Source organism: Silene latifolia, chromosome 2, assembly GCF_048544455.1.
Source record: "Silene latifolia isolate original U9 population chromosome 2, ASM4854445v1, whole genome shotgun sequence".
Lineage (NCBI taxonomy): Eukaryota > Viridiplantae > Streptophyta > Magnoliopsida > Caryophyllales > Caryophyllaceae > Silene > Silene latifolia.
In genome coordinates, this window is record NC_133527.1 from 125,446,663 (window position 1) to 125,518,751 (window position 72,089).

At 39.6% G+C, this 72,089-nt stretch overlaps 1 non-coding gene across 1 annotated transcript; it reads right to left on the bottom strand.

The window, feature by feature from the left end:
* Nucleotides 1-40,582: 40,582 nt before the first annotated feature.
* LOC141645497 (small nucleolar RNA R71) lies at nucleotides 40,583-40,689 on the bottom strand. The gene has a single exon (XR_012544978.1). It is a non-coding gene; the product is annotated as a small nucleolar RNA R71 (small nucleolar RNA).
* Between the last annotated feature and the right edge of the window lie 31,400 nt (nucleotides 40,690-72,089).

Sequence of the window (72,089 nt, forward strand, 5' to 3'; positions counted from 1 at the left end):
AGTTGTGTGCTAGTCTTTCTCCACCTACTTAGGAAGTCGGTGAAGCCTTCTTTCTCGTTTTGGGTAAGAACCTCTAGAGTGCTCATGTTGACTTGGATCTCAGCAATATCCGCATATTGTTTAGTGAACTCGATTGCGGCATCGTCCCAAGTGGCAATCTTCTTGTGTTCCAAAGAGTAGAACCATTTCTTAGGATACTGTCAAGTGATGAAGGAAAGATCCTTAGGAACATCTCGGGTTTGATGCCTTTGATAGACATATAATCTTTGAAGGCATGGATGTGGTTCAAAGGGTTTTCATGTCCCTTGAACTTTGGGATGTCAGTCATGTTGAAGTTGGTTGGCAATTGAGTATTTACCGCCTCATACTTACGATTATTCTCCCTGTAGATTTCATCTCCCTTAAGGTACATTAGTTGCTCCTCCAAGTATTGGAGTCGCTTTTCAGCTTTAGTAGGACCTAATGGGGAGTTGACTTCTAGTTGTCCAACAAAGGGTGGAAGGTTATCATGCACGCTCATGTCGGGAACATCATTCTCTGCAGGAGTCTAGTTTGGAGACGGACGAGCGCAGCTAGGATTAGATCATTACCATTTTGGGGTTGTCCATTAACACTTGCCTGACTAGTTCCAGGCATCTTGGAAACTGGGATAAGAGATCGATGATGAATCAAAACACGATCGACCATTTTAGCACACTTATTCAAAAAAGACTCGACTCGTGGAGTGGGAGTGTGCCACTATGTTAAGTAAGGTTTGAAGATGACAAATTTTGAAATGTTTGTCCTAGGCAACTGTAGTGTAGTTGAGTGCTGACTTGAGGTGAGTTTTTAAAATGGGTTTCGAGGCCCGAGTTCTGGCTGGACATTTGGACAGAGTTTCGACTCATTTTGCACTATTTTAGGCCGCTTTCTAAAATATTTACATTTTAAAAGGGGTTTTGATCTTACAGAAATTTCGTCATGGTTTTGTTTACAAAAGAGCTTGTATCATATTTGATATGTTGTCGATTATATGCATGCAATGCAACATCCAACGTTTTAGTCCTAGCATGTAAATTAAACTATGTCGGTGAACACGTAATTAGCACTCAATTATGTCGAATTGGAATTTAATAATTAATTACATATGAGGAACAAGTAAATAAACCACATAATAAACGATAAATAAATAGAGATAAATAAATAGCAATAATTAAAATTACAATGAATTACAATGATTTAACTGATTTACGTCAAAAATACACATAAGACTGAATTTTGAAGATAAAAAATTAAAGTTAGAAATTAAAGTGACGAAAATAAGGCAGATTAAAGGTGTGTAGACACCCAGTATCTGCTGAGACTCCAACAAACACCCGATGATTATCGGACTACAACATGCTTTGGAATCGCGGCATTTGATCGACAGTTTGTGTACAACTTTACGTCGGAAAACTTAAAACGATTTCGAAAATAAAACATTTCAAAAATACTTGGAGTGTTTAATGCACGACGACGGGGTCGCAATGACACTAACTAGAGTCAAAACCGATACCGGACCAAAAACCGACTCAAAATATCAAATCCCGACTCCAACAACGAGTCAAACCGAGTCAACCACCAAAAACAAAACATTTCAAACCTTCTACCTTAAGTTTTCCCGGTCATGTTGGTCAAGTACCAGACATGTGACTACAAAACCTAGGATAGAACAAATCATGATTGCATTTGTTTTGAAAGTGACAACACAACTCGAAGAACCGCGACGTGGCTCGCGCCTCTTTGAGCAGCCCAGGTGGCCACGTCGCTCAAAACTCACACAACCACTCATTTCCCTATAAATACCCCTCAAATGCCACCCATTTGAGACTTACGCGAGTGTCCGCCCCCTCTTTTCTCCCTTAAAATTCTCGACTCGACTTCTTAAGTCACAACTCGATGCGTATTTACGACCTACCGATCATAAACACAAGCCTTACACATTGTTTGGTACCGTCATCGGACATTAAATCACTTGACCGACCACTTCGACCACTACACCATCACTAACACTAAAAACACTCTTTTTACTTACCAAAACCGTTTTAAACCGAGTTTTTTCCGATCAAACGAGTTGTTACACTTATGTCGGTCACTCGCCATAACCAAACATGTAAGTATGAGGGTGTAAAAATCCTCTTTTATTATGTTTTCATTTGTTTCATGACTATAACATTCTAAAACGTGCATAACATGAACCAAAACATGGAATAAACGAGCCAAAACTGATTTTCGGTCTGAGGTAGAAGCCCCTTAGGTCGCCAACTTACCCGCGCCTAAATGGGGTGTTTAGACCAGAGATCAACCGTGTTTGTTCTCGTCATTTCCCTTTAATTCATTTTCATATTTGTAATCGGTTTTTACCATTCCAAATACTTTCGAACCCATTTTACTTTATTTCATTTGTTTTAACCATAAAACATTTTTCACCCTTGGCTCCTCATACCATGACGGTTAAATCCGTGTTTCGGTGATAATATTTGGTTAATGACATTTAAAAGGTATTTTAAAACCTTTTATTTCATTTCTTTATATTTTTCAAACAAACATATTAGTCCCCAACACAAAGTCATCCTTGGTTCTACATACCATGCCAGATTTTAACCCAGGTACGATGATGAGTATCGACTAATAACATTCAAATGGACTTAAGACAATTAGTCCATAATTACTTTCAAAAATATTCATGTCAAGTTCGTCAAATCGAACCCGGCACCGAATATTATCCAAATAATGATCATTATTCGAGTCTAGTTCTTCAAATCAACAAATGCGGTCTAAACGACCCCTTCAAATCAAACCGGGTTCAAACACTCATTTTCAACGCGTTTTATAACGTTTTCTAAAAGGTCAGAACATGGCACATAAACCGTGGGCTAACCCGCGCCTAAACAGGCACTCTATTTATCATTTCCAAAACCAGAGGGAGGCCCTTTGTATCGCCGGCTGGCTCGCGCCTCATATAGCCACCAGATACAGGGTCTGTTCCCTTCCAGCATTAGTCTAGGATGATCCCGACTCCGGTTAGCCCGGATATAGGACGGATCAGATGACTATTCAAAATCATATTTGCAAAATGTCTTACTAAGACAAATGGATTATGTTATGCACCCTAAACCTAATACGGTAAATGGATGTTTAATTTCCGTTTTGCATGGAAATCAATCATTAATCCAACTCGACATCTTATACTTGATACTTGGATTAAATCAACCGACTTAGAAAGCTCTCACGTGTTAGGTTTAAATTATTGGATGCACATTCATGCATTTAAACCGTTTTATCAACTTTTGCATTCAACCAACCAAGATCGATCAGTAGAGGCCGCTAACACGGGCGGGATTGGGTGTCTGATTAAAGGGCTTCCCAATACGTACCTTCACCTCTTACTCAGAAACTCTGGATAGTGGACGACCTTATCCAGGGCGTACGAGAGTCATTCTAGAGATAGGATGCTAAAGAGGGACGATTTCCTTAATCTTTAGTACCTATGTCAAACGCTGCTTTGTGCTTCGATTTGACCGAGGTATAAAGTAGATTTCGAACGGGTTCCAGGCATCCCACAAATTCTTGGTGGCGACTCCGAACATCTCTAATCGTTTCGAGACCCTTACCGAGACGAAACCGACCGATCTAAAACGATCCGGTCGAAAGCATTTTTACGCCGTTGAGCGTGGCCTTCAAAAGACCGTTGTACGTCCACGGATCGAAGTGGGCTCGCATGTGGGCCATGTCCACAGATTGGCGACTCCGCTGTGGATAACTAGGACACTTACGTCTTTGTAATCCCTAGATGGTGAGACTCGAACGAGGTCTTGGTTGGAATGCATTAATTGATATTACGGTCATGATCGGGTTCCTTGTCTATGCCCACAATCTAACCCTTTTCGACCAATTGGCTCGTCTCGTCGGCGTGAGTTTTCTCATCCCCGCGTTTCGAATCCCGTTTGAGTCAAGCATACCATTGACGTTACACATTTCTGTTTCGTCTTCAGAGCTTTCATCACTTTCGAGCACGAGGCTAGGGCACCCTCCTTACACATTTTGTTTCGATTGGTATCCCTCTCGAAAATCGGGGTTTGATCGCTTGGTGTGTAACCCACCCTTTTAAGCCAAAACCCGAGTCAGCATGATGCATAATATAATGAAACTGTGAATGCTTATGTGCTACATGATCATAAGTCCTTCCGTGTAATTTTCAAACTTTCAAAATCACCTTTTTTGCACCGTTATAATGGTCGTTTCAAACCTCGGTCTTTCGCCGACCGATGCACGCCTTTCTAGGCCGTCGTAATAACGATTTTCAAACTCGGTTTTCAAAACATACAATTTTGAATTTCAAAACCGTCTTGGGAAACGATACACTGTTTTTCGAGCCGACTCAAACTCAAACCGTCTTTTTCAAATAAACTTAAGACGACCCCTTTCAACTGATCGACTTGCGGGGATTTCTATCTTCGGAAGCCACCTATTAAAGCGACAAATGAATCTTTTTGAAAATTTCTATTTTCGAAAACTTCAGTCCACCATTCCAATTCCGCCTCGGGTCTATCGAGTCGAAGCAAACGTACTTAAGGGTCTTTACTTATGAGTCGTCTCATCACGAGACCCGTCCAATGGCGTCACGCCGTTATGTTAGGCTCGAGTCAAAAGTTCGGTCAACACCGTCACGTCATTAATCGAGTCAGCACCGAGGGACCACGCACGGTCACCCCGTCTCGTTGGGTCTAATCTTTGTCTCGTCCTTTGTGTTGTCTGCGTTCAGTCTTGGAACCCTGTCGGATTGAGTTGTAATGTGAGCCGTTTTTATGCCTTAGAGTCATGGCCCGGTCTTTAGCTTCGTCCAACAACAATGATAACAACAGAGATGTCACAACTGATCAGCTAGCCAGCCTGCTCACCGCTCTTAAAGTCACCCTGGATCGTGTCGAGACCCGTATCGACGCCCTGGAGAACAAGGAAACTGGGGAACATAATACCCCACCTCTGACTGAAACTGAGAAGAGGCTAAAGCTCTTGGAAGATTAGCTCCTAGCCCGGGGCAACAATATCCATCTTGAGAACAACCGAAGGTTCGAACCTGTTGGGGATCAATTACCTGACAAATTCACCCTAACTGATGTGCCTAAGTTCAAAGGAGTGGAGGACCCACTCAACCATATTCGTGCTTTCAAGGACTACATGGCCAGTAAAGGGGTCAAACAGGAACTTTTTACCCGGATCTTCCCATCCTTCTTGGAACCGATCCCTCGCCAGTGGTACTACTCCCTTGATCTGAAAAACCTTACTACTTGGGATGAGATCGCAGTTGAATTTGCCAAACAGTATGCCAACAATGTCGAGATCCAGGCCAATACCCGTACTCTCGAGGTCCTAACCCAGAACGATAAAGAAAGGTTCACCGAGTTCTTGACCCGTTGGAGGAGGGTGAGTACTCAACTAGTCAGTAAGCCCAGCAAATCAACTTTGATGGAGAAGTTCGTCAACAACCTCCGAGCAGTTTATGCCAACCTACTGAGGTATAAGAATATTAAGACCTTACAAGATCTGCAGATTCTGGGGACACGTATTGGAGATGACCTCCGACAGGGTGTCTTGGCCAAAACCACTGGCAGAGGCTACCAAGGATCCACCTCAACCGGATCTCGCCCTTACGGCCAGACAAAAAAGATTGATGAGGTTAACCTCGTCGAACCCTCTGCTAAGAGAACTGAGCGCCCCCAGAGAGTGTTCACCAACATAGGGTCAACTTATGCAAGTGCCTTGAAGAGGCTCATGGACCAGGGGAAGTTACGACCGATCGGACCCACCCCAGATCCGACCGATGCCAAGAACTCCCGGTTCTGGAACCCCAGTGCCTACTATCAGTACCATCAGAAAAAAGGGCATGATACCGAAACCTGCTTCAAACTCAAGCACATCATCCAAGATATGATTGAGAAAGGAGATTTACTTTTACCCCCACCAAATAAACCGAACAACAAGACTAACCCTCTGGGAATCCACGCCATCTCTGACGATGAGCCGACTTTAGACTCCTCTCACCTCATCCTGCCAATTGATGACGAGGTGGATGCTTTGGAAAAAGACCCTTCAGACGGAGTGTTTGTATTTAGTGCTGCCACTATGCTCACTATGTTTCAACAAGTTGAGGAGGCCATAGCCAGCCTCTCTGTAAGGATCACCCGACTCGACGACGCCTACCGTCGACTCATTTTCAATCCTCCACCACCGCGCCCGAGGGAGAATTCCCCAAACATTCAAAACTACCCACCCCAGGATGGATTGCTCCCGCGACCATTCTGGCATAGACCTCACAAAAATCACCCTCAAAATAACTACCCTCACAATAACTACCCCCATAAAAATCTCCCTCACAAAAACCATCCTCATAAAAATATCCCTCACAAGAACTGCCCACCGAGGAATACCCCTCCAACGTACCCTCGAGACTCCGAAATTAACGGCATCTGGAGAGATGATGTTGAGGATGTCTATATCATCCCAGGGAAGGAGAAACGGGCGAAAGAAATCGGACATCTCACCCGGTCCGGACGTCCCTATCAGAACCCGAGCAACCCAACGGTCGTTCCAACAACGAATGACCAAGTCATCCCAGAGGTGCACACTCAACCAAGGGCTTCTGAGATCCAATCCTTAAACAGCTTCAGAAGGCGAAAGCTGAAATCTCAATTTAGCAACTAATCGCAACGTCTTTTGAGCATCGGCAGGCTCTACTGCAGGCTTTGGGAAAGTTAACAGTGCCCCCCACCTCTTACCCAGAAGAAATAATGGCGCACATGACGAGGGACGCCCCTAATCTGAACAACCCAATCGTCTTCTCTGACGAGGATATCCCTCCGTTCAGAGCCAATCATAACCTGGCCCTGTATATCACCGTACAATGCCTCTAGAAAAATGTACCCATGGTCCTCGTGGATGACGGATCCGCGGTGAATGTCATTCCCCTAAAGACTGCTCACAAGCTGGGTATTAGGGAAGCTGATTTGGTCCCAACAAATCAAGGAATACGCGCCTATGACGGCACTCGTCGCAAGGTCGCGAGGCTTATCACTCTGGTTGTCGCGACCGGACCACAGGAAAGACAAACCAGTTTTCAGGTGGTTGACATCGACGCCTCCTTCAATATGCTCCTGGGACGTCCCTGGATTCACGCCGTCAAGGCATTCACCTCGACTCTCCACTAGAAGATCAGGGTCCCCTTCAACGGGAAATCAATCACAATTCTTGCTTCCCCGATCAAGGCAGTCATGAGAAAGGGGATAGCCTCCCAGGCCATTGAGGAGGACGATAACGAAATGTGGGGTTTCCAAGCCGTAAACGCCATAACTAATGAATCAACACCCCCTGATTGTGACCCGTTCACCGACCTCACGGTCAACCGTATCATGATGCGTCAAGGTTATTTCCCGGGTTTGCCGCTCAATCCACTGAAGGACCCATTGCGTCCCTTGAAACAGGCTAAGGTCCCCAACATTCCCATTGGGCTGGGATACGAACCTACCGACGAAGATATCCAGGAGATGAACCTCCTAGTCCGAAAACGCAAGAAGCACGGAGTTATCCTCCGTCCCTATCATCTGTCTCTCAATAGATACTTTGTCCCCGAGGGAGAGTCCGAGCTCTACCATGGCTTTTCGGAGCCAATCTATGACTCCGTGGCCACGACTAGGTACCCGGGAGTGGAAGTCTTCCAGGACTGCTACTTTATCCCCGATAACGCCGAAACTGCATTAACTGAGTCTAAGCCGTCACCATGCCTCGACGGACAAGTTGTCACTCTACTCTTTGGGGAGGATAACATCAAGCACCTCGACTATGAGGACATTATCAACATCGCCCTTAAGGACAACCAATTTGATCCCACCGCCTTGATCTTCGACACTGACCCGGATAAAGTTACCCAAGGTTGGAGGAAGATCGTCAAGTGGACCGATCGCCAAGGCCGCATTCTCAAGATCACAACCGGAGAAGGCCCTATGTTCAAGGAGGGAAGTGAGGAAGAGTCCGAGTCTGAGTCGGAGTCAGAGTCTGTCATATATCGCAACACTCCTGATGTCAAAGTCAAGGTTCCCTTCCTACTGTTTTATCACAAAGTCGTGGTTGATTCAGAGGCTGAGTCTACTAGGGTCACCCCCACTCCCATGAAAGGTGACAACCAGGAGCCTGTTCCAGGGGCTACCTCATCTGTTATGTCGCCTCTGACTGACCGCGAAATGTCTGCCCTCTCCGAGCTTTTCGCTCGTGTCAACTTAATGAACGCTAAGTTTACTTATGACTCGTCTCTCTTTAACTGCAATACAATTCTGAATGACTATGAGGAATTTGACTTGAGTGACTACCCACCTCACCTAGCCAAAGAACTTGACAAACGGGAAACCAGAACCCCCATCATTGAGGAGACCGAGCCTATTAACGTAGGAACCGATAACACACCTCAAGAACTTAGGATAGGGACAACCCTGGACCCCTCGGAAAGACAACAGTTCATTGACCTCCTCCACGAATACAAGGACGTGTTCGCCTAGTCTTACAGAGACATACCTGGGATTGACAGAGAAATTGCAGAGCACCGGATACCCATTAAAGCCAGGGCTAAACCTGTGAAGCAGAAGCTACGCCGGATGCGCCCTTAATGGGCCCTGAAAATCAAAGAAGAATTGGATAAACAGTTCAAGGCTGGATTCATCAAAGTGTCTGAATACTCTAACTGGGTGGCCAACATTGTGCCCGTACCAAAGAAAGACGGAAGAATTCGGGTTTGCGTCGACTTCAAGGATCTGAACAAGGCGAGTCCTAAGGACGACTTCCCTTTGTCACATGTTGACATTCTGGTGGACAATACTGCCGAGCATGCTCTCCTATCATTCATGGATGGGTATGCTGGGTATAACTAGATTAAGATGGCTGAGGAAGACATGCACAAGACTGCGTTCACTATGCAGTGGGGTACATATTGCTACACGGTCATGCCCTTCGGCCTCATCAACGCCGGGGCTACCTATCAAAGAACCGCTACCACTCTCCTACATGATAAGATGCACAAGGAGGTAGAGGTATATGTAGATGACATGATTGTCAAATCAAAAAAGCGGGATGGCCACATCAGTGCCCTCCGGAAATTCTTCGCTCGTCTGCGGAAATACAACATGAGACTAAATCCTCAGAAGTGTGCATTCGGGGTTACCTCCGGAAAACTCTTGGGACATGTCGTTAGCAAAAGAGGCATTGAGATTGATCCAACCAAAATCAAAGCCCTTCAACAAATGCCTCGGGCTAAGAATGAGAAGGATATTCGGGGATTTCTCGGTCAGGTGCAATACATCAGCCGCTTTATCGCCAAGCTCACTATGATTTGTGAACCAATATTCAAAAAGCTTCGTGCCTCCGATCACACCGATTGGGACGACGGCTGTCAGAAGGCCTTCGACAGGATAACGGAAATCCTATCCAAACCTCCTGTCCTCATGCCACCTCAACCAGGGATTCCTCTATCCATATACCTGACTTTTACCAACACAGCCATGAGAGCAATGTTAGCACAAACAGTTGGCTACGAAGAACGAGCCATCTACTACATCAGCAAAAAAGTTCATTGAGTACGAGACGAGGTATACCCAACTGGAAAAGACATGCCTTGCCCTAGTATGGTCAACAAAGAAGCTGCGGCATTACATGCTGAGTTACACGGTCCACATATACTCCAAGATGGACCCGGTCAAATATATCTTCGAAAAACCCGTACTAAATGGAAGGCTGTCCAGGTGGACACTCATGCTGTCCGAGTTTGATCTCAAGTTTGTACCCCTCAAGGTTATCTAGGGAAGACAAGTCGCCGATTTCCTAGCAAAAAATCCTGTCAATGAGGATCCAACGACCGACACATGGTCACTTCCTGACGAAGACATCCTTTGTGCCGACTCCGACGCATGGGACCTATACTTCGATGGCGCGTCTAATCTGAGAGGCTTCGGGGTAGGGATCCTTCTAATATCACCAGATGGAGAACATGTTCCGATCTTGGTCAAGCTGGACTTTGTCGTCACCAACAATGCCGCTGAATATGAAGCATGCCTCATCGGCCTACAAGCAGCCATCACACTTGGCATCAAGAGATTGAGGGTCCACGGCGATTCCTCACTCATCATCAATCAGGTGTCCGGATCATGGAAGATCCGATCTGACAGCTTAGCTCCTTACCGAGCGAAGATCAATCAAGAGGCCGAATTTTCGACCAAATCGACTATTTCCACTTGCCACGAGAGGAAAATCAATTTGCTGATGCCTTAGCAAAACTTGTCGCGCTCGTCAACATACCTGACGATATGACATCAATGCCCCTATGTGTCGAGTGAAGGAGCGAGCCAGCTCACATCTGTGCCGTTATCAACGGCGAGGAAAGCCAGGATGAACCTTGGTACCAAGCCATCCTCAATTACAAAACCAAAAACGAATTTCCTCCCAACTCTGATCAAAGAGGACAAAGAGCCATCCGTTTGCTTGCATCACAATTCGTAATAAACCAAAACTAACTATACAAAATAACACCCCAAGGAATTCTCCTCCTTTGCATTGACCATCACAAAGCAAAAAAAGTCATGGGAGAGGTTCACGATGGAGAATGTGGCCCTCACATGAGCGCAATGATGATTACACGGAAAATCACGCGGCTAGGTTACTATTGGACCACCATGGAAACCGATTGCCGTAACTACGTCAAACATTGCCACAATTGCCAAATCTTCGCCAATATACAACACATACCACCATCGCATTTATACACCATGACATCGCCCTGGCCTTTCTTAACCTGGGGCATCGACATCATCGAGAAAGTCAACCCGATAGGCACCAAGGGGCATTGCTTCGTCCTCGTCGCCATCGACTACTTCACCAAATGGGTGGAAGCACAGTCATATGCAGTCTTGACCGCCAAACAAGTGGCCAAGTTCATTCAAAATAACATCATCTGCCGGTAAGGGGTACCCCATGAAATCATCAGCGATCAAGGCTCTCATTTCCGAGCGGAAACTCAAGCTTTGCTGGACAAATACAAGATCAAACGACATCGATCATCCCCCTACCGTCCCCAAAAACGGAGCGGTGGAGGCAGCTAACAAAACTCTTGTCACCATTATCCAGAAAATGCAAGACAACTACCGCGATTGGCCGAGCGAACTCCTATTCGCACTCTGGGGATACCGAACCTCCATTCGAACACCGACAGGAGCCACACCCTTCTAACTAGCATATGGTATGGAGGCGGTTCAACCGGTAGAGTTAGAGGTCCCTTCTCTACTCATTCTACTTGAGAGTCAAGTCCCCGAAGCGGAATGAACCCGTCGAAGGTACGAACAACTCACCCTTCTAGACGAACGGCGACTCAACGCCTTGCACAACGTCCAGCTATACCAACGACGTATACAACGGGCATTCAACAAGAAGGTCAAACCCAGAAACATCCAGGAGGGAGACTTGGTCCTCAAATCAGTTCGAGCACCATTACCCGTCGATCCGAGGGGAAAATTCAAACCCAAATGGGCCGGGCTATACCTGGTCAAGAAAATACTTTCGGGGGGCGCAGTGAGACTGAGTGACTTAGATGGGGAGGATTTTACAAACCCAAACAACCTAGACCAACTCAAGAAATACTACCCTTGAACCATAGTAACCAACGACCTAGCCTAGTTTTACAACTAGCAACGACCTCAACCCTTTTCAAGTTAAGTTCCTCAATGTGTTCTGAGTTGAAAACGCATGTTTATCGAGTCTAAGCTGCGGTACCTTGCCCGTTTCGAATGTCCTTTGATCTGTCAAAGGCAACATCCATTTTCACTAAAATAAAAACCCCCTGAACTACGAGCATTGGTTTGATTTCACCTCTTCAGTTGGATACGTAGGCAGTCCCTCTTATGCGTGAGGGATACAACCACAAAACCCAATCAAAATCTATAAAACATTTCGAAATACGATCATGGTTTGATTTCACCCCTCCAAGTGAATACGTAGGCAGTCCTTCTTACACAAGAAAGATACAACCATCCCCGCAATAAAAAAAACAACCATCCCCATACAAAAAATCCCCCCGTACAAAAAAAAAAACATCCCCATCAAAAAAGAAGAAGGGGAAAACCATTCCCTTTCCCGCAAAAATACGAAAATGAGCCTTTCTCCCTTCCCACAAAACTCCACTTTCCCAAGTGCAAATGTTTAGGATGATTCAAATTGAATTGCCTTCACCAAATGGATGGAAGAAACAAGCATTCACAATTATCGACACGAGCAATCCTCTTATTTAATTAATAATGGGAGGGATTACAATTTCAACAAATAGAGCTCGACGAGTCTACAACTTATCAAAGCTAAGGTGTCAACTAAAACACCTCACATAATAAAACTAGCACAAAACACACAACAAATAGCTAGTACAACATAATAAAAACTCACAACAATAATACAACATAATAATAAAACGGGTAATGGAGGTCTTCACTCTTCCATTCTACCCTTACCTTTTCCTTCGGGGTACATCTTGTTGGCCCGCCTAGCATGGATTTCCTCCTCAGAACGGATCCTCAATGGATCTAAGACGGCGACGGCTTCCGGTCTAGCACAAGACCCCATATTCGACCCAAGACGAGCCAATGTACGGCCCACCATATTCTTGGGGCCGGAACTCCTCCTCTTCGGTGGTCTCATCACATCGGGGGTAACTCCATCAACATACTCCTCAAAGAAGGCACGGTTGGCATTGCCAACCTCTCGATACTTCAAGTCGACAACCTCGTCCTTACGGAATTTGGATCTTTCTTCCAAGGATGGAGCTCTTGACCACTTGACATAAGCGGGAGTCACCCATGTCGTGGCAACGGGGTTTGGCACCTCCCAAAGCGGCCGAGAGGCCCACCACATTTCGAAGACCTCCACAAGCTCGGAGTTCCGAAAAAAATTCTCTTGGACCAGAGTATCTTGGGGAGGCACCTTTTGTTGACGCCCCATTTGCCTCATGAGCCTTTCGGGATAAATGAAGGAAACAACCTTCAAACCCACCACCATCAAAGAACGAGGACTAGCACCCGAACCGGGCAACCCCGTGAAGGACCTCAAGTGCCACCACGACACCACCCAATGGATATGAGGACCACCCTCCTCCGCCAATCTGGCAACCCAATAGGCCTCGGTGGAAGCGAAACTATCTGGGTACAACTTCTTCCTCACGGTAAGGTGACGGAAGGAATAAGAAGAAGGATTAACCGGAGGCTCTACATACCTTAGCCTCTCCAATAGCCACACTTGGAGGATCCTTGGGGATCCGAAAGAGGGAGCTTCTCCACAAGAGCCTTCCTTGTCCAAAGCTTGGATGATCTCTCCAAGCACCAACCATGATGGATCTCTACCATGCTCCATTTTCTCAATCACATGAATAAGGGTCATGCTACCATGGCATCTTGGCCCCTCCTTCTTCAAGACATCAACAAAGAGCTACACATGGACAAGGCAAAATGCAAGAGCCCTTCTCCTTGCCACCTCCGAGACATTAGCATCCAATCGGTTTGAAAAGATGTTGATAAGAGCCAACATATCCACACCATGTGGAGCAAGAATAAAGTTGATTTGGCTTGTCGATAAGCCCAACATAGAACGGAATTTCTCCTTGTAGCACAACTGAGTCGGAGGAAGCACCGGAACACAACCCGACCACCCACCAATGGCTCCAACTTCTTCCGTAAGATGACAAAGCTCACCTTTCGGGAAAACGAAAACATGATGTTTCGAATCCCAAAACTGAGAACATGCTTCAAGAAATGAAGGTTGCACCTTGACTTGACGAAGCACCAACAATTGACCAACTCCCATGCAAACGAGTTGATACTTTTCGGGAGGCGGCAAATCCCGGCACCATTGTCGCAATGCGTTCTCCAAAGCATCCATGAAATATTTTTGTGGAAGAAGAAGAGGTTTTGTAGAGATGTTTTTGTGTTTCGGATGATGAAACAATGAAGCGCAAACGTCCCTATTTATACATAATGATCAGCGCATTTTTCAGAAAAAGGGGAGAGCCGGCTTCCATTGCCAGGCTGCTCGCGCCTCTTTAGGCCTTCCCCAGGATTCCCGCTGTTGACTTGTCTCTTTCAACTTGTGCTTTGTCCTGAACCCTCAAACCTCCCGCCAGGAAGCTCGCGCCTCTTCGGGAGATCAAAGGACATTTTGTGTTTCCTCACACTCACATTTCCTTGTTTTCGCGTTTTACGAAATCCTACACGGTTTCCATGACGCAGCTTTAAACATACGGATTTTTCTTTCTTTTTTTAAGGGGGGAAGGTCTAGTCGCCTCGATCCGCGACGGATCGTTTCCATGTCAGCCGAAATTCCGAAAGTTTTTCGCTTTTTTCGCAATTTTCCATCAAAAATCAAAATCGAAAATTGATAACACGACATCAATTTTCATCAAAATTCAAGCACTCACAAATTCGAGTCTTGACCTCAAAAATCAAAAATCAAATATACTCGCAAAAATCCTTTTGTAAAAATTCTTTCCTGACGGTTTGAGTTTGAATTTTTCGATTTAATTTCAATAATTTCGACGCAATTTAATTCACGACACGAATTAATTGCTCAAATTTTCAAATCAATTCCTTTTAAATTCCGAACGTGACGATTTGTCACGGAATTTTCAAAATTCAATTTTAACTTCAAGTCATCTTGGTTAATTTTGTTTTCAATCAAATGCTTTTACATGTTTGCGTTTATGCATATGTGCTATCTGTCGCCTGTTTTCTACGCTAACGATGCAGGAACTAGTGCGAAGCAAAAGGAGAATCGACAGCCGACAACGCTCCTCCGAAACACAACACAAAAAAGCCAAAAATCACAAAATGAGCTACAATCCAAAAACACATATATACAAACCGCCTCACGCAAAATGTAAATATGTACAAACAGGATCCAATACAGACATCTATCATACAGACACTGACCTAAAACAACCGTCTATCATACAGACACTGGCCTAAGACAACGAGCTGGGGGCTATCTGCCACCAACCGAACTAAGCACTCCCTACCCTTCCAATCAGAAAAGAAAGGGAGTAACATAGGGAAAATAGGAGCAACAACGGAAGCAGAGGTGGTTACCACGACGGTAACACCTCTTTCCTGCTCCACGACAAAAAGAAAAATGGTGGCTGGAAGATTTTGGACGACGCGATAACCGAGGCTCGTAGCTCAGCCCACGACCCCGACGTTGGCCTCCAATCGTCAGAATTCGAGGGTGAAGAGGGATCAGGACAACGGATGCAACCCTGATGTTGAACCCCACTCAGCTGAATTTAACAACGATCAAAAGCGGCAACGTGGGATAACACACTCGTACTGAACCCCACTCATCGGACGTCCGGACCTTCGCAGGCAACGACCAACGATCGGTACCCGATCATTGGCCGGGCAAAGGCCGCTAGGCAGAAACACAACCAAGCCTGTAACAAAAAACAGCCGTCTCACCCCCTCCAGGATCGTATTCCTCCTCCAAAACCTCAACAACGGACCCCATAGGTCCCAAACGATACCCTGTGATCAAAAGAACAAACAAAAAACGTCAGCCGAAATTTCGGCATTACGACGGCATGAAACGGATAAATCCAAAAAACACAACCTGCAATACAAAACAAGGGCAATCCCGCCCAAAATCCAACCAAACAAAACAATTCAAAAAAAAAAACAAAAAACCGAACGACTCGCCCATCTTTTCAAGCAAAAGACGAGTCAAAACCACAAAAACGGCATTTCGAGACCCCTACAAGGTCCGCCAACAACCCAAAATACATTCCCGACACAATTGGGTATTTTTCTACGGCTCAAAAAGGCAATTCATACGCTAATTTGAGCCCAAACCGGTCAAAAATTCAAGAACGATAGCAAAAGGCAGATGTGATTTTGTCACGCCTCAAGGTGATCTAAATTACCGATAAGGTCCATTTCAAGGCAAACTGACTCAATTCAAGCCCAAACAGTCGCTTATTTTGTCAGACATAAGACCGTCACAAAAGGCAAAAATCCAATTTTGCCCACAATACCCAACCAAGGTCCATAATGGCGAATACGGGTTCTCCCAACTACAATGCAACCTAATGGGACCCACTACCCAAGCAAATAAACTTGGCATTGCGAAATGAGACGGTGTCTCACCTCACTCACGTTTTTCGAGCATAGGGAGCGGGAACGGGGACCAAAATGCAAACTGAAAGCACCCCTATACTCCTAAACAGGTTTCTAACCTAATGCAAGCATCAATTTCACTCGAAATAGGCTCAATCAAAAACGCCCAATTCGATTTTTCTAGGGTAAAATTCCGCCCTAATTCAATCATGCTAAAGATCAACAAATTTAAATGGATTCAAGAGGAAATACATACCTTGAGATGACATTGTTTATGATAGCACGAATTCAAGCGAGCTAGAAGGTCCAACAATGGCAATTTTGGCTTGTTTCGTCGAAAAATGAAGAAGACGAAATGGTGAATGAGATGCATTCCAACCTTGCCTCCTTTTACAGAAAAAAGGGAAACCCCTTTGGTTTGGCAGGTGGCTCGCGCCTCAATCAGGCGTCCCTTACTCTTTCAGCGAATTTTGGGCTTTGGCCCAATTTCCACGTAACAAAATTCGGATTTTCATTGACGATATTAAAGGTCGTCATTTTCTCAAAAACAAAAACAAATAGTGAAAATTTAAATTCGCTATTTTCAAAAATTTCAAGCAAACGGCGATCAAAACCGCCAATTACAAAAATAATAGTGAAAATTCAAAATTCGCTACTTCATCAAATTTACAAGCAACGGCAATTGAAACCGTCATTTTCAAAATAATACTTGGAAATTGAATTCTACTATTTTCACCATACATATCAACGGCGGCACATAAACCGTCACTTCGATTAATAGTGAAGATTCCAAATTCACTATTTCTTTCAAATGTCAACGACGGCACATAAACCGTCATTTCAATTAATAGTGAAGATTCCAAATTCACTATTTCCATCAAATGTCAACGGCGGCACATAAACCGTCACTTCAAACGAAATAGCAGACTTAAAATTTGCTATTTCCCTTCAAAATTCAAACGAACGGCGATCGAAACCGCCACTCCAAATTCAAAAAAGAACGACGAATGGTGAAGATTCCCAATTCACTATTCCTTCAAATACCAACAGGGGGCTTCCTCGTGGAACCCGCTCATTTCAAAAACAGTGATAGTGAAACTTAAAATTCGCTATTTCTACAGCGGCATCATGAGTTCGCTACTTTCAAAACTAGCCCTTTTGACGCGGCTATTCTCACGGTCCATTAATGGACCGCCTCATAGCTGGCGAGCCTTTGTCCACAAACATCCAAGGACAGGTCCCGAAGATGCCTCGGGTACATTTCCTTACAATGGCTGGCGAGCCTTTGTCTGCAAACATCCAAGGACAGATCCCGAAGATGCCTTGGGTACATTTCCTTACAATGGCTGGCGAGCCTTTATCCGCAAACATCTAAGGACAGATCCCGAAGATGCCTCGGGTACATTTCCTTACAATGGCTGGCGAGCCTTTATCCGCAAACATCCAAGGACAGATCCCGAAGATGCCTCGGGTACATTTCCTTACCATGGCTGGCGAGCCTTTGTCCGCAACCTTTCAAGGACAGATCCCGAAGATGCCTCGGGTACATTTCCTTACAATGGTTGGCGAGCCTTTATCCGCAAACATCCAAGGACAGATCCCGAAGATGCCTCGGGTACATTTCTTTACCATGGCTGACGAGCCTTTTCCCGCAACCTTTCAAGGACACATCCCGAAGATGCCTCGGGTACATTTCCTCACATGGCCGGCGAGCCTTTGTCCGCAACCTTTCAAGGACACATCCCGAAGATGCTTCGGGTACATTTCCTTACCATAGCTGGCGAGCCTTTGTCCGCAACCTTTCAAGGACACATCCCGAAGATGCCTCGGGTACATTTCCTTATAATGGTTGGCGAGCCTTTATCCGCAAACATCCAAGGACAGATCCCGAAGATGCATCGGGTACATTTCCTTACCATGGCTGACGAGCCTTTTCCCGCAACCTTTCAAGGACACATCCCGAAGATGCCTCGGGTACATTTCCTTACATGGCCGGCGAGCCTTTGTCCGCAACCTTTCAAGGACACATCCCGAAGATGCCTCGGGTACATTTCCTTACATGGTCGGCGAGCCTTTGTCCGCAACATTTCAAGGACACATCCCGAAGATGCTTCGGGTACATTTCCTTACCATAGCTGGCGAGCCTTTGTCCGCAACCTTTAAAGGACACATCCCGAAGATGCCTCGGGTACATTTCCTTACCATGGCTGGCGAGCCTTTATCTGCAAACGTGCAAAGATATATCCGAAGATGCCTCTGGTATGACTCCTTCCTATGGCTGGCGAGCCTTTGTACGTAGTCTAAATGGACTTTAAACGACCAGCACAGACAGTCGAGAGACTCTAAAATGTTCCCGACGACAGGTCCTTGGCTCGTACCCTCGAGTCACCTTGACGTCGCCCTTCCCGACGGCAGGTCCTTGGCCTGAGTCCTTTCGAGCCGCCTTGACGTCGCTTGGGTCTCCAGGTTGTAATCTTCGATTGACCTGGGGCTCTACTTTGACTTTCGCCCTGTCCAAGCCTCAGTCAAAGTGGGGCTCAGAGATACCCGATGATCTGCTGAGACTCCAACAAACACCCGATGATTATCGGACTACAACATGCTTTGGAATCGCGGCGTTTGATTGATAGTTTGTGTACAACTTTTCGTCGGAAAACTTAAAACGATTTTGAAAATAAAACATTTCAAAACATTTCAAAAATACTTGGAGTGTTTAATCCACGACGACGGGGTCGCAATGACCCTAACTAGAATCAAAACCGACACCGGACCAAAAACCGACTCAAAAATTCAAATCCCGACTCCTACAACGACTCAAACCGAGTCAACCACCAAAAACAAAACATTTCAAACCTTCTACCTTAAGTTTTCCCAGATTCATGTTGATCAAGTACCAAACATGTGACTACAAAACCTAGGATAGAACAAATCATGATTGCGTTTATTGTGAAAGTAACAACACAACTCGAAGAACTGCGACGTGGCTCGCGCCTCTTTGAGCAGCCCAGGTGGCCACGTTGCTCAAAACTCACACAACCACCCATTTCCCTATAAATACCCCTCAAATGCCACCCATTTGAGACTTACGCGAGTGTCCGCCCCCTCTTTTCTCCCTTAAAATTCTCGACTCGACTTCTTAAGTCACAACCCGACGCGTATTTACGACCTACCGATCGTAAACACGAGCCTTACACATTGTTTGGTACCGTCATCGTGCATTAAATCACTTGACCGACCACTTCGACCACTACGCCATCAATAACACTAAAAACACTCTTTTTACTTACCAAAACGGTTTTAAACCGAGTTTTTTTCCGATCAAACGAGTTGTTACACTTACGTCGGTCACTCGCCATAACCAAACATTTAAGTATGAGGGTGTAAAAATCCTATTTTATTATGTTTTCATTTGTTTCATGACTATAACATGCTAAAACGTGCATAACATGAACCAAAACATGGAATAAACGAGCCAAAACTGATTTTTGGTCTGAGGCAGAAACCCCTTAGGTCACCAACTTACCCGCGCCTAAATGGGGTGTTCAGACCAGAGATCAACCGTGTTTGTTCTCGTTATTTCTCTTTAATTCATTTTCATATTTGTAATCGGTTTTTACGATTCCAAATACTTTCGAACCCATTTTACTTTATTTCATTTGTTTTAACCATAAAGCATTTTTCACCCTTGGCTCCTCATACCATGACGGTTAAAAACGTGTTTCGGTGATAATATTTGGTTAATGACATTTAAAAGGTATTTTAAAACCTTTTATTTCATTTCTTTACATTTTTCAAACAAACATATTAGTCCCCAACACAAAGTCATCCTTGGTTCTACATACCATAGCGGATTTTAACCCGGGTACGATGATGAGTATCGACTAATAACATTCAAATGGACTTAAGACAATTAGTCCATAATTACTTTCAAAACTATTCATGTCAAGTTCGTCAAATCGAACCCGGCACCGAATATTATCCAAATAATGTTGATTATTCGAGTCTAGTTCTTCAAATCAACAAATCCGGTCTAAACGACCCCTTCAAATCAAACCGGGTACAAACACCCTTTTTCAATGCGTTTTATAACGTTTCTAAAAGGTCAGAACACGGCACATAAACTGTGGGCTAACCCGCGCCTAAACAGGCCCTCCATTTCTCATTTCCAAAACCAGAGGAAGGCCCTTTGTATCGCTGGCTGGCTCGCGCCTCATATAGCCACCTGATATAGGGTTTGTTCCCTTCCAGCATTAGTCTAGGACGATCCCGACTCCGGTTAGCCCGGGTATAGGACGGATCAGATGACTATTCAAAATAATATTTGCAAAATGTCGTACTAAGACGAATGGATCATGTTATGCACCCTAAACCTAATACGGTAAATGGATGTTTAATTTCCGTCTTGCATGCAAATCAAACATTAATCCAACTCGACATCTTATACTTGATACTTGGATTAAATCAACCGACTTAGAAAGATCTCATATGTTAGGTTTAAATTATTGGATGCGCATTCATGCATTTAAACCGTTTTATCAACTTTTGCATTCAACCAACCAAGATCGATCAGTAGAGGCCGCTAACGCGGGCGGGATTGGGTGTCAGATTAAAGGGCTGTTCAATACGTAGCTTCACCTCTTACTCAGAAACTTTGGATAGTGGACGACCTTATCCAGGGCGTACGAGAGTCATTCTAGAGATAGGATGCTAAAGAGGGACGATTTCCTTATTTTTAGTACCTATGTCAAACGTTGCTTTGTGCTTCGATTTGACCGAGGTATAAAGTGGATTTCGAATGGGTTCCAGGCATCCCATAAATTCTTGGTGGCAACTCCGAACATCTCTAATCGTTTCGAGACCCTTACCGAGACGTAACCGACCGATCTAAAACGATCCGGTCGAAAGCATTTTTACGCCACCGAGGGTGACTTTCAAAAGACCGTTGTACGTCCACGGATCGAAGTGGACTCGCAGGTGGGCCATGTCCACAGGGTGATACTATGATTATTAGTTAATTAATACCTAATTAAAGCTACGTCAAAGCGAGAACGGAAAGTTCAGGGACAGAGATCATCTTAGAACAGGCGCAACATCTGCTGCGTCCCTTAGAAAAGGCGCAGCTATTCCTGCGTCTGTTCTTGAGTTCCGCTCTGGCTTTGAAGTCAGAACCGCGGGTCTTTAATGTTCTTTGGTATATTTTACGATTGATTATCGATATTAAACTCAAGTGAAAGTGATTTGGCAGGTTAATTACATATAAAACCGTCATAAAAACGATAAACACGAATTAAAACAATTTAAAACGAGTTAAAAATGACTTAGACTTATTTACGATGAAGGAAAGAACTTTGAAATAAATTGATAAACTGGAATCAAATAATGGAAAAATGTACAAAAGAAAAATTCCAGAAACTTGATATGGACAAATCGAGTCTCAAAAATCCGAGTTTGATTTAATGACGTCAAAACCCGTAAATATCGATTTATAAGGAATTTAAGTCGAAAATAAACGTTATAATTAAAAGAAGTGATCAAAACATGGTTTATATACAAAGGAATGAAAGGAAATAAGAAAAATAAGACAAAAAGAACAAAACCCCAGAAACCCGAGGAAGAAGAAGAAGAGCAGGAGCAGCGGCAGCCTCTGGAAGAGGCGCAGCATGTGCTGCGACCCTTCGAAGAGGCACAGCTACTGATGTCTGGTAACTGCTGTTTCGTAAAAACAGTTTGTAATAAAGATTTTTTAAAGTCGGTTTTAGATGTATTTTTGACGTAAATCATACATTAATCGATACAAAATTAAAAAATACAATAAAGAAGATGGGTTTTAACACCCTCAGACTTACATGTTTGACGAAACGAGATAAACTAAGTTAACGTTAGTGATTGCTCGACTCGAATGTATGTAAAAAGTGCCCTCGTTGGAGGATTTTAGATTAATTGATTAATGTGTAGTGGTCAAATTGGTTGGTCATGCAACGTGGCTGGTACTCAGAGTGATCTGAGCTTACGTGGTCGATTGATCAAACACGTAGGCATTGAAAGCTTAGAGCAAGGTCTAGAATGCAAAGGGAGAAGAAAAGGGCGGACACTCGCGTGAAAAATATGGAGACCGGAGGTCTCTATTTATACTAAGCAATGTGAAGAGTTTTGGAATGACCCAAACTTTAGAAAGAAATCAGGGAAATATTCTGTAAACAGCAAAAATAGGCTGGAAAAGAGGCGCAGCAGCTGCTGCGATCCATTCAAGAGGCGCAGCACCCGCTGCGTAATTTCCCCAGAGGTTTCCTCCTGCGGAAAAAAGATCTCCGCGTTTCCTTTAGGGAATTGCGGTATATCTCTACTTCCTTATTCCTTAAAATATGATATATGGGATATATTTTACCAAAAGATATAAAATTAAATTATTGAATAAATATCTGGAATATTCTAGAACATTCCGACTCGGCATTTTAAACGGTTTCTTAAGAAATGAAGTGGTTTTTTACCCGGACTCCAAATGAACTATAATTACTGTCAAAACGACCGTATCAGCGCGTAGATGACGACCAAGGGGTAGACACAAGTGTTTGAGCTATCACTTGATGATAAACTTACGAACTATCATAAATCATTTCGCCTACCAAACATGCGGCCTAATCATCACTGGGTGGTTGGCGGAAGGTGTAGAAATGAGGTATCTACACTTATGGATGTACAATACTAATAACAAGTAGGTACAACACCGTTGAGAGAATGTTTGTAGTGATAGAAATGTTCTAAAACTCAACCTCCTAACTGCAGACAAAAGCTGGCATCTATTGCAAAAGAAAGTATTTGGCAGGAGGGGTTATCCTAAAAGATTATGTGAAGTTGGGAAAGGAATCACAGAGAAATGCGTAGGGCTGCCCCTTTCAGTTGTTATGATAGTTGGAGTTCTTAAAAATAAAATTGAGTTGGAAGACGGTTGGGAGGAAATTGAATAGAGCCTAGATGATTATCTCTTACATGCGGCTTCTAGTGCTCTAGAACAAAGTTACAGACATCTATCAGTTGGCATGAAATAATGCTTTCTATATTGTGCAGCATTTTCTAAAGGTACAGAAATCTATAGGTCGAAACTGATACGACTTTGGCTTGTAGAAAGACTTGTAGAGACTTCCTATGAGCAAGAAAGTTTGGAAAGCGCTGCAGAGAAGTACTTGCGCGACCTAGTGGACATAAGTTTGCTAATGGTTGCAAAAAGAGGTTCTGACCACCGAATTCAGACCTGCAGAATCCACGATTTGCTGCTAGATTTTTGCATAAAAAAAGCAAAAGCGGAGAAGTTTGTGTTCACAGAGGACAGGTATGAGATAGTTATTGACTTATTTCCTTGTTCTCATTAATTTCTGCATGACATACCCATCAATTTTGCTAATATTTCTGCTTCTTCAAATACCATAACTGACACCAACTACAACAGCTAGTACTAATTCCCTAACTAGTATAGACGTACCCCTCAATTTCACAGTTTAAAATCACAAAAATAAACGAAATTAGAATCTGAAAAAAAATATACACGCCACCACGTAACGGATTTTGTACTCAAGTGATCTAACAGCCTGATGATCTCAATTAAGGATCCAATTCCAATTTATTTAAGCATGTTAGTTATTCATAGTAGCTAGTTTTTACCACATAAAGAAGATAATCAATATAATAATAGCTAAACTCAATTAACAACAAAATAAAAAGACGTAAGACGGACAGCAGCGAGCATACCCTAATACAGACGATCGAACAATTATCAACGATATAAACTTGATTCCCGATGAACAGCGGCACGATGTTGGTGTTAAACGGCAGCGAAGAAGGGTGGCGATGGCAGAACGACAACGGCGATAGCAGAAGCACGATAATAAATAACTTATTCTCGATGGCGGCGACGTCAGAAGCATGGCACGGGAGGACCGCTTTGGTGGCCGGTGGTGGGGTGTGACAGCAGCACGATGGTGGTGGGGTTAGGTTATGTGAGGAACAATAAGGTTTTATTTTATGTAATTTGGGAATGAGGGTTTTGAGTATAATTGGAAACGATCTGATACGTAATAGCGAAGTATCGAGAGTTTGCTGGGGTTTTTTTTAATTATTATTATTTATATCTGTTTAAAATAAAACCGATGTAAAAACACATTGTTAAATAAGTCGGTTATGTTAAAAAACTGATGTATTTGATAAAATACGTCAGTTTATAAAGAAACCGACGTATTATATACGTCAGTTCTGTCTGAAAAGCGACGCGGAAAGCTTGACTATAGGGCGAAAATGGATTCCTGCCAAAACTAAGTGCTTTTTGTGTCAGTTTGAGTAGAACCCATCGTAAATTGATTGACGCAATAGGTGTTTTTTCTACTAGTGTTGAGTATTAGTGGAAACTACAATTCAAAATATACATAATCAAAATAGATATAATACATGGAAGTACACAGAATTGAACTCAATTTACGTCTGAAATAGTTTTTAAATCACAATAACCCGTATCGGAATGGTAGAATAACTTCTGTTGATAACCTCCCACGTGGACTAACAAACGTAAAAGGCGCATTGTTTGTCGTCTGGTGCTTTAGTAGACTATTATATAAATCACACACAAATTAGCTGAATTAGATAATCAACCTCTCGCATAAACATTAATTAAATGATGCGAGTAATTATTAAGAATACACTTACTAATGGCATGATAAATTTGGGAACAGTGTTGCTTTCATATTTCCCAAGTGGACATAATCTTCTTTTTGCTTCAAAAACATTAACTCATAAATATACATACATGCCATTATTATTTGCATATATATGGCTGAAGTCATACAATAACAAATGACATTATTGAAGGTTGTAAACTTACTCAGTTATCGTCTTTACACAACTGTCAGAGGGTTTACCTTCGCGAGACTCAATCCAGTCACTACTACAAATCCAGGCAACCACAACAGCCCTTTAACAATGCTTATTCACGAAAATCACAATAAAACGTTGTAGAATGGATGGCGCAAATTTTACTAAACTTAATTACAACGGTTATGTGCTGTTAACCGTTTTTACTAGTTTTAACAACGGGTCAAACTTGCACAACCGTTGTTAATATAAAAACTAATAACAACAGTTTACTCTGTAATACATTATAACTATTGTTAATAATTTGGCGCAAAATTAGTGTAAAGTAATTACAACGGTTATATATAAACCCGTTGTTAATACTTTTTAACAACGGTTTTCTAAGGACCCGTTGTTAATATATTCTCAATGACAACGGGTTTATGTGTAAAAACCGTTGTCAATACTTACAAGCAAATACCACAATATATACCACACAAACACAGATCAGCTACAGCCACAAACACAAACACAGCAAACACAAACACACAACCACACTCTTTCTCATCGTCTCTTTCTCATCGTCGCTTTATCATCTCTGTCACTGTTGTTGTCATCGTCTCTTTCTTTCTCTAATTATCAGGTAAATATCTTTCGCTTTATGGTTTGAGGTTTTGTCATCTCCGTCATTATTTTCTTTCTCTAATTATTTTATTTTCATGTGTTTTTCTCGATCATTATTTTTCTTTCTCTGAGTATTATTCGCTTAATTAGTTTTGTCACTAATGTTTTTCTGCGTTTATTAGCTAGTAAAACAAATTAAATAAAATAAAAAAAAGAAGATGATGGAGAGGAATGCATAAACTTAATTAATTAATATATAAGTACATAAAAAACTTATTACATTGCTAAAAATGCAATTCTTAGATATGCATAGAGAGATGCATTCTCTTCTATGATATCCATCCTCTCCTCCTTTGCTATTTGGAGGTTTCGTTCCGCAGATGCTATATCGTCATATAGCTGCATGATCTGCGGTTCTAACAAGCCATTTTTTTTGGCGTCCTTGAGTGCGATCCGAGCGTCCTCAAGGTAGCTCATGTACCTCCTCTCGATGTCCACCAATCGGCGTATGAAACTCTTGGTGTACTCTGTCATAATGCATAAATTACTAATGGTATAATTCATTGTTGTTGAAGGAAGTTTGGAGTTTATTATTAGGTTTTAAAGATTTAGGGTTTGGAGTTTAGGGTGGAGATAGTGATATAATGGAATGGTTATTGAGATAATGCATGAATTTATACTTAGTAATGTGCCGTTTGAGTTGTTTTTTAATTAATATGTTTAGGAAGTTGTGCCAAATCTTATAACCCTTCTCATTCCATATATTATTGTGTCCTTTCATATGCAGGGATTTGGCAGTAATAATGCATTATGCATCGGAATTGCAGTAATAATGCATGCATCTAGTAATATATAATTTATTGATTTTTATTTTTTTTAAAATCAACAACAACGGTTATTAAAATAAACCCCCATGGTCTTTATTTATAACAATGGTTTTTTCTATTGTAACCGTTGTTATAACTTTCCCACCAAAAATTAGTCACACTTTCCACAACGAATGTCTCGTAACGACAACGGTTTTTAACCGTTGTTTATAGTTTTCACAACGGGTTTCTTAGAAAAACCAACCGTTGTTAAAACCTTTAACAACGTCCGCTTTTTTATATAACAACGGTTTTTAACCGTTGTTATAGCCTGTATCTGTAGTAGGTGAGTACACTGTTTTTGTTTCCACTTGGATTGTCACTAGCACCCAGTACTTCATATTCAATTTGGGACATTGAACTGTTAGTTCATTTACACGCATGTAAGCATGTTAATAATAAATTATAGAACCGTGATTCATTATAATAATCACGCACTATACATACATACTCTCATTGTAGGGGTAAGCCATAGTTCTTAAGTCGACATCAACCAACGAGCAATACTATTGATTTGTTCTTCATATGAAATTCTGTGCACAGAGAACGCCTTAGGACTCAAGAATCCGTAGGCGTGAATTGGGAGCTTCCACTCAATGATCTGATTATTCTGGTACCTATTACACCTCATGGTACGAAAAATATTATTATAATTGATAATTTAAACAAACATCATTATTCGTAAATGGAAATGACTAAATAGTTTTATTAATAAAACTTACATTATCCAAATCAAAATGTGAACAACATCTAAATTATCAAGGTCGACAAATTCCATCAGTTGCTTCGGGTCCAGTACCGCTATATCAGCTGCGCCCATAATTTCCTCTTTATTGTTAATCATGACTACATCCCCACTAGGTGACTTCTTTACAGCCAGGTGGTGGAAAGCCTTCAGCGAAGTAGTTTTCATTTTTTTCTTATATTCACACGATTCATAATAAGAATCATAAGCAGGTATGACTGCAATAACAAAAGTAGCTGGGCTATATTGTATGTCCTGTGGTTTTGTTTTTGGAGGAAGACGTAGTCCTTTCGATGAATTTATCCGTTGACGTAGTAGTAATTTTTTTAACTGCCTCCATAGCTTTGCTTAACTTTTGCAAATGTAAAGATTAAAGTACATATGATATGTTAATATTCGTACCATAATATATTTAAAGAACAAGTAATAATTAACGTCTGCGTATAGGTACCTCGGGGATGACAACATTGATGAGGTTGTCAGACCATTGCACATAAGAAATTAGGGCTTCTTTTAAATAAGTGACCTCCTCATTAGGAAATTATATTTTTACTACCCCATATTCGTCTATATATAATTGGAACACTTCCACTTTTCTGCATTTGTCACGAAGGGGTATACCATGAACCTTAACTTGTTGAAGCCGGTCGTAAGCGAACACGTATCCTCTGGCAACAACAACTTTCTGTTTCCTCTGTAAATAGAACTGACGATAAGCCACCTTGCAATCGCCCTTCACGACTGCTTTAATCAATTAGTACACATACATTCACTACCTTTAATAAATTTCATAAGTAAAAAACGTGTACTGAGATGAAGAATTATAAACTAACAGCTATTACCTTTTTCGGTGTCATCAACTACCTCAATCTCATCCTTTGTCACGACCTTCCAGGCTTCCTCTTCCTCTTCAACTGCCTGATATCGATCCTCGGCTCCTACCTCAGTCTCCTTTGCCTTTCCCTTCTCCCTTGTCATATCCTTGTTGTCTTCCTTCTGTACATTAACACTTGTCCATATAACACGTAGTGATTTTCCAAATCATATAACACATTGTGTATAAGACATAAATATTATTACATCTTTTTCCTCCTCCTCCTTCTCCTCCTCCTCCTCCTCCTCCTCCTCCTCCTCCTCCTCCTCTGCTTCCTTTATAACTTCTTAAACCATATCCAACTCTTCTTCTGATGGCTTTTCCCCAGTTTCCAACATTCTCAGCATCAACCTAGCTATTTTCTGTAGTTGTGTAGTAGAAATTAAAGTCATCATATATAGTTATAAATTACGTTGGTTCAAATACATTATTTATACGATTACCTTCTTGGAATCATAACCACTCATCCTTCAAGTAGTTTTCCCAAAATATCTAGTGGTACCAACATGCGTCGATACCCCTCTCACACGACCTGGATGCTCGGCTTAGCCGATTGCCGTAGAAAGAATGTCATCACATCCTTGAGGCTTCCATTTCCCTTCCTCTACCTCCTTCTCACAGATCCTCTACATACACAAAAACCATTAAGCAACTAAATTTTATTTAAACTCACAATTATATAACTCCGACCACAAGTTTGCCGTTGGAGTGACATATTAAGTCAAATTTAAAATTTTCTCTTTGATGTCCTTATCAAATTCAGTTTTCGTCTTTCCGTTCTTAGGAGTGTGACCTTCCACCTAAGCGTCGGGACGATTGAATTTTCCAACCTTTGCCTTGAATTCATTCATCACATTGATATCCTCTCAAAATATGTATGATTACTATGAACATAAAAAAACATCCGACTAATACACCTAATAGTCTTATACTATAAGAATTAAGTACTTAAAAGTTTCGTCTTAATCAATCTATAACCACCTTGGGAGCCGTAGAAGACGGTCTTTTTCTTTGAAATGTTCGCTTTGTTCCTCTCACTTATAGCATTCATCAAATAAATTGTATCAAGAAACGTAAGCATAACCAAACACTAAACTAAGTATACTTCTTTACTTATTATTATTGAGTTACCTTAAACTTGCCAGACTGCCTATAAGCGATATAGCTATCCCAATGGTCTTGACTGACATACGGATACTTCTTTGTTGGTGGTTTTGTTCATCTCCCCGGTTTCCTTGTTGAACAAGTGCTTCTCAACAATCTTTAACTTCCAAGAACTGAGGGCTTCCCCTGTCTTTTTTTTAAGGTACTTATCATACTTTTCGGGGGCAACATAAGCTACCTACATATATGATGAGCATAGTTGGTACAAGTGTTTCGGCTAATACACATATCAAGTAATAACTTAATTTCAGCTAAATTATTTATTATTGTATATATATACCTTTATTCTATTTATTAGCATGGTGTTCTGTATTTTACTCAATTCATTGATACGCGGCGTACCGAGTGGCACATACTGTCTTACACAACAACTAATCCAACTCGCAAAATACCCGACATTCTCACCATAGGGCAGCCCCTTATCTTTATCCCATTGTAAAGGATTAGATATCGTTGAATTTATTGCTTCTAGGGAAACCCTATGGCGCATTCGACCCGCAGTGTGTTGTAAATTATTCTCATCACCTGAATCGTCGCCTGCTGCATTTCCATCGTTTCTTTTCTGCTTTTCGATCATATCTAAAGCATAAATTAATAAAAAAAATAATAACAATACATATTTATAATAACAGATAAATCTCTAGAGAGGAGGATTTATTACTTCTTTATAGAGAATTCGGGTTGATCTGGCAGCGGCAATGGCGATGATGACAATGACTGCAACGACGATGGGGTAGGCTGTGGTTGAGGGGAAGTTCAGTGTTTGAGAATATTATGTGGGGGAGGGGAAGCTCAGAGTAGATATGTGTGAATAATACAACACTTGCAAGACCTTGTGTAATACTACGGTTTTCTATGTTGTTGGGTACTCTATCGAGTAAGGCTTACTCTGTCGAGTAAGTGAGTTTTGGTTTTAAAATAGTGTTCTGCTGATGGGTACTCCATCGAGTAAGTGGGTTACTCGATCGAGTAAGTGGGTTACTCGATCGAGTAAGGGGCACTCAATCGAGTAAGTGACGTACTCGATCGAGTAAGTCGGTTCTACAGGTTATTTTTGCCGAGTTTTGTTACCAATGCGAAAAAGATATATAAACACTTCCGTAAGTTTCTTTTTCACTTTTTACTTTATCTAAACTTCTCAAAAACTTAAACAAGTTACGTTGCTCTCTTCTTCGCATTGCTATCAAATCCCAAAGGCTAGAGTCGTCGGATCGTTGTGTTCTTTACGCCGTTGAGTTCGTCATATTGCGAGTAAGATCCTTGTACAATTTTTAAGTCTTTTCGTTGGTTTTGATTAAAACCCTAATTGGGTATTTTGAGGGATTTTGGGAGGAGAATGTGTATTAGATAGTAATTACATGATTGTGTGGTTATAGTAGGTGCTTTCGTAGAGGAGCAGTTATGATTAGCAAATTATGACAGTCTTGGTGATTTGCTTAATCCAGGTAGGGTTTCCCTATTCGGTTATTGATTACATAGTTTATTGGTGTTTGATGATTGACTGTTGTTGATCTTTATCATATTGTTAATTGTTGTTGTATAATTGGTTGGATGTGTTTGTCTGTGTTCGCGAGGCGCGTCCTCGGCTGAGTGGAGTCACTTCCGGGAGTGGCTTTACGCCCTTGATTCGCCCTCTGTGGAACCCGCCACAGGAGGGGATTTGCACATTAAGGAACTTGGATTTTCGCTCGTATTAGATGAGCGAGGATTTAGTGGGTACGGCTGCTCCCCCACTAGCGGCGTGGAATATCTGTTGCGATGGATATTCTGGCAGGACTACATTGTGTAGTCAAGTATGTGAAGATATGACGCAGTTGGGTGTTTAGTGTGTTGTATCTTGTGTATCTTGTTTTGTGTAATCATTAACTGACCCCGTTTAAATGTTTTGAAAACTGTGGTGATCCATTCGAGGATGGTGAGCAGTTATTAAGCAGGTATAAGCTGGCTTGTGCAAGGGTTAGCTGGGATAGAGTCACCACGTGTCACCAGAGTCGTCTGCTGTGTCTTTGAACTCGTCTTCTTTTAGTTGGTTTTGGTTTTGGAATATTTGTATTGCGTTTAACAGTTTTGGAATTTTGATGTTTGTAATCACTTAAACTCATTTACTTAATTAAGTACGTTTCTTTATGGTAAATTTGATAGACATTGCCTCGGGTAACCGAGATGGTAGCACTTCCATGCATTGGGTGGTCTTGGTAAGGCACCTTAGTGTATGGGGGTGTTACAAAGTGGTATCAAAGAGATGATTTTGGAACCTGAAACTAATGAACCCAATGAATCTAGGGAGTCAAACTAAAATGAACTCGGGTAGGAGTTGTTAGGAGCTAATGCAAAGGCTTGGGAGACGTCCTAAAGTTGCGAACTCGCCCTACAACTTTGAACCGGTCACTATGGGGTGTCATGGGATCGCTATGTGTTTATTTAAGTTCTATTGCATATATCGAATGATGTGTTGTATGAATTGTTGATAAATAACTGTGGAGGAATGAAAGATGTGGTGGTGAATGGTGAAGTAGTTTATACGATCATATGTTGTTGTGAATAATGAAGTTTCATGATGGTGATTTATAAAGTGGCTTTATAGTAACATGTGAATAGGATGTTGCGTTTATTATATATATGTAGTTGTAGTTGTAAAAAGTAGTTGAGTTAAGCATGCGGGTAGTTAACGAGTCAGCATGACTCGATCGAGTGAAGGATACTCGATCAAGTAGGTTGGGCTCGATCGAGTGGGGTATATGACGATGTTGGGCAGTCGTTGCTCTTTTGGGGCACTCGATCGAGTAGGTGGGGTACTTGATCGAGTGGGGGATACTCGATCGAGTATGTCTGGGGCTCAATCGAGTGAATTATATGGTACGTTCTGGTCAGGTTCTGGAGTGGAGGTACTCGATCGAGAAAGTGGGCAACTCGATCGAGTAACCTCAACTAAATCGAGTGGGTTTAGTTGCTCGATCAAGTGTGTTTGTACAGGTCATATAGATTAAAGATGTCACCAAAGAGATCTTCTTTGTACACTAGGGCGCAAGATATGAGTGTAGATGAGATAGTCAAGATGCTTGAGCATCAAGATGTGACACCCCCATATACGAAGGTGTCGTACCAGGACCACCCTAGTATGAGAGACCGTCACCATCTCGGTTGCCCGAGGTTACTATATCAAAGTTAACAATCGAAACACAATTATTAGAGTATAAATGATTAAAGTTTACATGTTCTCCAAAACCAAAACCAAAGTACAACTGTGAAAGTTTAACAACTAGAAATAAAAGCTAAGTCTCTTGACGGCGGAAGCTAGACTCGAGTGATGACTCCCCATGACTGCCCCATAACTAGAGAACTTCATCACCTGTCACAATCTGCTCACCATCCCCGAATGGATCACCACAGATTTTATAAAACAACAACGGGGTAAGTTACTGAATAATCAAAGTAAGACAAGTACAAAAGGTCCCATCGAAAACTGGACTCTATCCTCATCAAAGCAATCATAGACCTTGCTACCATAGAAAAGTCATTCACGAACCTCCTGTAGTAACCAGCTAGACCCAAGAAACTCCAAATCTCAGCAACATTTTTCGGTGATTCCCACTTGGTCACTGCCTCAATCTTGCTAGGATCAACGGACAGACCCTTTTTGGATATCACATGACCCAGAAAAGCCACTTCCTCTAACTAAAACTCACACTTAGATAGCTTGGCATAAAGTTGATTGTCTCGCAAGGTTTGAAAATCTAACCTCAAGTGCTCCTCATGGTGACACACTAGGCCGGATATACCTCTTGTCTAACAGATCATGTAACTGTTTCTTCAACTCTTACAGTTCTTTAGGTGTCATACGGTATGATGCTTTAGATATAGGACATGTTCCCGGTTTAAGCTCCACATTGAAGTCGATATCCCTCTTTGGTGGTAACCCCGGTATCTCATCTGGAAAGACATCACTAAACTCTCCCACTACATGTATATCATAAGCTGTCAGTTGCTCCACCCGCTGATCTATCACTTGGGAAAGAGTCAAGGGACACCTTTTCCTCAAATATGACTTTAAGGTCATTACCGCAATGAACTTACACTTGGGCCTCACAACAAACCTCTTATAAGACACCCTTATACCCTTAGCACCCTCTAAAGACACTTTATTTTATCGGCAGTCTATCTTAGCATCATACTTACCCAACTAATCCATCCCGGCGATGACCTCAAAACCATCCATAGGACACTCTAGCAAGTTGACTGGTAAGTCTACCCCTCCAACCAATATGGACACATCCCTATACAACTTGACACATGACACCGGCTCCCCAGAAGGTATAAACACATCATCTTTTACAAGCTTAAACTCCCCCAAACCCATAGACAAAGCATAGCCTCTAAACACAAAAGAGTGTGTTGCCCCAGAATCAAACAAAACAAAAGACGGTGTATTATGAACAAGAAAGGTATCGGTAACTACATGAGCATCATTCTCACCTTCCTGCTTACCAATCATAAAGAGCTTGTCGCTGATTTTCTGACCTCCACCCTGGACCGAGGTGTTATAAGTACTCGCATTAGTTGCCGAGTTCTGAGTCGTACTGTTGTTCGGGCGCTGATAAGATCCTCCATTGTTGCGGTTGAAGCTGCCATTCTTGTTCTGCCCTCCACGGTTACCCCACGACCCAGATGGCCTATTGCTAGCAAAACTCTGACTCGGACCCTGTGAGAAACTTCCCTGATAAGCTCCCGAGGCTCCTCCAGCTCTGGCACTAGTACATTCATACCTCTTATGGCCTATTCCCCCATAGTTGAAGCAAGTAAGATTGGAGTTGTCACTAACACTCCGTCCACCACCCCTACCCCATTCTCGCGATCCACAAGAGAACCCAGCTCCTCCTGAAAAAGCCCTTGCTGGCCAAAGTTGCCCTTCTTGTGACTCGACTGGCTGCTACTCCCACTCTCTACTTTCCTCTTCTCGGTAGCGGTTATCTCCTTAGCTTCCTTGGATAGGTCCACTAACCTCTCCACTTGCCCAGCCCTCAAGTACGCATCCTTCAGATCTCTGATAACCCGAGCTGGTAACCGGTTCATGGTATTGGGTGCCAACCCCCTCTCAAAACGAAGAGCCAGATCGCTTTGCCCTAACTGCACGTCTTCCGCATAGCGAGATAACTCAAGGAACCGGTGATAGTACTCTGTGACTGTCAGGTCATCAGACACGGTAAAGGAATCGAACTCGGATCGCATCTTGTGACGGATTTGTTCCGGCACAAAATAGTTCCCTCATTGCGCTCTTCAAACCCGACCACGGTATAGCACCGAGCCCCTCATCCTTGTAGTATGCTCTGGCATCTTCTTTTACATTCTGCCACCACACTACCGCCTCACCCCTCAGGTAGTACACTACCTGCTCAACAGCTAACTCTGGCAGACACTTCACCACTTCAAGGAGACTCTCCATCTCGCGGTGCCAGTTATCGAGCAACTTAGGTTCCCCGGTTTCCTCATAAGTTGATGGGTTGAAGCGGGCGATGATAGTGCTCAGGTGGGTAGCATCCACCGGTTTCTCAGCCCCCTTACCCACATTCTTAAGAGCTTCAAGGAGTGCATCATGTTATTCGATCATACGAGCTACCTCATATGTGGTCATCTCGGATGCTTGAACATACGCGACAGACCTCTTTGGCTGCATTTTGAGCTGATAAGAAGCAAGGAAACGTAAGCACAAAGCCTACGGCTCAAAATAAACAAGATCTTCCTCCAAAGAAGCACTCGGCCGAGTATGATGAGATACTCGGTCGAGTATGGATTACTCGGTCGAGCATCACTAATAATCGGTAGAGTATTCCACTCCAGTAGCCAACGTCAGAAACACAGAAAACATACTCGGTCGAGTATGTATGATACTCGGTCGAGTATGCTCTACTCGGTCGAGTATGATCTACTACTCGGTCGAGTAGTCACAGCCAGAAGCTACTGCTTCGTACACCTCCAACAACACTCGGTCGAGTGCCTGGGTACTCGGCCGAGTACACCCTACTCTGTCTAGTACCCGCCCTGCTCGGCCGAGTCATGCCAAAAAAATGAGTTACTACTACCATAAACATACATTACACATGCTTTTCTACCAAGGTATATACGATATATAACTACCCTTTTTGAAAGCCACATAATAAACACTTAACATGCCAACATACTCCATGCTCAAAGTTTATCATCAGCAAATTCTCGATATATCTTTCAACTACTATGAGGTTCCACTTCTTTCATCATTTCATCCAACCATGCACAAGATTCAAGTTACAAGTACTACACACACATGACTCGACATACGACAGTTTTCCCCCCTGTGACCGGCTTGAGATTGTAAGGGCCTTAATGCGACTTCGGGATGTCTCCCAATTCTTTGTGATAGCTCCAAAAAACTCTCCCCGGGTTCATTTTATTTAGACTCCCTAAGTTCATTGGGTTCATTAGTTTTAGGTGCCAGAATCGTCGCTCTGATACCACTTTGTGACACCCCCACATACCAAGGTGCCTTACCAGGACCACCCTAATATGAGAGACCGTCACCATCTCGGTTACCCGAGGTCAGTATATCAAAGTTAACAATCCAAACACAATTATTAGAATATAAATGATTAAAGTTTACATGTTCTCCAAAACAAAAACCAAAGTACAACTGTGAAAGTTTAACAACTACAAATGAAAAATAAGTCTCTTGACGGCGGAAGTGATACTCGAGTGATGACTCACCATGACTGCCCCACAGCTAGAGAACTTCATCACCTGTCACAATCTACTCACCATCCCCGAATGGATCACCACATATTTTATAAAACAACAACGAGGTCAGTTACTGAATAATCAAAGTAAGACAATGATGTGACTCTTATTTGAGCACATTTAGTCCCCGAATTAACCTTGTTCCTATGCTTTATAGTGCATAATTGGGTCATTTACTATCTTTAGTTTCCCATTTTGCATATTCTTTGAGGTTTTGTTCCCTTAGTAGGAAAGAGTGCTAACCTTGCATTTATATGGCAAAATGGAGCTAAATTGATCGCATCTAATGACCAAGCATCAAACAGAAGACATCACTAGAAGGCCTGTGTACATAATAAAGTGAAATGGGCAATGATGAAAGGATCCTTGCATCCCCGAAACGATCCTTGCGGATTGTGACGGAGGAAAAAGAAGAGAAGCAGTCTGCCGAGGAATCCGAGCGGATCACACGCGATCCAAGCGTCTCCCATCACCAATATCCGAGCGTCTCCCAGCCAAGACGCTCGTCTTGCAGCTAAAGAATCCGAGAGTCTCCCAGACAATCCACTCGGTTCACAGTTCAGAGAGCCCGTGCCACTTCCCAAGACGCACGGATCATGGCGAGACTAGCATGACGGATATTCTCATTTCCTTCGAGAGGAGCATTTCCTCAACTTTTCTTAAGGACTTAATAGTCATTTAAGCCCTTTGTAACCCTAATCCTTGTACTTAATCTTTAGTATAAATAACCCATTGTACTACCTAGATTAGCTTCAATTAGTAATCAAGTTTTAATCATTCCTTAATCTTGTAATCAACTCTTAATCTATTGTTAATACAAATCTAAATACTTAATCTTTCCTTAATTTCTCTATTGTTCTTCATTTACTTTGGATAATTAGAAGATTATTTGGGTTTATTTGGAGGATTGACAACCTTCCATCAATCATCAAGTACTTCTATTATTCTTTGCTTTATTGTTTGGAATCATCTTCATAGGTATAATTCTCTCTTGATCTTGTTTAATTATTGTTAATCACCTTCATTTATTCATCATGTTTTGCGTTGCTAGTATGATTGACGACCTTGTTAGCATGTTAAACTTGATAATGAGTGAGAAGTTTCCTTAACTAGGGTTAATGGGGAATTAGGGGAAACCAACATGGGGATTGATTCATGCTTAATTTAATATGTTTTCATAGCTTATTTGCTTGCTTGTTGTGATCTCAACTTATGCACATGTTATGTTTGATGAAATGCGAGCCTATGAATCCTTGCATTTATTACCCATCACTTACCTTTTCAATGGGACTTGAAAGATATAAACCAACTCGAGTCTCATTAGACCATGCATTTAGTTGAGTAGGGAGGATTAAGTCGACTTGTAGGTGTTGTACAATCTAATCGATTCGGCTCTGGGACCCAAACCTTCTTAGGGATTGTAAGCTTATACACCTACTCGATCCCATCACAATAATAAGTGCTTGCATATAGTAGAGAACATGTTTGTATGATCAACTCCCATGAATCCCCTATGAACCCATGACACCCTAGTGCTTTTAATCAATTGTTTACATCTCACTTTAATCGTCTTGTTTGTTTTCATTACTTTACTTTTATATTGTTGATTAGTTTAGTTGATCTCCTATCTCAACCCAAATTGTGACACCCTTGGACACAACCATTTGCAATTGAAAATCCTACATCAATACCCGCCCCTTAGGATCCGACCTTTACTTGCCTCTTTGCTAAGAGTAGTTTTTGAAATTATAAATATTGTTTTGGTTAGGTAGCTTTTGAGGACGCGTTTCCACGCACCAAAAATGGCGCCGTTGCCGGGGACGGTGTTAACTTGATTTAATTTTCATTAATTGTTTTTAGTTGTGTCTTTCTTTACCTTGAGGGAGAACACTTCCTCAAGGTACTTCTCACCTTTTTCTCTTAGTATATTTTGCAAGATGGATATTATAGATTGTTTTGTTGAGGACCATATGAGTATCCCTTTCATCGAAGACCCTTTGCAAGCATTGGAAGCCTTAGAAGCAGGTGATGTGACCATTATTTGAGCACATTTAGTCCCCGAATTAGCCTCGTTCCTATGCTTTTTAGTGCATATTTGGGTCATTTACTATCTTTAGTCCTTTGTTTTGCATATTCTTTGAGGTTTTGTTTCCTTGGTAGGAGAGGAGTGCAAACCTTGCATTTTCATGGTAAAATAGAGCTAAATTGATCGAATCTAATGACCAAGCATCAAAGAGAAGACAAGACTAGAAGGCCGTTGTACATATTATAGTAGATGGGCAATAATGAAGAAATCCTTGCATCCCCGACTAAATCCCGGAGGATTATTGGAAGAGGAAAAGAAGAAAAGAAGGCTGGAACCCAATCCGCCCGTCCAACCAGGCAAGACGCCCGTCCAACACTTCAGGAATTCGAGCGTCTTTGCCAGAGGGACGCCTGTCCAACCACGCCACAATCCGCTCGTCCAGCGTACCAATCCGCCCGTCCAGCCACCACGAAATCCGCTCGTCCCGACTCCTTGGACGCTCGGATTCTCTTACAGTCCCATACGTCCTCTTCTTCCCTCCATGAAAGATGCGCATATTTATGAAAGACCGGCAAAAAGGAGACTCGCATCTTTTCTGAGAGGAGAGATTCCTCAAGGACGTAATCGTCATTTAAGCCCTTAGTAAACCCTAATTTGTGTACCTAATCCCCACTATAAATACCCCATTAGTCTAATTAGATTAGTCATGTTCTTCTTATCAATCTTTAGAGTAGTTTATATCATTTTAATCTCTTCTTAATCTTGTAATCAAATTCTAATCACATATTAATACAAATCTCATTTCCTTAATTTCTCTTTTGTTCATCTTTTATTTTGGGTAATTGAAGATTATTTGGGTTATTATTGGGAGATTGACAATCTTCCAATCATTCATCAAGTACTTCTATTATTTTTTGCTTTATTTTGGAATCATTAGTAGGTATAATTCTCTTAATCCCTTTTTAATTATTGTTAATCTTTCTTACTTGTTCATCATGTTTTGCTTTGTTAATGTGATTGACAACCTTGTTAACATGTTAAACTTGATAATGAGTGAGTAGTTTCTTTAACTAGGGTTAATGGGTAATTCGGGGAAACCAATATAGGTGATGATTCATGCTTAATTTAATATGTTTTCATAGCTTATTTGCTTGCTTGTTGTGATCTCAACTTATGCACATGTTATGTTTGATGAAATGCGAGCCTATGAATCCTTGCATTTATTACCCATCACTTACCTTTTCAATGGGACTTGAAAGATATAAACCAACTCGAGTCTCATTAGACCATGCATTTAGTTGAGTAGGGAGGATTAAGTCGACTTGTAGGTGTTGTACAATCTAATCGATTCGGCTCCGGGACCCAAACCTTCCTAGGATTATAAGATATAAATCAACTCGATCCATCACAACAATAATTGCTTGCTTATAATTTGAGAATATGTTTGTATGATCAATTCCCATGAATCCCCTATGACCCCATGACACCCTAGTGCTTCTAATGAATTGTTTACATCTCATTTTAATCATCTTGCTTGTTTACTTTTATTGCTATTTAGTTTAGTGATCTTCTTATCTCAACCCAAATCGTGACACCCCTAGACACCGCTACTTGCAATCGAAAATCCTACATCAATACCCGTCCCTTGGGATCCGACCTTTACTTGCCTCTTTAATAATAGTAGAGTTGTTTGTGAAGTTATAAATATTGTTTTGGTCTAGTTGCTCCTAACGACAAGTAACCGAAAATTAAGCTCCAAGTGAGTCCGACCAAAAATGGCGTCGTTGCCTGGGACGGTGTTAAGTTGATTTGATTTTCTTAGATTGTTATTAGTTGTGTCTTTCTTTGCCTTGGGGAAGTAAAACTCCTCAAGGTTTGTTCTACTTATTTTCAAGTTGTTTGATATTTTGCATGTCTAGAAGATCACAAGGTAACTTGTTACCCATTGATCACGAAATTGAAAGGACTTTGAAAAACAATAGAAGACTTGCTAGAGGTACTTTGAGAGGTATAGGTGAGGTTGTAGATATTCAACCAAATACTATTGAGTTCATCAACCCTTTTGCAAGAGAAGGTGAGGAGAACCCAACACCCAATCAATCACAAAATCAACCCACAATGCCTAAATTTTCATCACATTCCCTACCAACCGAGGAGAACCTACCCAATGGTACTCCAACACCACAACACTTAACCAGAAATTTCATTGCTAAATCCGCATTTATCCAATTAGTCGAAAGAAGCCAATTTGGGGGGATGCCTAGTGAAGACCCTCACTCTCACATGGAGACTTTTTGTGACTATTGTGATGCGATTTCACAAATCGGTGTGACTCAAGACCAAATTCGATGGGTCTTATTTCCTTTTTCTTTAATCGGCAACGCAAAACAATGGTTGAAAAGCCTTGATAAGGCTACTCTTGGAATTGACTTTTGGAAGAAGTTGGCTCTAGCTTTCTACAAAAAATTCTACCCTCCGGAAAAGACTAACATGCTAAGAGCTCAAATTACGGGTTTTAAGCAAATGGATGAAGAATCTTTGTATGAAGCTTGGGAGCGGTTCAAAGGAATTTGTTGCTCATGTCCTCATCATGGACTTAGCGAGTGGTTCTTAATACAACAATTTTGGAATGGTCTTTATGAAGACTCAAGAAACATTCTCAACATGGGATCAAATGGTATGTTCACCGAAGTTGACGATAATCAAACTTGGAACAAGATTGAGGAAATGGCGGTCCATAATTCACAATATAGTAGACCTCGCAAGGCTACTAGAGGAGGAAACCATGAAGTGGACTCTATTACTCAATTGGGTGCTCAACTTAGTGCTTATATTGATACCATTAACTTGAAGTTTGAAAAGGCTATGGCTAAACTTGAGGAAGCCTCAAAATCACCAAAGCATCATGTTAATGCCATGGTAGCATCTTCATCAATCCCAAGTGGGATATGTGAGAATTGTGGAACTTTGGGACATGACTAAGGTGAATGTAGGGACACAAATGAACAAGTGAATGCTTTTCAAGCATACAAGAGTGGTACCCCCTATTCCAATTATTACAATGAAAACACCAAATTCCACCCAAATCTCTCATACAAAAGCCAAAATGTTCAAAACCCTCAACAAACATACACCCCACCTCCCATGAGAAACCAAAATCAAAGACCTTTTTTCAACCAAAACCAAGGTTACCAAAATCAAACTCCATACAATCAACAAAATGACCAAGGTTTTGACGTTCAAAAAACCGGTCCTCCAAATGCAAAAGAATCAACAGGAGTTTTTCACTCAAATTCAAAAGGATAGCCAAGCAAAGGACATCACCATCAACAACATCCTATCCCACACAAAAATGTTGGAAACCCAGTTGACCCAACTAGCATCTTCAAACTCTCAAAGGCAAAAGGGGCAATTACCACCTCAAGGTAATCCCCCAAGACATGAAATGGTTAGTGCCATTCACTTGAGGAGTGGTACGAGGTATGAAGGACCAAAGAAGCAAGTTGAGGATGAAGTTGTGGAAGCTAGTGACAAAGAGGAAGTTGTGCAAAACTCTAAGGAAGTAGAACAACCAAAAGAAGAAGTTTCAAAGAAAAGTCAAGAAAAGGCATAGGAGAAAGAGCCCATTGTGATTAAACTTCCATTCCCAAGTCGTCAAACTAAACCTAAGTTTGATGACCAACTTGAAAAATTTATGGAAATTGTGAAGAATTTGGAAGTCTCGATTCCTTTTACGGAATTAATCAATCACGTGTCGGCCTATGCAAAGTACATGAATTACATCCTTACGAAAAAGAAGTCGATCTGGAAGCTTGAAACTATCGCCTTCACTAAGGTGAGTAGTGCAATCCTTCAAGGGAGTTCACCTCCGAAACTTAAAGACCCGGGAAGCTTCTCAATACCGTGTACCATTGGCGACACCACGATCAACAAGGCTTTGTGTGATCTAGGAGCAAACGTGATTGTTATGCCGTATTCGGTTAGTAAAAGGCTAGGGATGGGAGAGCTTAAATGTACCAACATCACACTCTAAATGGCCGATAGATCAACGAAGTCACCGTTAGGGATATGGGAAAATGTTCCCGTGAGAATCGGCAAATTCTTCATCCCGATGGACTTTGTCATCATTGACATGGAAGAAGACTCCAATATTCCGATCATCCTCGGTAGACCTTTATTGCACACCGCGGGTGCGGTGATAGATGTGAAGCATGGAGAGCTTACTCTAGAAGTGGGAGACGAGACCATAACTTTCAATCTTGACAAGACCATGAGAGCTCCCCGTTTGCATGAACCATGCTTTATGGTTGATCACTATAGCCGGAAGGATGATAGGAAGAAGTCGGAATTCCAATGGAAAAAGAAAGTTGATGATGCTCCATTCAAAGAACAAGAGAATAACAACAAGGAGAGTTTAAAAAGCTCACCCATGACAAGTGAAGAAGATGGCCTCATTGGCCAAAACAAGAAAGAAGGAGAGTTGTCTCTATCAACTCAATAAATTTTTAATGATCAAGTAGACGAAGTTTGCGGTCTTTGGGATGATGAGTTCGAAGGGATATTTAATCCCTACATTGGTAATGATATGAACCAAGACCATCATGGAGAACAACAAGTGCAAAGATCTATTGAGGACCTTTATTATGACAATGAACAAGCTTTTGACTACTTCTTCAAGGTGTTGAGTAACATCAACAACACCTTGAACATGCCCCCTTGACATCTCACATTGGATGAGAGTTTGGTGGAGTCCTCCCTAAACCACCATTTGTAAATATCCTAACTCCCTAACTTGCATTTCAATTTTTACATCGCATTTTTGTCATTTTTGGATTTATATTTTTGTGCCTTGATCAAGATATTCATCATTTTTGAGAGAAGTGAGGGAGGGACTGAAGGAAAAGTAGATCTATATACTTACATATTCATATATGTTATAATTTAATTTGTCATAAAATTAAATATGGATTTTATGCATGCAAACAAAAGAGCAAAATAGAGGAGAAATCATGTTCTTACATTGGATGTTTCGGTTTTATGGGCACAAGAGAGATCACCTTTCTCTCTTGTTCTTGTGCTATCCTTAAATGGACGAACCAAGATCCAAGTATAGGATCTCTCCCTAAGCTTAATACCCAAGGCTTTCTCTTAATAAAAATTAATATTATAGGAACTAGTACAATATTAATTTAGTAGAAAATTGACCCAAAAATATTATAAACACTTAATTATTTTCGGTTTATAGAGAGAAGAAGAGGAGAATTATTTTTCTCTCTAGAATTCTAATTTTTGGATGAGTGGTTGAATGAATCTCAAATAACAATAACCTTATTGTATATGAGGTAAAATTAAGAGAAAAACCAATTGGTTTTTCTCTCTTAAAAACCGGACAAAGGGAGTGGGAGGGGAGCCAATGCATGCACACATTTGTCTTCACAATGTTCAATAGGGTTGCATGGCTAGGCAATTAGGTAATCATTGTGTTTACTAATAAATTAAACAACACAATATTAGCCTAATACCCCTTTAATTTCGGTACAATTATAATATTGAGTCCATATTATTTTTGTCAATTTCTCAATATGTAACATGTCACATGTAACATAAATTTGTTATGTATTTTTAACATATTAAAAATCAACGTATTAATAAAAACACGTCATATACAAAAATCGACTTAGTAATTTCATAATTACTTGTACCAAAATATTTTACCGTTTATAAATCACAACAGTTTGTATTTATAATAATTCATTCAAATTTAATTGTTACCTTAAACAATTATTTCATCCGAGTAATGATACAATTCGATTACTCAGACCGTATCTTATTTAATCACATTTCAATAGGATACGTAAATTTTACTTCCAAAATCGTCCGTCAATTTTCAAGTAATTTAATTAACTCGTAACGTTATACGATTAATTAAATGATCAATTAAGAGAGTTGCCCTATAGGTATGACCTAGGGGATCAACTGATCACCACCGTCACACGACAGTAATGTCAAACTCTAGTCAGCCAATCATTACCGATATATGTTGACCAGTTGATAGTAAAATATTGCTTCCCAATTGTATTCTTTATAATGAGATTTAAACATGTGATCATCATGATCAACAGTCGTGATCGCATTATTGTCGGAGGACACATATTCCAACAATCTCCCACTTGTCCTCGACAAGTGTGCGTCACCAATTCTCTTGTCCTATTACTATCTCCCACTCAATGCAAGGTGTCTTTCAGGTAGTACTTGCAAGTGATCATATCGAGAGTGGTTTCCTCGATCTGGAGAATAACTGATTGACCGGACTTATCTATCATAGATACTTTCCGAGCGTGGCCACGCATTTCCAGTTCATTACTCCTCGAGTGGCCCTGAGATATTGTTATAACCCTGACTAGGGGTGGACAATTCCTATCGCACTCATTCCCTTCGACTAGCCACAGCCATCATAACCCAAAATATGCCCATTTGACCCCATTTACGAAGGTCGTAGTAACACAAATCAAAGTTAATCTGAAACTGTGCCATCTTAGGCGAATAGTCTTTAGTCAAAAGAATCGACTCATTTGAATACTATAGTAGCTCTCGCCACGACCAGGCTATATAAATTTGCCAGAACTCTATAAGAGGTCATTAGGCCCGACAAAATGTTCCTAACAGTCTGCCTATGTGATCGACTAGTCATCTCACATGACTCTATGGCACTTGAACTTGCCATCAATCGCATCACACTCTAGTCACTTCGAGACGTCACCTCATACAAGTAACTATGGGCAAATACAATGTCAATCCGTGTTCACTTTAACGGGGTTCAATTGTCTCCACAACCCGTTTGGATACAACAATGTACAAGGTGAGTTAATAATAACTCAAACGACAAATGTCGACATCACACTCGGGTAGTCAATATCATATTACAACCTTGTGATGTATATCGTAAGTGTAAACACTTATTGATTGCAATGGAAGTTTAACATGCCATGTGTCCATGTGTTTAAACTTCTTACACTTGCATTTTCCTTTACATTCATGTTCTCTCTCATAGCATGAATCTTACCAAGTACACATCAAGGTTCCCGACCTTGGTTTCGGTTCTTTAACTTGAAAGAACTTTCTTATCGACTATCACATAACGAACGAATTTGTGATGAATGATATAACTTTTACTGATCAAGTACTCCATCCACACACAATGCACTAGGTATATGTTTTGTAGAATATTGTAACAATTTGTCAAGATTATTAGCTTAGCACTTCTCACAAGTCCTAGCTTAACTAGGAAAGATTATTTTTTGAATAACCTCTTATTCAACCAAGCATCTTTCCAAAACTTCTTATTTCTCTTTCTAGGCTTGAAAGATTTGGGATTCTCATAAATCCTTACATGTGCTCGGATTTTCATTAATATGCGCAACCTCTTGACACATATAAGAGCATTCTGACCATCATCGAAATCGCACATCGGATTCTACTTGAGAATTCATGACGTTTCTATCGTGGCTTACCAATGAATCATCATGCTCTTATGCATATGATTCACCATTGGACATGTGCATGATCATTCTAATGGCGGAAACATTAGTTACTAATAATCATGAAATCAACCGTTCATGGGTTCAATGAACGACCATGACTGCTAATGGCAATTCCATTTTCATCTATATGAATAACCTATGTGTATGTTGATATGATGTGTATCTCTTAATACTAATCCAACATCCCTTGATGTAATTGGATTCATCATAGTCCATTTTCATCCAGAATTGAAAACTCAAAACATCTTTATGAAAGAAGGTATTAGCTCGTCATTCTTTAATGAGTGATGAGTCGTAAACATTCAAAGGATGATAGCTCCCACTAAATTCCATGTCTTCACATGAGAATTTCCTAACTCCCACTCAATTTCACACATTTCGAAATTGACTTCTCAATCGAAACTTATTCAAGAATTGAAATATAAATTGCATTGCCAAGTTATTAAGATAAAACCATATATGTTCCCATCATATCCTTTCAAAATACCTATTTTGAAGTGGTCTCATCTTAACCTTACGGAAAGAGATTTTCAATCTCCAATACACTCATGTCATAATGTTGTGTAGCAATGTCATTATTCAAATATAAATAATATCTTAGATCACGTCCTTCGAAATACCCTTTCGGAAGGAGGTTTAACCATTTCATAATGAGGTTAAGCAATGACATTTGCGTGGTTAAAACTTGGCCATTGAAGATATCGGTATATCAATCTTTGCAACTCGATCATAACTAGTATATTACTATGATTCATTTAGGCTCTTAAGTAAATCTCAAGGTTGAAACTATTGGTCAAAATTTATCATATAGAACTTAGTCAAAAACTTGTTAAGACTTTACATTAGTCATTTTTCTTCCAAAACTTTCTTTTTGTCTCCTCGTGTACTTATCATAAGAATATGTTCTTTCGATTACTTCACTTGGTCTCTTTTGTCATATAGAATTTATTTGAGACCATAGATCTCATCTATTCGGTATACTATGTAAATAGATATACCTTCATTCAAATCATTCTCTCTTGCGTAGATCCTCATTTACACAAGTACACAATTTTATCTTGCCTTGTGTGTTGTGTCCTCATTTTTCTCCCACTCTATCTTTAGAATAAATACACTATAGATTTAAAGATAGCATATGAGACACAAATAATGATGTTGAAGTATAAGGAGAACTATCTCATAGATTGACTAATAGTTTTAGATTTCATATGTGTACTTGGTGATTGACATACCTTTAAGAGAGTTCATAGACTCAAAATCGCTTTATAAATGATCATACACAAGCTTTAAGCATGTGGACATATAATGAAACCCGTCATTATATTTGTCTATTAGATCACCTTAAGTTATATGTTTCTAAGAACAAGCATTTAAACATGAATTTTTAGAACAAACGGATAAAATGATAAAACGGGTGACTTGGGTTGCAAACCAAGTCACCATTATCCAAAATACAACCCATTATCCAAAATACCTTTCCATGTCGAACACGGAAACTTAAGGTTCTAAAATTCAAAACATAATTTAAAATAAGACAATGAAAAGCAAAGCTCCATGAAAGCTATCCCTAGCTTCTTGATGGTTTCTCATGCTTGCTTTTCCTTTCCCTTGTCTTTGCTTGGTGGAGGCCCTATTTACAATAAAAAGGGAGATACATTATCACAACTTTGCATCATAATACCATAGTTGAATTAGAAACATAAAAGAATGATAGTCATTTACCTACTGGAGTGATCTTTTCAGCCTTAATATCACCAAGGTATTTGGAACAATTTCTTTTCCAATGTCCCATACCATTACAATAATGGCATTTATCAAGAGGACCCTTCTTGATTTTTGAAGTGCTAGCTTCACAAGTCTTAGCTTTGGTGAAAGTGAGAGCTTGCTTCTTGCCCTTTCTCCCATTCTTCTTGAACTTCCCCTTACTCTTAGTGCTTATGTTAAGCACATCCTTTGGAGGGTTCACATTTAACCCCATGTCCCTTTCGGCTTGCACAAGTAACTTATGCAACTCCTCAAGAGACACATCCTTGTCTTGCATGTTAAAATTCACCCGGAATTGAACATACGCTTTCACTTTGGACAAGGAGTGTAGAATCCTATCTATAATGAGTTCTTTGGGGATTTCAACCTTTTGAATTTTCAAGGTCTCGACAAGCTCCATGAGTTTGAGCACATGAGGGCTAACCTTTTGGCCCTCTTTGAAGTCGAGATCAAAGAATGCCGCGGCCGCCTCATATTGGACGATCCGCGGAGTTTGTGAAAACATTGTCACAAGCTTGGAGTAAATCTCATTAGCATTGCCCATTTTAAAGGCTCTCCTTTGGAGGTCCGCCTCCATCGCAAATATCAAGACATTTTTCATTGCGGCGGACTCCTTTTGGTAAGCCTCATATGCTTCCCTAGTGGCGGCGGTCGACCTAGTAGTAGGCTCGGGTGGAGAGGCCTCGGTAAGGTAACGAAGCTTGTCGTCACCTTGGGCGGCCAATTTGAGTTGGGCATCCCAATCGGAGAAATTTGACCCATTCTTTTCAAGTTTACATCGATCCATAAAGGATCGGAGCCAAGATGAACTAGCGAGAGGTGTGGCGTTTGGAGTTGGTGTTGGTGTTGCCATTTGTTATGAAAAAGAAGTGGTCTACAAAACAAAATATAAGGAGTAAAACAAGTGTCGTTTTAATAATATTACTCGTAAAAATGTATGATTTAAACAAGTTTTATGCATTTTTCTAGTGACCTCTACCCAACTAGATAAATGATTCCAAGACCCAAATTCATATCAACTTAGGCACGGGATAGCCGATGGAACCCTTATTAATATAACTCGGTGGATTAACGTTTAATCGATTCTACTTTTAGAACTCTTGGTCGATAAAATTACTCTAATATTTATCTATAGCCCGGAACACATGCGACTACGGTCACGAATACTTCCGTTGAGCTCAATCCAAATTTCGAATAAATGTGTCCATGATCCAAATTCACATTAATTTGGGCACGGGATGGCCGATGAAACCCTCATCAACACGAATTCGGTGGATAGACATTCATCACCCACTTCCCCTACGTAACAAGGTTTGTACCCCGGGATGGCCGAGTGCACTCCCTCGCGAAATAGGTTTTCATGGTTTCTACTATTTGGTAAGGCTATGTCTCAATTAATTGTTTTAGCGAGAGGTCATGTCAATTTATTATCTATCACGTTTTAAGTGAACTAAATCGGTGAACTACGATAATTTTAATTGACACGGTCGATAAACTCGATAAAAATAAGGATGCATGTTTTAGTTATGGCGATTTAGCGATGCATGCGACATAAAATAAAATGCAAGCATAAAAATAAATAAATCCTAGTATGGCCTTTTCTAAAATAGAAAAACTATTTAACTATTACATATTCGAAAACCAACTCCATCGGTCCCTTGAACTTCGGTTGTGGCACGCATCTCGAGGTAACACCGTCTTTATGTATCGTCATTCTTGAAGAAATCCGTCTTTGGGAACTCCGGAATGAATAAAATTACATAATAAATTACATAATTTCCTATTATACATTTGTAACTAAAATGAAATAAATCTATTAAATTACAAAACGGTGATACGAGATCACAATAAAATTACAACCGAATCGATATTCCCATACATTTCGGGAAATACCAATTAAAATCTAAGGCCATACTAAGTAAAATTACATAATTCAAAAATTACATAAATTAAAATTATGACAATCATAAAGAAAAATGCAGCATTATAATATGTATGAACATGCTCAATTTTATGCTAAATCGCCTTTAATTAGCCAATATCGTATATTACTCGGTTTTTACGGATTTGCGTGATTTCAACATTTTACAATCACAAAAATTACATAAATTCATATTTATGCATTAGTTAATTACCCTAACCTCTTAGGACTCAAAATTTAGTCTTCACTAATAATTTGACCATATTTAACTCATATTTACAAAATTGTTCATTAATGGACTAAAAATTACAAAAATAAGCTACAAACTTCAAATAAATCACAAAATTTCAAATAAATTCAAAATTTGAAATTTAAACTCATGAACATTCTGGAAAAATTCCATGACACTCATAATGTTCAAAATCTTAGGTTAAAAATTTCGAAATTTTTCCGGAAAAACAATGTTGCGGTTTATCGGTTTTAACTAAAATAATCATAAAAACATGGAAAAATTATATTGATTAACTTTTCAATTTTAGATATGAAAAAGATTATAAAAAGCAACATTAGACGTTTTTCCTTAGCAATAGATTATGTTTTATTAATTTTTTTTACTAATAATGTCACTATTTATGCTATTTTTCTTCAAAAATCCATAAATCATGCAAAAAGACTTCTTTATAGCCAATTATTTTACACACATCTTGTAAAATTGTATGTGACAACATATTAAATTTCTATGACCAGATTCGAAATTTAAATTATATTAACCTATTTTTCACCTAAATCCGAATTTAATAATGAAAAATCCATTTTTCAAGCATAACAAGTCCAAAGATTATAAAAATTTACAGGTTATCTCAATATAATATATATGACAACATATCCAAAAATCACTGGAAAATTCGACGTATAGCTAATTTTAGACCGAAAATGACATTTTTACTCATAAAATCATATTTAAATGCCATTATTATATAATATGAACAATAAAAATCCGTAAAATTAACCAAAATATCCTAAAACATTTTAGGACCAGAAATATTAACATGCATGAATTAATTTCGTGATATATCATAATAACACAAATTTTACAAGTTTTATATGTTATTCTTATAACTCGGAAAAACTTTTAACCGATTTGCATGCAAACAACCGTGGCTCTTGATACCGATTGAAGGAAAAGTAGATCTATATACTTACATATTCATATATGTTATAATTTAATTTGTCATAAAATTAAATATGGATTTTATGCATGCAAACAAAAGAGCAAAGTAGAGGAGAAATCATGTTCTTACATTGGATGTTTCGGTTTTATGGGCACAAGAGAGATCACCTTTCTCTCTTGTTCTTGTGCTATCCTTAAATGGACGAACCAAGATCCAAGTATAGGATCTCTCCCTAAGCTTAATACCCAAGGCTTTCTCTTAATAAAAATTAATATTATAGGAACTAGTACAATATTAATTTAGTAGAAAATTGACCCAAAAATATTATAAACACTTAATTATTTTCGGTTTATAGAGAGAAGAAGAGGAGAATTATTTTTCTCTCTAGAATTCTAATTTTTGGATGAGTGGTTGAATGAATCTCAAATAACAATAACCTTATTGTATATGAGGTAAAATTAAGAGAAAAACCAATTGGTTTTTCTCTCTTAAAAACCGGACAAAGGGAGTGGGAGGGGAGCCAATGCATGCACACATTTGTCTTCACAATGTTAAATAGGGTTGCATGGCTAGGCAATTAGGTAATCATTGTGTTTACTAATAAATTAAACAACACAATATTAGCCTAATACCCCTTTAATTTCGGTACAATTATAATATTGAGTCCATATTATTTTTGTCAATTTCTCAATATGTAACATGTCACATGTAACATAAATTTGTTATGTATTTTTAACATATTAAAAATCAACGTATTAATAAAAACACGTCATATACAAAAATCGACTTAGTAATTTCATAATTACTTGTACCAAAATATTTTACCGTTTATAAATCACAACAGTTTGTATTTATAATAATTCATTCAAATTTAATTGTTACCTTAAACAATTATTTCATCCGAGTAATGATACAATTCGATTACTCAGACCGTATCTTATTTAATCACATTTCAATAGGATACGTAAATTTTACTTCCAAAATCGTCCGTCAATTTTCAAGTAATTTAATTAACTCGTAACGTTATACGATTAATTAAATGATCAATTAAGAGAGTTGCCCTATAGGTATGACCTAGGGGATCAACTGATCACCACCGTCACACGACAGTAATGTCAAACTCTAGTCAGCCAATCATTACCGATATATGTTGACCAGTTGATAGTAAAATATTACTTCCAAATTGTATTCTTTATAATGAGATTTAAACATGTGATCATCATGATCAACAGTCGTGATCGCATTATTGTCGGAGGACACATATTCCAACAGGGACTTATGATTTCATTAATGTGTAGTGCTTTGACTTAGTGTGGGGATAGCAATTGCCTAGGATATTCATGCCTTTGTGGTGCCCCCGCAATGAAGAACACGAGAATTGAAGAATGAAAATGTTATGGGTTATGCAGTACCCGCGGATGGACCTGAATCCGTGTGGACAAGAAGGAATCCGAGCGGCCAAGAAGAGAATCCGCTCATCCTGAGGAATCCAAGTGTCCAATGTCACCAGACGCCCGTCTGGCAGAGCTGTAAAATTCAAAAAATGGTCTATCACAGAATCTGAGCGTCCCAATTGAGAATCCGCTCGTCTGATACAAGACGCTCGTCTTACAGCGAAGACGCTCGTCTTTCTGCTGTTGAATTTTAAACAATCACCCTGTAACAGAATCCGAGCGTCTTCCAAAGAATCCGCTCGTCTCACATTGAGGAATCCGCTCTTCTTCCCAGAAAGATGCTCGTCCTGTGGCGTCATTTCCTGAGGTAAAAACGAAAAATCCGAGCGTCCCAGAATGCAATCCGCTCGTCCCCTGCTGCTATTTCAAAATTAACGGGTCTTTTAAAACCCCTTTCCCTCATTCATTTTCATTTCTTCTACATTCAAACACTACCCAAAACCCAAAAACCCTCATCCTTTACATCAACAAAACAAGATTTCCTCAACCAAATTCAACAAAATCAAATCCAAACTTCCTCACAACAAAAATTAATCACTCCTTTTGCAACAACAATTGATTCAAACACCAAAATCTTCAACTTTTGAGTCGATTTTAAGATACAAAGCAACATTCTTTCATCTTAAATCGATTTGGGCATAACTAAAAATTGGAGATTCCAATCTTTCTTTGGTGGAATCAAGAATGGCAAGAACTAAAGGAGGTAACAAGGCACCCCCAAAGAAGACACTTTCAAAAAGGCAACAAACTCTTCAAGGAAAATATTTGTCAAAGGCATTGGTAGTCCATGAGGCAAAGGTTGGAGATTCAACAAGGTTCCCCTATGGAAGCTATAACATCAACAACTCCGGTCATTGAGCAATTATCTAATTATCCGGAAGTAATTTTCACTTTCGACTCTCATAGGGATAAATTTGTTCTCTTTGCTAAGAAGACCATTATGCCTACAAAATTTATTTGTGAAGATGCCTTGACAAAGTTGGGTGTTCTTGAACAAACCAAAACTTTCTTTGAGGCTATGGGATTAAGTAAATTGTTTACCATGAAAGAATTGACATACCCTTCCCTCACATTGGAATTTTTGAGTACCTTGAAAGTCACAAGGGTGGAGACTATAACCCACATCGAGTTTCGTCTTGCAAATGTTAATAGACGCATCACTTTTGGTGAATTGAGTAATATTTTAAGCCATAGTGATACCCCGTACTATGAAAAGATCCCCGACAAGTATGACCCCGCTCCTCTTTGGGAGGCAATTTCCGGAAAGAAATTTGTGCGCTTTCATGATTGTCGTGCTCTATTAGTCCACCATCCGGGCATTATAGTATGGCATAAGGTCATTGGGAATACTTTGATAGCAAGAAATGGCACTAATCATCTTACCAAGCTCGATTTTGTTCTTCTTGAGTCGACCTTGAACATAGGAAGAAAATATACTAAGCCATATAATGCTCTAAGACTTTTGGTTGAACGATGGCTTAATGACGATTGTGGTAAAGAGGGCACCGCTTTTATTGTAAATGGAGGACTAGTTACCTTTTTGGCCAAGCACTTTAACCCAAATTTCAACAAAGACAACACTTATGTGGCGGTTAAAGGAGATAATCTCATTGATATGGACACCATGATTCACAAGTTCAAATGGGTCAGGCATGATCCTCTTGACACCAAATATGGGTGGTTAACCAATGAAGCTAGATTCTTCACTTTGCCTTCAAATATTTGCCGATTGAGTGCTCACCGACCAAACTACCTTCTTCCACTCTCCGAGGAGACCGAGTATATTATTCGACAACAAAGAGGCGAGATTGATGAGGCCTCCTCCTCCATTGTCACACCACCCAACCCATTTGATTATCACGAGTTCAAACCCAAGGATGTCGAGGTAGGAAATGATTACACGACTCTACTCATGAGGGAAATGCACAAGCAAGCTTACAATAATAGAGTGGATGCTTACAAGGCCCAATATCCGCCCCTCCTACATCTAGCTAGGCAAGGACTTCTTAATCCATCATGTCCTTTACCTAGTTGGGCGGATAGGGAAGTTTTCTTTCCTAGCACCTCTATTGGTGGAAGACCCGGTGGAGAGGAGAATGTTGATGAGGGTGTTGATGAATAAGGTGAAGAAGAAGAAGAAGAAGAGGTTCAAGAGAATGTTCAAGAAGAAGAAGCTCAAGAAGAGGAAGAAAAAGAAAGTGAGGAAGAGCAAGGAAGTGAAAGTGGGAGTGGAGATGATTCCACATCTATGGAGGAAGATGATGATTGATACCGTCGTCAGGTACCAAAAATAAAATACCTAGTTACACTAACAGAAGCTAGCAGTAAGTAGGGTCGATCTCCACAAGGAGGCGGTCACTATCTACTTGTCTATTCGGTCTGTCTACGTCACAAGATGGGGGTTTTAAATATTTGAACTAAACTAATAAGATTAAGGCAAGAGAAAATGGAATAAGAGAAATTAACAGAAGAAAGAGGGAACTAGGATGTCGGTTCATCAATGAACGTCAATTAATTTCAGTTAAGGTCACAGAATAGTCGATGTGTCAGTCTAAGGGGCAACAAATATCTTCTTCCGGTCTCAATTCACCCTAAAATGCTATTTGCTTAACTTCCACCCTCACTAAATCATCATATTGCTCACTGCAGGTCTCACCCCTTCCAACCTTCCGGTCTAGGTCAAGGCTTACCAAAGTTAAATAAGCTAATTGCGTCGACTCAGTTAGCAGGATACAATTATAACAGTGATTAACAACATAGACTAAAACAACAACGACAAATCTATAAACCTACTTAGCAATTAACAACAGTCCAACGAATCACCTATTCCTAGAAGAGAAATTAGCTAGACATAATAAAGGGAAGAGCAAATGGTAAAAGAATAAACATTAAATAAAGAGAGGAAAAGAGAAAGGAGAATTACAGAGTAAAATCCGGAAAGCAGATAACAGTCGAAAAGTAACAGGGAAAAAGTATTATAAAGTAGTGTATGAGATAGGGAAGAGAGTTACAAATGACGTCCCTCTTTCCTATTTATAGAAAATAGGAATTTTATTTGACCTAATGACGAATTAAAGCTAAAAAGCCCGAGCCCAATAAGGAATCACTCGATCGAGCCCTTTAGAACTGCTCGATCAAGTAAAACTAAGCTCAAACCACTCGATCGAGTGAAAAATATACTCGATCGAGTAAACCCTAAAATCCAACTACTCGATGGAGTAGAAAAAGGACTCGATCGAACACAATTGTACTCGATCGAATACTTTCCAGCGCACAATTCCTGCTTCGCGCACTGAACTTCAAACGGCTGCCATTTCTTCGTTACTTGGGAAAACAGGGCATTTCTGGTGGCGTTGGAAAGCTAAGAAGACAAGCTTTCATCCCCATTTGGAATCACCTGAAAATCAGTTGTCGAACTCGAGATATGGCTCTTCAAAGTAGGTACTATCAATTTGAAGTTCTTCTTTTGCTCGCCTAGCTATCTTACTTCTTTGCGCATCTCAAAATAGTAGTCTTAAGGCTCCGACTCAACTCATCTCCTAAATGCATTCATAAGGACATGTTTTAGGCCTGATTATGCTCCTTTCCGGTTCATACCTGCAAATAATACAAGACAAACCAAAGTATCCAATTCGGGGGACAATTGTAGCTAAATACTACACAAAATGCATAGAAATGCGTGCAAATGAAGTACGAAATACCTATTTAAAATGCACGCATCAAATCTCCCCAAACCAAATATTTGCTTGTCCCCAAGCAAACTATATGCAAAACTAATGGAACAGAAAAGAAAGCTCAGAGCTAGCTATAACTTGTGTACTTAAACCAATTTAATGCACAAAAATCAACAGTCACAACTACAGCAGTCAATACGCAAACGAGTTATAAGATGTCCATAAACAAGACTGACCTATCGACTTTGCAAGACCAACAAAATCGGACTCTCACGTGGTCACTCTTCTCTCATGAAGCAAAGGATGAATAATTATGTATAAGAGAGAAAGAGAAACAGTCACTCACCTAAACTGCGACCTACATAACATGCATGCAACAAAAATGATAGATGATTCAAGTATTACACATACATTCCAACCAACAATGTCCGTCACAGCTGAGGGCTTACAAATGATATGGGAAAGTGAGGTTACAGGTGAGAAAAGGCAAAACAGATTATGGTAGTGTGGAGGTAAAGCGTCAAGCTAGTTCCTAAACAGGACCATATAACACCGTCCGAATCTCAAATGACTAGAAAATAAAGTACAGGTGCCCTTCATGGCACACAACTCACTAACCAAAAACACTATCTCCTCAAAAAATATGGAATAAGACAGAGGAGTAGACCGTCACATGATAGAAATAAAAGCAGACGGTCTCAAAAACCAACAAACATCCTAACTTTTTTTTCTTTCTTTACTCACGTGAATTCAACTTTTTTCAATTTTTTTTCTTTTTCTTTCATTCACGTATCACTTTCTTTTTTTTCAATTTCTTTTTTATTTATTTTCTTCACATTTTTTTCTCAAACCTTTTTTTTCAATTTTTTTCATTTCTTCCTTTCTTCATCCTCCACCAACTCCAATAATGAAAACAGGCCAAACCGCAGACGGAATACACATACCACAAAAGACATACTAACTTGCTTGACTAGGCAGGCTCAGTTTTGGATGTAGCTAATGGGTCAAAAAGGCTAAATTTGGCTTAAGTGGAGCTAAATGGGTGAAAAATGTAAGAAAGGGAAATTCGCAAGCGCCTCCCTGCATGTGACACCGACCACAAACCCGAATGTATGCATTTGACAAGTAATCGAATTTCAAGAATGTGCAATATGAACATGTTATGCAAGGAGTACTACTCTCATTTCCTATGTAAATTGGTCATGGATGTCACCAGCTATGGGCTTTAAAACTCAGAATTTATAGAGTAGGTTGCCAATTTATCAGGTCAAGTCTAAACAGTCAGCTAAATTTGAACAAAAACTCGTAGATATGCGTAAAACTCAGCTAATAACTGTCAATAAAGTGCAAGGCTCAAGTAAAAATGACAAGTTAAAGTGCAATTTCATCACGAAAATTTACCGTTCCGACTCAACCTATATGCAAAATGAAACGTGAATTTTTTTGAAATTTTATTTTTATTTTTATGGGATTTTGATTTTTTATGGAAATAAACAAGCAATGCATACAGAAATTAAACGTGATAACAGAAATGCAATAAAAACAACATGCAGACACAGATATGGATGCATAACCTACCCAAACCAAACCGTACAGTGCCCTCATTGTACCCAAAAATAAGGAAGGAAATGTAAACTAAAGGGAAAGAGTGGAGATGCAGAAAACTCACTAGATAACGCGAAGTAGGGACCTCCCCAAACCAGCCAGCAACATGGGAGGTCATAAACAGCTTCATAGTGGCGTCATAGGAAGCGAATCAAAGCAAGAAAACTCGATCGAGAAAACCGATTATTAAACAAAATAAAAACTGAAATGTTCGAAAAACAACTAAAAAAAACATAAACTCCAGGTTGCCTCCCGGACAGCGCTAGTTTCAGACAGGTCCCAGCTCGACCTTTTTTCTTCGAGCCTCTCTAATCAAACCTTGTCAAAACAGCTCAAAGCGCGCAGCAACCGATCAAACAGCTGCGCATGTGCTACACAAAACTGTAAGTAGCACCACCGTAGAATAGAAGCATAGGAAAATAAAATGTATAAACGTTTGAGTCTAACAAATTTCCTATGACAGCTCCTAAATTTATCAACAAAATAAAGGAGCTCGGGAGCAATTATCAATAATTTAGATTATCGTTTCAGATTAACAAAATTAAGATGGCAAGAACGGTGAAAAACTGGTAAATTAATTGACCAACTGGGAGGGGGTATGACATTAAAACAAAAGACACGAGTCATACAAGGTAGCGTACTATTAATATTAACAACAATAAAATTATCGCCAACTACCTCAAGTGGGTTGCTCTCAATGTCAGAATCATTGACAAAAGAATGTATTGCCTCATCCGTGCTAGGAGCAATCATTGACTCAAATACCTTCTCGTCACCCTCCTCTATGGAATTCGTCCCGTAAATCGCAGCCTCAAGCGCATCCAACTCGGCTTTGAAAAGGGGAGATTCACCGTAACCATTATCATCATCAAAATTGTCATATAAAATGAACCCAAGTGATAAATCCTTGCTCTCTCTGGCAAATTAGTCGATCGAGTAGAAATGTTACTCGATCGAGAACTTTCCACTTGATAATCACTCGATCGAGCATATGAAACAGCTCGATCGAATACTTCCTCTAAGCAGCTGTTCGATCGAGTGGAATAAAGTGCTCGATTGAACGATTCTTTAGGTATTTCACTCGATCGACTAATATATGTCACTCGACCGAGTGATTCTTGCTGTACAGTGCTGAAATCCTCGTGTAAGGCATCATTATCTGATATAACTTCGTAATCCGAGTCATCCCAGTCATCAGAAACAGCTAACTGAGCTATTTGAGACTCGAGCTTATCAAATCACGCACAAGTGTGTCTATCACCTTCTTGCACTTGGAGTGCAAACGCCTTCATCAAAGATTTCAGCTCCACAATCTCTTCTTTCTGTTTATCAGGAGGAGGAGCTTGTTGTTGCGGTGGCCAGACAAACGAAGGCTGTTGATAGCCTTGTTGATAAAAGCGGATGTGGCGGCACAACTGCAGTGGAATGACTAGCTTCTCTTTGTTGCTTGAACGCATAGACCTCATCGCGCCAAATTTTGACACGGTCATTGACAGCTAAGCAAACAGCTGCATCATGCCCAGCAGCACCATATCTCTCACAGAAAACCACCTGCCGCGCCATAGAATGGAACATAGGAGGAAGGTCAAAGGTACTCAAGCCTTCCCTTTGACGATCTTTGACCTAGAATTGTCTAGGAAGGACCTGTAGGACCTATCAAAACAGCACTAGAGAAAAAGATGAGAACGGCCTCAAGGAAAAAATCCCTTGAGGCTAAAAACAGACAAAATTAAACAAGTAAATAGAGTAATTGCCTCCCCGACAACGGCGCCAAAATTTGGTACCGTCGTCAGGTACCAAAAATAAAATACCTAGTTACACTAAGAGAAGCTAGCATGAAGTAGGGTCGATCTCCACAGGAAGGCGGTCACTATCTACTTGTCTATTCGGTCTGTCTACGTCACAAGATGGGGGTTTTAAATATTTGAACTAAACTAATAAGATTAAGGCAAGAGAAAAAAGAATAAGAGAAATTAACAGAAGAAAGAGGGAACTAGGATGTCGGTTCATCAATGAACGTCAATTAATTTCAGTTAAGGTCACAGATTAGTCGATGTGTCAGTCTAAGGGGCAACGAATATCTCCTTCCGATCTTAATTCGCCCTAAAATGCTATTAGCTTAACTTCCGCCCTCACTAAAGCATCATATTACTCACTGCAGGTCTCACCCCTTCCAACCTTCCGGTCTAGGTCAAGGCTTACCAAAGTTAAATAAGCTAATTGCGTCGACTCAACTAGCAGGATACAATTATAGCAGTGATTAACAACATAGACTAAAACAACAATGACAAATCTATAAACCTAATTAGCAATTAACAACAGTCCATCGAATCACCTAATCTTAGCAGAGAAATTAGATAGACATAATAAAGGGAAGAGCAAATGGTAAAAGAATAAACATTAAATAAAGAGAGGAAAAGATAAAGGAGAATTACAGAGTAAAATCCCGAAAGCAGATAACAGTCGAAAAGTAACAAGGAAAGAGTATTATAAAGTAGTGTATGAGATAGGGAAGAGAGTTACAAATGACGTCCCTCTTTCCTATTTATAGAAAATTGTACTCGATCGAGTACTTTCCAGCGCACCATTTCTTCGTTACTTGGGCAAACAGGGCGTTTCCGGTGGCGTTGGAAAGCTAAGAAGACAAGCTTTTATCTCCAATTGGAATCAGCTGAATATCAGATGTAGAACTCGATATATGGCTCTTCAAAATAGGTACTAACAATTTGAAGTTCTTCCTTTGCTCGCCTAGCTATCTTACTTCTTTGCGCATCTCAAAATAGTAGTCTTAAGGCTCCGACTCATCTCATCTCCTAAATGCATTCATAAGGACATGTTTTAGGCTTGATTATGCTCTTTTCCGGTTCATACCTGCAAATAATACAAGACAAACCAAAGTAGCCAATTCGGGGGACAATTGTAGCTAAATACTACACAAAATGCATAGAAATGCGTGCAAATGAAGTATGAAATACCTATATAAAATGCAAGCATCAATGATAATGATGATATGATGGAGGATTAGCAAACCTTGGAGGCTCCTACATTCTTTCACCCCTCTTATGGTTTGTCTACTTCTTTTATTTTCTTTATTGTATTTTGATCATTTGTTTGTGGAGTCCTAGCAACATGGAGGACTAACACCTTGGCTTCATTGATGTGTTCTTTTTATTGTTCCCACTTGTAAAATACAAAATGACAATTTGTAGTTTCATGCATTGCATTCCATGTGCATGAACTACCCTGAAATTCAAGACGTTAGAAATAATGTCTATTTTGGTTTGGGGAAGTCCATGCATATGCATCGGGAGGTAATTTAAATTACGCTCTCCGCCATAACAAAAACCCATGAATCATATAGTGTAGCTTAGTATAGTTAGCATTTAGTTTAGAAATCATGCATCATGCTTGCATAATTTCCTATCGTATTGGCCATTGAGGACAATGCCCATACTAGTGTGGGGATGGGAAATTCTAACTTGACTTTTATTCAAAAATACAAAAAAATCGAAAATTTCGAAAAATGCAAAAAAATTGAAAAATTGAAAAAAATCAAAAACATGTTCATTTCCTTTTTAGTGTAGTCTTGTATATATTGCTTTGTATATATTGTGTTTGTTCATCCTTGTTCACATTGATTGACTACGCCACATCCTAGACATGAGGATATTGAAGACCGCATGGTATGATCTTTCCAATCTCCTTTTTTCTCTTTATGTTAATGACTATGTGGCTTTATTCTGATTGATGCGGTATAAACAATGTGAATTTAGGATTGCATTTAGATTATTTGGCATACTAGTTGGTAGAATCATATGCATTAGGATGTATAAATGTTAGTTGCATCATGGCATGTAGTTTGCATGTTAGAAATATTTTGTGAAACCGTCTACTTGGGAAGCTTGACAAGTGTATATTAGCCCTTAGTAAATGCTTTTTCTTCTTAAGACTTTGCTTGTTAGAATACTTGTAAAACACCCTAGGATGTGTCATGCTAGTATCCTTTGGCCCATGGATTAAGGCCTAGTCAAGAGTACCTTGTGGTGTGATAACTCCTTGGCTACCGTTTATTCCAAGGTGACCCTTGAAACCATGTAACCATCATTAATCCATGTTCTACCACATTTTGTCATCAAAGGGAATGGGCACAAAAAGAAATTGTTCAAAAATTTGAGTTCGAGAAATGAAAAGAAAATAAAATAAAAAGTTTGTAAAATGCATCAAAAAGAAAAGAGGAGTAACAAAAATAAAACTCCTATGCTTCAAATATAAGGCACCCTCGTTACTAATTGGGGTGACTTTGAAAATGTTCAAAAAGAAATGCAAAAGTTGAAAGTTGTCAAGTATTGAAATGCCAAAAATCAAAACAAATGGCAAAGAAAGTGTTCTCAAAATGTTATATGCCACAAGAAATTGGGGGGAAAAAACAACAACAAAAGCAAACTCCTAAATGAAACTCAAATACTATTGATCCCTTTATCCATCGTATCCATTTTTGTGCATGGTAGAGAGGGGACGACCCTTCTTCTTGTCTAGGCAAGAGGGGGAATTCCGTGATCCTCCAGTGTTTCTAACACCATAGGGAGTCTATTCTTGACAAAAGCATTTAACGATTGAGGACAAAGGTACCTTAGCTTGACACAACTTGGAGGTGATTTATTGGTATCCCTCTAGGCGTAGTAGTTTGAAGAAATTGCATCTATGAAGGAGTGTGTACCCTTGAATTGCTTCCCCTTTAAGATAATTTCCGCCACTTAGATGAGGAAAGTGGCTATTCTTTTGTAGATGCATCCATTACTTGATTTTGTGTGCTTTAATGTTTGTATGTGTCGCCATTTTGGCAAGACCCACCTTGCCTTGCAAGAAGGCATCCTACCTCATGGTTGTCTTGTTGTGAGTGGAAGGGGCGGAGTGAGACCCGCTAATTGTCTCATATCGGCTATATTAGTAGGATAGTTTAAATAAGGGTCCTAGTTTTGTTACCTCTTTACTCGGGACGAGCAAAGGTTCGGTTTGGGGATATTTGATGTGACCATTATTTGAGCACATTTAGTCCCCGAATTAGCCTCGTTCCTATGCTTTTTAGTGCATATTTTGGTCATTTACTATCTTTAGTCCTTTGTTTTGCATATTCTTTGAGATTTTGTTTCCTTGGTAAGAGAGGAGTGCAAACCTTGCATTTTCATGGCAAAATAGAGCTAAATTGATCGAATCTAATGACCACGCATCAAAGAGAAGACACGACTAGAAGGCCTTTGTACATATTATAGTAGATGGGCAATGATGAATAAATCCTTGCATCCCCGACTAAATCCCGGAGGATTATTGGAAGAAGAAAAGAAGGCTGGAACCCAATTCGCCCGTCCAACCAGGCAAGACGCCCGTCCAACACTTCAGGAATCCGAGTGTCTTTGCCAGAGGGACGCCCATCCAACCACGCCACAATCCGGTCGTCCAGCGTACCAATCTGCCCGTCCAGCCACCACGAAATCCGCTCGTCCCGACCCCTTGGACGCTCGGATTCTCTTACAGTCCCATACGTCCTCTTCTTCCCTCCATGAAAGATGCGCATATTTATGAAAGACCGGCAAAAAGGAGACTCGCATCTTTTCTGAGAGGAGCGATTCCTCAAGGACTTAATCGTCATTTAAGCCCTTAGTAAACCCTAATTTGTGTACCTAATCCCCACTATAAATACCCCATTAGTCTAATTAGATTAATCATGTTTTTTTTATCAATCTTTAGTGTCGTTTATATCATTCTAATCTCTTCTTAATCTTGTAATCAACTTCTAATCAAATGTTAATACAAATCTCATTTCCTTAATTTCTCTTTTATTCCTCTTTTATTTTGGGTAATTGAAGATTATTTGGGTTATTATTGGGACATTGACAATCTTCCAATCATTCATCAAGTACTTCTATTATTCTTTACTTTATTTTGCAATCATTAGTAGGTATAATTCTCTTAATCTCTTTTTAATTATTGTTAATCTTTCTTACTTATTCATCATGTTTTTCTTTGTTAATGTGATTGACAACCTTGTTAACATGTTAAAATTTATAATGTGTGAGTAGTTTCTTTACCTAGGGTTAATGGGTAATTAGGGGAAACCAACATGGGGGATGATTCATGCTTAATTTAATATGTTTTCATAGTTTATTTGCTTGTTTGTTGTGATCTCAACTTATGCACATGTTATGTTTGATGAAATGCGAGCCTATGAATCCTTGCATTTATTACCCATCACTTACCTTTTCAATGGGACTTGTAAGACATAAACCAACTCGAGTCTCATTGGACCATGCATATAGTTGAGTAGGGAGGATTAAGTCGACTTGTAGGTGTTATACAATCTAATCGATTCGGCTCCGGGACCCAAATCTTCCTAGGATTGTAAGATATAAACCAACTCGATCCATCACAATAATAATTGCTTGCTTATAATTTGAGAATATGTTTGTGTGATCAATTCCCATGAATCCCCTTTGACCCCATGACACCCTAGTGCTTTTAATCAATTGTTTACATCTCATTTTAATCATCTTGATTGTTTACTTTTATTGCTATTTAGTTTAGTGATCTTCTTATCTCAACCCAAATCGTGACACCCCTAGACACCGCTACTTGCAATCGAAAATCCTACATCAATACCCGTCCCTTGGGATCCGACCTTTACTTGCCTCTTTACTAATAGTAGAGTTGTTTGTGAAGTTATAAATATTGTCTTGGTCTAGGTGCTCCTAACGTCAAGTTGTTGGTGATTTAAGAGTAATTACCGGTTCATTTGACGTAATTAAGATCGGTTCACTGATGGGTAATTTATAAATAATATAATACGAGTTCGGGAAGTACGAAGTGTACGCTCGTATAATTATTTACGCCCCTGAAACTTTGGCAGTAATTAAATTCCGCGTAATTTAAATACTTTTAATCTTAATTTGTGAAGAGTTACAACTCTTCACAAATGCATCCCCCTGTTTACACCCAATCCCAATCCTTTCTATATAAATAGATAAAGGATGAGAAGAAAAGTTACAGAAAATCATAATCTTCTACTACATCAAAAGAACGTTTAACATTCTACAACAAAATATTTTCTATATTACGTCTCTGATTTTTGTGCCAAAAATCAGAGGGCACCGTCTTATCTCAGTAGAAAGTTCGATTATACCCAGGCACTATTAAGGGTCGAATTATTCTATTAGGAAAGCGGAGTCGATTCGGAGCAGTTTTATTGTCAATTCCTTTTTCGTACATACTCAATTCTAACAATCTAATAGAATAATTCTGAAATCTATCAAGATGACGAATGGAAAGGAGATGACAATGAAAGTTAACAAATTGGAAAAGTTTGAAGGTGTTGATTTCAGAAGATGGTAGAAGAAGATGCACTTCTTATTGACGACTCTGAAAGTGGTATATGTTTTAAGTACTCCCTGCCCTGAAGTGGATGAAAACAGTACCGTGGAAGAGGTAAGGAAAAGGAGCAAATGGGATAATGATGATTATATTTGCCAAGGACACATTCTGAATGGTATGTCTAATTCCCTCTTTGATATTTATCAGAATTTAGAAAGTGCAAAAGAATTGTGGGATCAGTTAGAGTCTATATACATTGATGAAGATGCATCCAGTAAAAAGTTTCTGGTTGGAAACTTTATGAAGTATAAGATGTGTGATGCTAGACCTGTTATGGAACAATTTAATGAACTGTTGCGCATATTGGGGCAATTCGCTCAACATAATATGGAAATGCCTGAATCCATTTCAGTTTCTAGTATAATTGACAAACTTCCACCACAATGGAAAGAATTTAAACAAACACTCAAACATAAGAAAGTGGATATGTCTCTTGTCGAACTTGGTAAAAGTCTGCGCATAGAAGAGTCAATAAGGGCTCAGGAATCTGGAAAAACCAAAGATACTGGAAAGACTATGTCCATCAATATGATGGAACTTGGTGAAGGTTCCAACTATGACAGGAAAGGAAAGAAACGTCCACACCCTAGTGACGAAAAACCCAATAATCCGGATAAGAAATCAAAAACGGGATGTTGGATTTGTGGCAAAATGGGTCATCTGAAAAGAGACTGTAAACTTGCAAAGAATGGAGCAGGAAAAGGAAAAATGAAAGTTGGACAAGGGTCTAAGGACCAAGGTCCTCCAAAACAGCAAGGTAATAATCTTGTTTGTGATTTTAATTTGAATGAAAATTATATATCATGGATTCCTGAAGCATGTTTCATGCAGGATGATGACTTATCATGGTGGATTGACTCGGGAGCCACCAAAAACATTTGCAAAGATCGTGGATGGTTCACCAAGTATGTGCCCGCTCAAGATGGGTCCATAATCTACATGGGGAACGAGTCAACTGCCCAAATTCTAGCACGTGGCGATGTTATATTATTACTTAGTTCGGGAAAATCAGTCTGTTTAAAGAATGTTTTACATGTTCCTAGTGTTCGTAAGAATCTAGTTTCTAGTGGTCAATTATCTAGATGTGGTTATAAACAAGTGATCGAATCCGATCGTTATGTATTATCTAAGTCTGGTATGTTTATTGGTTTCGGATATTTATGTAATGGCATGTTTATGCTAAACCTTAATAATGCTGATATAATTAGCATGAATCAAGTTAATGATATTATGGTTTGTTCCGAAATTGATTTATCTTCATTGTGGCATGCTTGTTTAGGACATGTTCGTTATAAACGAATGGTTTTAATGTCTAAAAACGATTTAATTCCGCCAATTGATACAAATACAAGGAAATGTAATTTTTGTATGTTAAACAAAATAACAAGGCAGCCCTTTTCGGGAGTAAAGCGATCATCTATGTTATTAGAATTAATTCATAGCGACTTGTATGACTATCATTCTACTCAATCTTTAGGAAATAAAAGATATTTAGTAACTTTTATTGACGATTGTACTCGTTTTTGCTATTTATTCCTGTTGCATACAAAAGATGAGGCAATGAGTAAGTTTATTCTTTTTAAGAATGAAGTAAAGTTACAACAGTCTTCTTTAATTAAGAAGATGAGGACGGATAGGGGAGGAGAATACTATGATCCTACCTATTTCGGTCCATGTGGCATAATACATGAAAGAACCGCTCCTTATACACCACAACAAAATGGTATAGCAGAACGGAAAAACAGAACTCTTAAAGAAATTGTTAATACCATGTTATCTTACTCAGGTTTAAGTGAGGGATTTTGGGGAGAAGCCATGTTAACGGCTTGCTATTTACTAAATAGGGTCTCAAATAAACAAAACAAAGTTACCCCTTATGAATTATGGTATAGAAAGAAACCAAACATGAATTACCTTCGAGTTTGGGGATGGCGGGCTATCGTTAGACTACCCGATCCCAAGATTAAAACATTGGGAGAAAGAGGCATTGACTGCATTTTTATTGGATATGCTATGCATTCCAAGGCTTATCGATTCTATGTAATAGAACCAAATGATGCAGTATCGGTACATACCGTTATAGAATCTAGAGATGCCATCTTTGATGAAACACGTTTTTCATCTATACCAAGACCAAGTATGATAACTCCAACTAATGTTGGAGTACAAGGTAACGAAATTGTTGAACCTAATCAGGTTGTAGAGCCTCAAAATAAAAGCCCTAAACTCCGTAGAGGTAAAATAATCAGGAAAAAGAAATCTTTTGGACCTGATTCCCAAACATATTTGGTTAAGGGTTCAAGGAGTGAAGTAGGATTCTAATATACTTATTGTTATAATATTGATGAGGATCCTAGAACATTTAGTGAGGTTATGAAGTCTCGTGATGTTTCCTTTTGGAAAGAAGCCATAAATGATGAAATGGATTCAATTTTGGGGAATAACACTTGGGTTTTAACTGATCTCCCTCGTGGCTGCAAACCCTTGGGTTGCAAATGTATTTTCAAAAGGAAAATGGAAGTGGATGGTACAATCGACAAGTATAAAGCTCGATTATTCATTCAAGGATTTAGGCAAAAAGAAGGCATTGATTATTTTGACACCTATGCGCCTGTGGCTCGTATCTCCACTATTAGGTTGTTAATTGCCTTAGCTGCCATTAACAATTTAGTGATCCATCAAATGGATGTCAAGACGGCATTCTTGAATGGAGATTTAGAAGAGGAAATTTACATGAAACAACCAGAAGGTTTCGTTATGCCAGGTAATGAACATAAGGTGTGCAAGCTAGTAAAATCATTGTATTGACTTAAACAAGCTCCTAAGCAATGGCATCATAAATTTGATGAGACGGTTTTGTCTAATGGTTTTAAATTAAACCAGTCAGACAAATGTGTATATAGCAAGTTTGATGATGCTGGCAATGGCGTGATCATATGTTTATATGTTGATGACATGGTGATTTTTGGTACAAACCAAAGTCAGGTTGATCTTTGTAAAGATTTTTTATCATCTAACTTTGCAATGAAAGACATGGGAGAAGCTGATGTGATTCTTAGAATCAAAATCAAACGTAGTGACAAGGGGATTTCTTTAACGCAATCTCATTATATTGAGAAAGTACTAAAGAAATTCAATTGTGAAAATAGTATTCCAGCTACAACACCCATGGATTCTAACTTGAAACTTGTGCCTAATCCAGGTGAACCTGTTTCACAACTCAAATATTCTCGAGTGATTGGATGTCTAATGTATGCCATGACTTGCACTAGACCTGATATAGCTCTTGCGGTAGGTAAGCTAAGTCGATACACGAAGAATCCTAGTACTCTTCACTGGCAAGAAATTAATCGTGTATTGAGGTATCTAAAAGCTACCAAGAACTATGGACTAACATATGTGGGTTATCCTTCGGTACTAGAAGGTTACTCAGATGCTAGTTGGATAAACAATGTTGAAGATCACTCTTCAACGAGTGGTTGGGTATTTTTGCTTGGAGGAGGTGTTATTTCTTGGGCATCAAAGAAGCAAACACGCATTTCTAGCTCAACCATGGAATAAGAATTTATTGCCTTGGCAGCAGGCGGAAAAGAGGCAGAATGGATAAGGAATTTGATTTACGAAATTCCATTATGGCCTAAACCAATATCACCCATAGCTATACATTGTGATAGTGCTGCTACATTGGCTAAAGCTTATAGTCAAATATACAATGGCAAATCAAGACACTTGGGTGTTAGACATAGCTCGGTACGTGAGCTGATAACTGATGGTGTTATTTCAGTTATATTCGTGAGATCTCAACAAAATTTAGCTGATCATTTCACCAAAGCATTAGGTAAGGACTTGGTTATTATGTCGGTTGACGGAATGGGTCTAAAACTCGTATAAGATCCTTGGCGATAGGATACCCAATTCCCCTCTAATACAATGTTAGAGGCCGAATTCAATGTGGAAGGCCTATTGGTAAAGGATTGAAGCACACAATAATTATGTCCCGAGGCGTGTGCTTAGACTTGCATGTTGTAAGGTTGAAGTTTATCTTCTTAATTGATCTTTTGAAAAAGTATGTTTGCAGGGACACGATGAAAAGAATCAACCTATATGAACATGAAGTTCAGCCGCTTCAAAGGAGATTGAATTTGGCTCCTCAAATGTTCATGAATAGATAAGGGACACTAGGCTTGTAATTAAGTGTCAGTTTATGTAATTTTTATAAATAAATTAATTTATGTGTGAGTTATCTTCATGTATTCAAAATGGGTAGCAAGGGTTCAATGCTTAGTCACACCCCGACACCCAAATATTTGGAATATGTAATTTCACTAAGTGAAAATTCAATCTTCGTGACATTTTCATTTATGCATAAATTGGTATGTTTGTTAGCTAAATTAAAAATCTTGAATTACGCTTAAATGGGGGAGGAATGTTGGTGATTTAAGAGTAATTACCAGTTCATTTGGCGTAATTAAGATTTGTTCACTGATGGGTAATTTCTAAATAATATAATACGAGTTCGGGAAGTACGGAGCGTACGCCCGTATAATTATTTACGGGATTGCGGAATAGATTTTGTTTGAATTGTTAGAAATATATATCTCATTACTTAACATATTCTTATATGTTTCAAATTAATTTAGTCATAAAATTAATTACAAATCTTATGCATGCAAACTAAAATAAATAACTGAAGAAATCATTTTCTCACCATTTGAATTTCGGTCATATTGGGCACCAATAAGATCTCCTTCTTGTTAGTTCTTGAGCTTTCCATTAATGGATGAACATTCTTGACTTCAAATTAGAAGCCCTCCAATTAGTAGCACCCAAAACTATTCCTTAATCCAGCAAACTAACATGTACTAGATGTTTGTCATGTAGTTTACCTTAAAATCTATTACTAATACTCATATACTACTTCTAGTATTATTCGTCTTTGATTTAAACAAATTTGATTCACAAAAATGAATTTTTATGAAGAACAAGAGAGAGAAGGGAGGTATTTTCATAAAAATGTGAGAATGAATAATTAGAGGAATAATCCTCTTTTATTTTGCCTCACAAAACCGGTGGTCTCAAGTGTCCATAGACCATAATTGTTTTTCTTGTTGTCTTCACAAGACAAATAGGTGTAAGGCTTTGTCATGGTCAAGTCACTATCAAGTGTCATAGAAAAATGAATAAGACAAATGAACAAGACAAAATTTCTAAAGCCTTGTCCACCAATTTCGGTTTATGTAGTGTAATATTAAGTCCATTTTATTTTTGTCAATTGTACAATTGTATGTCATGTGACATGTGACATGTCTTATGTCATGTTTTAATTTAAAATGCATATTTAACAAATTAAATATCATTTACAAATTAAATAAATCATATTTAACAAATTGACTAGTAATATAAAATTACTTTCTCATAAAATGGTCATTTAATTACTAGTTAGTATAATTCACAACTTCTTGTAATTATAACTGACTTATCATTCTCATCTCGCGTGTTTCGCAAACACCGATTAATATTAGTAATATAACTTCTTAAATTACTAAATAAAATCTCATTTAATCACATTATAATAAGATGTCACTTTTCTCTCTTGTGATAATAATTTGTTCAATTTTAAGGAATTAATTAATCTGTATCGGCATACAATTAATTAACCTTTTCAATTAAGGGAATCGTCCTTTAGGTGTGACCTCAAGGGATCAATTGATCACCACCGTCACACGACAGTAATGTCAAACTCTAGCCAACCAATCATTACTGATATGTGTGGACCAGTTGACTATATATATGTAATGTATCATCCCTTTCGTATTCTTGTAATGAGATTTAATAGTGATATTTAAATCATGTGATCGCACTATTGTTGAGGACACATTTCCCAACAATCTCCCACTTGTCCTCGACAAGTGTGCGTCACCAATTCTCTTGTCCTATTACTATCTCCCACTCAATGTAAGGTGTCTTTCGGGTCGTACTTGCAAGTGAAAATATCGAGAGTGGTTTCCTCGATCTGGAGAATAACTGATTGACCGGATTTATCTATCATAGATACCTTCCGAGCGTGGCCACGCATTTCCAATTCATTACTCCTCGTGTGGCCCTGAGATATTGTTTTAACCCTGACAAGGGGGTGGACAATTCCTATCGCACTTATTCCCTTCGACTAGCCACAACCATCATAATCCAAAATGTGCCCATTTGACCCAATTTACGAAGGTCAAAGTAACACAAATCAAAGTTAATCTGAAACTGTGCCACCTTAGGCGAACATTCTTTAGTCAAGAGAATCGACTCATTAGAATACTATAGTAGCTCTCACCACGACCAGGCTATATAAATTTGCCAGAACTCTATAAGCGGTCACTGCCCGACAAAGTGTTCCTAACAGCCTGCCTATGTGATCGACTAGTCATCTCACATGACTCAATGGCACTTGAACTTGCCATCAATCGCATCACACTCTAGTCACTTCGAGACGTCACCTCATACAAGTGACTATGGGCGAATACAATGCTAATCCGTGTTCACTTTAACGGGGTTCAATGTTGTCTCCACAACCCGTTTGGATGTAACAAAGTATAAAAGGAGTTTTTAAAGTAAAAACTCGAACGACAAATGCGATTATCACATATGAATAGTCAATGCCTGATTATTATTTCATGTTCTATAATCTAATTTGATCTTGTATGTAGTTGTTCATTTCAATTCAATTGAAATGACATGACTCATCATGTTTAGCCTATGAGAAGGCTTTGGTTAGTAGGTCTTATCAACTTCTTGTACCTTACTCAACCTTACTACATACTCGTTTTCCTTTGTAATGTATACATTTGCATCACAAAACTTTCTGAGTACGTGTCGAGATCCAATCAAGACATAGGTCCTCTAGCCTAAGAATAGCTCCCACTGTTTTCACAGTGTGCGGGACTCATCCTCTTGCACATCTCATGATTGCAAGTGTACTCAATTTCCGTTATAAATATCTCTCATTGTTCTTTATTGCCTAGTACGATTCTAGAAAATCTATTTCTTAAATAACACAGCCACAATGGTATCTTAACCATCCTAATGTGTTTTGATTATGGTTTTGTCGGAAACCATGCGCAATCTCAATTGTCAATTGTCACTTGTGTAACACCCTTACACAAAATTGCATCAAAAACACTTTGCTTTACTTCCTTAATTCTTCTGCAAGCACTTAAGGGTAATCTTTATGACTTACTTGGTAAAGATTACTTAAATTCGATTTTAAAACAATTCATCATACTCGAAGCATATGAAGTGTTATACATCATTTCCTATTTAATTTATTCAGCAGCGGAAGCAAATGGAATCAATCAAATATGTTCAATTTAATTGAACTAGTCATGAATCTTATCAACATAAGACTTCTTATTGACGCTAATATCATGTGGATTTATCTTCATAAATCTAGATATTA